This window comes from Durio zibethinus, chromosome 1, assembly GCF_047325235.1.
Source record: "Durio zibethinus cultivar Kanyao isolate XHJ-2024 chromosome 1, ASM4732523v1, whole genome shotgun sequence".
Classification (NCBI taxonomy): domain Eukaryota; kingdom Viridiplantae; phylum Streptophyta; class Magnoliopsida; order Malvales; family Malvaceae; genus Durio; species Durio zibethinus.
The window spans coordinates 31,305,843-31,377,931 of NC_143162.1; the positions used below are offsets into that span (position 1 = coordinate 31,305,843).

The window sequence follows — 72,089 nt, forward strand, 5'->3', positions numbered from 1 at the left end:
ATAGAAGAAATGCGTAACTTGCACCTCATGTTTTGAAATTGGGTAATGATTAATAATTGAACAAAATCATAAAAAGTGTTTTATTCTAAAGGATTGAAGGGGATAAAGGCAAAAGATGAACCCTACAAAAAAAAGAAAAAATTTGACTTTCATGGCTTTTTTCAACAAACAGGCAGATGAAAAGGTTCATTTGCCAAAAACATGCCTTCAGGCTAATGAAAAATGGTTTTCTTGCATGACTTTAGGTTATGAAAGATGGTTTCTTTGCCAAAAATACACTTTCGGGTTAATGAAAAATAACTTCTTTACCAAATATGAAGGGATATTTCTTTGCTAGAGTGCACAGTAAAGGTGAACATGTAAAATGATATTCGATGGTTTCTCTATTAAAGGTGTATAGAAATGAGAATACAAAAGTCTTAGTACCATAATTAATGGTTCATTTGCATCTTAGATAAGGCATGCATTTGCATTATCTTACTCACTTGATCTTGGCTCCGTCCAGATCATTTCATATGATTTATGGTTCCGTCCCGATCATTCATTTTTTACATTGACTCGATCTTGGTCATTTTATTTTGACTTGTGATTTTGTCCATATCATTTGATCTTGACTCAATCTAAATCATTTTTTATGATTCATGGTTTCATCCTGATCATTCATTTTCGACATCGACTCGATCCTAATTGATTTATTTTAACTTGTGGTTTTGTCCCGATCATTTGATCTTGACTTAGTCTAGATCATTTCTTATGATTCGTGGTTCCATCTTGATTATTTATTTTTTATCTCGACTCGATCTTGATCGTTTTATTTTGACTCGTGGTTTCATCCTGATTGTTTGATCTTGGCTCAGTCTAGATTATTTCTTATGATTTGTGGTTTCATCCCGATCATTCATTTTCAACATCAACTCGATCCTGGTCATTTTATTTTGACTCATGGTTTTGTCTCGATCGTTTGATCTTGGCTTAATCTAGATCATTTCTTATGATTCGTGGTTTCGTCTCGATTATTCATTTTTGACCTCGAATTAATCCTGGTCGTTTTATTTTAACTCATGATTTTGTCTCGATCACTTGATCTTGACTCAGTCCAGATCATTTCGTATGATTTGTGGTTCCGTCTCGATCATTCATTTTTTACCTCGATTCGATCTTGATCATTTCATTTGACTTGTGGTTTAATCTCAATCACTTGATCTTGGTTCAGTTCAGGTCATTTTTCAAAAATTAAAGCCAAAGTGGGTGTCTAGGTCTTTGCAGCATCCTTATTTAACAAAGATGTGCAAATAGGGATAGCTACAGACACCCGTTTTTGTCCGGACCTAATTGGGCCTATTCTAGTCAAGCCCAACCAAGCCTACCATAACCCATTTTGGTCCAATTAAATACTTTTGCTATTATTATTATTATTTTTTGCTCAATCTGTATATGAATGGGGATCAAGGTCATAATCTTTTAGGTCAACACAGAACAAATTAATACTGCTAAAATTTTGGATCTAAAATCTCGTTTGGACAGAATGCAATCCCAGGAATCAAGCCTGGGATTGATTATGTTCGTTCCCTGAATTGATCCTAGTTTGCCTATAAGTTGGACCTAATCTGCAGAGCAAGAATACATAAAAACACAAAAAGAACGGAGAGAAAATTGTTAGGGAAATTCTAAAAAATTTTGGCAGTAGGGGTTTCCGGCGACTAGTTGAATTTTTTGATCACATTTTGACCAACTTCCTAGAAATCAACGATTTTTCAGTTTTCGGTTGAATTTTTTGGTAACTTTTTCAGAAATCAATGAATTTTTTGACTCTGATTGAAGTTTTCAGTGGAGATTTCTAAAGAAAAGGCAAAACTTCTTGGTTTAGAGAGAGAGAGCAGAAGGAATTTTGAAGCAAAAGTGTGAAAATTAGCTTATATAGTTGCTTGAAAAGATGTCATTTTGATAAATCAAGATCTGCGCGTCAACCCGAAGACCCGCACGCTGACCCGCGTCCTGACCCGACCCAATTGTAGGTTTTTTTTTTCCATTTTCATTTTATTTTTAACCCATTTTCTTTATTTTATTATTTTATTATTTAAAAAATATAAAAAAAATGTAAAAAAAATAAATTTACCTCTGCCACTGATATCTTTTTTTGGAAACATATTTAAAAAAACAAAAAAAAGAGAAAATATTTCAAAAAAAAAGAAAAAAAATATTTCAAAAAAAGAACAAAGAGAATTTTAAAAAAAGGAAAAATTCTTTTTAATAACAGAATTAATCACTCATTATCAAATTATTTGGTAAATTATAAAAATGAGCAAAGCTTGAATAATTTGAAATCAAACTAGTACCATCCCTTGGATGGGGCATTTTGGGGGTGCTACAACCTTTTTCATGTGCAATCGACTTACAAACCTAACCTCTGTTTTGTAGATCAGTTTCATGTAGCCAATCACACCTAACCAAAAAAGATTGATGGTGACTTCTTGTCATTCTAAGTCTAGCGGTAGGTCCACGGATCTATACGTTATGATAATACACATATCTGGGTAGACCTAATCGATTAGTTTTTATAAAGGATCGATTCTGTGTCTTACCAATCGATCCCTTCTTACAGGAGATCGATCCCTTTTGGTGTTTTTCCAATCCATTTTGTTTCTATAAGAAAAATCTGCCTTACCCAATTGATCTCTTCTTGTAATGGATCGATCCCTTTTGGTGTTTTTCCAACCTATTTTGTTTCTATAAAAAAAATCAATCGATCCATTATAAGAGGGGATCAATTGGTTTAGCCAGGGGATCGATCTTGTAACCCAAGGGATCGATCCTGTCAATCTAGGTGATTGTCTTCTGTTTTACACTCTACTCACTAATTTGATCATATCTTGAGTTATATAATTCTAAATCAAAAATCATTTGAAGATTTAGAAACTAAACTTAAAGGGCTTTCTATCCATATAAAATTTATTACCTAATTCATTGTATACGAATTATAATGAATTTTCAAAACTACTATTTGTGCAGTTTTTACACAACTGTAAAACATCTAGTAAAAATTCAAAATCTTTTCTTAGAAAATTTAGATTTAGATTTTGTTTGATCCATTAGAAAGTAGACTTAAAGAGCTTTCCAATTATATAAAATTCAAATATTAAAGCTTAAATGAAACTTTTCTTTTTATAAGACAAGTATGTGTAATATGACCATAAAAATGATAAAAATTATATTTTATCATTTTAGTACTTAATGAACTCTTTAAAAGCTTTTATTTTTCATCCATCAATTCATTAAATTTTTTTTTCAAAATAATATTTTCTTCGTAGACATCCACCTTTCAAATCAGTTTTTCTCAGTAAGCTTCAGATAAGATAATAAAAAATACTAAGTAAAAATAGAGTTCTAGTCCTAATAAGATTGGGAGGTTAAATTTTAAAACTGTGATAAAAGGATTTCTTTTTTAAAATGAGGATAAATAGATAAGGGATTTTGATTTTTGAATCTTGTATATAGCTCCTATATAAACATTCGATGAAACAGATTACAAGAAATGTGAAGATCATAGAAAGGCCACGATTTTCACTCATCTTTGCCTCCTCTGCCATTGCCATCACCCTATAGCTCTATTGCTAAACTATATCCTATAGCTCTATTGCCAAACTACATTGCCATCACCAGCCATAGCCCTATGTGAAACTGCAAACACATTGCCAAATTGAAAACAACCCTTCTCATCACACCGTTACCGTCAATCAATCCAGCCCCACCACTAATTTAGCTAGGCTCCACTAGCAATCTTGCAAACATTTTCACAATCACCCAACCATCTAAAGCCACAATTCTGAAAATAATATCACAATCACCCAGCTTGTCCTCAACCACCATCCAGTCCACCTCAAAGCACATCCAATCCACTTTTCCATTACCAATTCCCCATTGTTGTCCATGCCACCAGCAACTACCTAAAAACTCGATAACCAATTCCATTGCAAGAACTTTTGCCCCAATTGAAACCATGATGTCCAGAAACCCACCTTCCTTAATGCCATTTATAGTATTCGAAAAACCACAACCCTGCAAACAGAATTAATAACTGCCAATAATTCATCGTTAACACAGAAGCCACAATAACAATCTAGAACCCTTCTCTTATCGCCCTAAAGTCTGCAGAGACCAATCAGCCATTGCCTACGCCGAAGCCAAAAACTTACCCCCTTACTACCCCTATCATTGCCAACAACTAGCAGCTGATTCCAAGTTTCCCAATCCCAGACACAATTTCCCAAACTTCTAGAATAACCTTAGCCTAACTCCCTGTAAACCAAGAAAGCAGCACAGTCACATAGAAATGAGATAACTAGTGAGCACGGATAATCACTTAAGCTTGCGCCATTGAGCCACTGTCCATACCACAGATGAGGCTCATCCAGTCATAGCCAAAACTTGTCGTTACCCTTATCAAATCTCTAACAAAAGCTTACCTATTCTTAACAATCACTGCCAATGCCAAGCTAAAAAAGGTAAGGTCAGAAACCAAACAGAAAGCCAGAAACAAATAAACCTTCTCTCAGTTTCGGGAAGGTACTTTCATAGGGGGTTTTAAGGCCTCCAAATCGGTGACAAGGTAGCCCAAGAAAATGAAAAGAACATATTATGAAACAGTGGCCAAAGGAACAGCAACAAAAAAGATTCGAGAGATTGGATTCATGATCTTCAAAACTTGTTCTATGGAATTGAAAATGTTTTCATGATAAACTAACTGTACCACACGAAAGAGAAGGTTGAAACGAGTTTCTGAGTGAAATTTACGCTCGAATGATCATCAGTAATGGTGCTCGATGGTGACTAGCAATGGCAACGACGGTGGCGTTTCGTCAAAATTTGAAAACTAGTGAAATTTTTGACCAACTTTCATTTTTTCCTTAAGAGAGAAAGATAGAGCGAAAGTTATAGAGAGAAAAAAAATTGATAAAATGGAGAGAAAAATTGAAGAGAAAGCTTTTATAGGATCAATAAAATGATGTTATTTTGGCTAGAGAAATTGGGTTCCTTTGGCCCATTTCAAGGATCCACGCATCAACCATTGGGTGACCCGATCCCATCACTTAACCCAACTGTTCTAGTCTAACTCCAAGCCGCTCTAGTAGCTAGCCGAACGGCACAGCTTCTGAGTTGTTCATGAGTGTGGAGCCAAGCTGTTTTTCTTGAGTTGAGCCACAAACTTTGGTAATTTTTTTTGCTTTGCCATTTATTATTTATTTTCTTTTTCTTGAATAATCTTTATTCTAAAAGTATTAATAAAGAATCAAAATGATTTCAAATTTTCAAAAAAAAAAGTTAAAGAATTAATTTTTCTTAAAAATTTTCAAAAGATTTTTTGAGGAAAAATTTTTTTTGGAAATAAAAATTTCAATAAAAATAAAAATTTCAATTTTTTTTGGAAATAAAAATTTCAAAAAGAATATTTTTGGAGGAAAAATTGAAAGTATCAATTTTCTTAAAAATAAAAATTTTGAAAAAATATTTTTGAGGAAAAGTTGAAGTATAAATTTTTCTTAAAAATAAGAATTTCAAAATGTTTTAAGAAAAAGTTAAAAGTATCAATTTTTCTTGCATAAAGGCATGACTTTTTTAAAATAAAATAAAATAAAATAGTGAAAGAAATCCTTATCAAAAGGTTAAAGTGTATCAATTTTTCTTGTATAAAGGCATGAATTTTTTTAAATTAAATAAAACAAAATAATGAAAGAGATCCCTATCAAAAATTTAAAGTGTTATTCTTTTTTTCCTTTCTTTTTTCTTTTCCTTTCTTGAAATTTTTTTATGTTAAATAATCCAACAACGAAATCTATGCAAGAGAAACAATAGTTTTCTTGTATACTCTTGAGGTAAAAATTTTTTTAAAATTTTTATTAAAAGTATTAGAGTCAATTAAGAATAATTTTTTATAATTAATTACTTGATAAAATTTTTAAGGTTTAATGGATAACACGAAATCAAGTTGGTACCATCTTTTGATGGGCGTTGTGGGGGTGTTATAATATTTCTCACACGTAACTATACTCTCAAACCTAGTTTTGATTTCGCAGACACTGAATTTACCTTTTAAAGATACTTAAGTCAAATTTAAAATTTCTCTTTAAAAATGGACAAATTCAGTTACGTGACCAATCATACCTAAATAAAAAAGATTGGTGATAACTCTTTAAGTTAATGTCTAGCGATAGGTCATCGGATCTAGATGTTATGACATTCTTTTTCTAAAATTTATTTTTACTTTAAGAGGTTTCAAAATCTAATTTTAATTTTTCATTTTTTTTCCAAAATATTTTTTGCATTAATCAAAAAATCATTTTTAACATTCAATTTTGAAATCATTTTCTTATATTTCCTTTTTATTAATTTATGTTTAATATATAACTCATTATAAGCATCTTGCAATTCATTAAAAGTATATTAATTTAAATCAATAGAATTTGAGGTTACCTCTAAATTTTTAAGAGCTATAAGATATGATACATTTCAGTTGGATTGTTATCTTTCATGTATTTCATCCAACTTCTTCCATATCTCATTTGAGGTTAAGCACTTTGATACCATGTTGAGGTTGTAAAAGTCAAGACCTCTATAGAGTAAATACTTTACCTTGGCATCATTCATCACTTGTCTTATATAGTTTGCATCATTTGAAAGAATTTTTAGCCCTTTCTCTATCACATTCTAAGCTTTAAAATCATGGACCATTATGAACACCTTCATCCTCATTCTTCATTCACAAATTTCAAATTTGTCAAATATAAGAGCTTTGAGGACTTCTTCACCATCTTGGAACCTAAATTGAGTCATAGGATCTTTACTTAAGGTGATTAAACATACAAAAAGAGATCAAAACTCTGATACTAATTGTTAGCTTTTTAGGTAAGATGGTGATCCAAGATGGGTAAATTAGATTTTCTCAAGTTTTTTTCAAACAATGATCTCAAAATAATTGAATGAAAAATTAAAATCAATATCAAAATATGATACAAATGATAATAATTGAAATATCTAAAAGTATACATAATCAATAATGAAAATAAAGAGATAAGGAAAGAGAAATCAAATACAAAGATTTATAGAGGTTTAGTCTTTCTTTACAAAGCACTTATGTCCTATCTTCTTGGTTGTCCACACTAAAATTTCAATCCACTAATCTTGAATTAAAAATATAACCCTATCTTTTTCTCTCTAAGGCTAAAGATAAAAACTTCTAACCTTTGTAGTTTTTTTTCCCAATCTCACTATAAAGCTTTTAAGAGAATACCTTATCTCTTGTTCTCTTCCATCTTTGTATATCAAAGGTAATTTTGTAAACAATAGAATAACTTCCCTTAGGCTAAGTATTTGCTAAGTTTAAGTACAAAAAAATGATGAATGAACAAAAAAAAAAAGATTTGGATACAATAAATACAAAGATATAGACTTTAAAGCTTTAAAACTCTTGGTTTCTTTGAGAAAATGAATATATGACTTGTTTGATCTTGCTCCTTGATTTATCATCTTTTTAATGTATTGGAGTGTTCTATATATAGAAAAATTGAACAACTAGCTGTTGGAGATGGTTTGGAAGAAGAAATGCCCATTGAAAACTTGAAAAACTAGCCATTATGCATATTTTTTAGCAGACCTGATCAATTGGTTTTGATAGAGGATCAATCATGTGCCTTACACAATCATCCCTTTTTGTAGGGGATCGATCCCTTTAGGTGTTTTTCAAATTCATTTTATTTCTATAAGAAAAATCAATCTATCCATTACAAGAAGGGATTGATTGGTTTAGCTAGGGGATCGATCTTGTAACCTAGGGGATTAATCTTGTAACCTAGGGGATTAATCTGGTTAAGCTGGGTAGTTGTTTTTTATTTTACACTCTACTAACTAATTTGATATCTTGAGTTACACAATTTCAATAAAAAACCATTTGAAGATTTATAAATCAGACTTAAAGGACTTTTTATCCATATAAAATTTATCACCTAATTCATTGTATATGAATTATAGTGATTTTTCAAACTTACCTTTTGTGTAGGTTTTCGACAACTATAAAGTATCTAGTAAAAATTCAAAATCTTTTCTTAGAAAAATTAGATTTTGATTTTATTTGATCAATTAGAAAGTAGACTCAAAGAGCTTTCCAACCATATAAAATTCAAATATTAAAACTTTGTGAATTAGTATAAAAAAATAAAACAAGTTCAATGTTGGAAAACTTTATTATTGTAAAACAACTTTCTTAAAAATTTCTCAAAATCAATATTATCAAAATTGTATTGAGTCCAAAATGAATAAGTTCACTTTAAAATTAACAATTGGACTTTCATTTAAATTCAAATAAATAATGTTTAAAGATAGTTTTGATTTGAAAAATAAGAAAATATAAAAAAAATTATTTAAACTTTGAAAATCGTAGTATTTATTTAGTACCAAAAATAATAAAACTTAAGAAAATGTACTAAATAAATTTTTTTTCAAAATCTTAATTTAGCTTATTTAGCTTAATGTTTTGTCAATTTAAAATAAGGATCAATTCAAGGCTAACACATATAAATAATTAATATAAATTGTTAATTTTTAATTATAAAAATAATTAATTATTTGTTAACATGTTAATTTAATTTTAATTAATTACATTAAATATTATTTATTAAATAAAATAAAAAAATTTTAATTGATAAATACAATCTATTCAAAATTCCTAAAAAAAGGATAAGATAATATAATATTGAAAAACATTTAATTAAAAATTGGTTAACATAAAAAGGTGAAAATTATTGAAAAATTAGTATTATTTGTATTTGGCATAAAATGTGTTAGAACTGTTGTAACACCCTAAGAGAGAGTTGTGATAATTTTAAATATAATGAAGGTAAGAACAAATATAAAAAAAATATTATTGTAACGTAAATAATTAAGTTAACAATGTAAAAGAATTATTATCTTAAACCCAAAAAATAATTCTAAACCAATAAATAAGTGTTAATATAAAAATATGAGAAAAATCGTAAAATTAGTGTCACTTAACGAAAAATGACTTAGAAGTGTTGTGATACCTTAACAAAGAGTTGTGATACCTTAACAAAGAGTTGTGATAGTTATAAATGTAATGAAAAGAAACAATAGGTATAAAAAGATATTATTGTAATAAAAATAATTAAGTTAGTAATGTAAAAAAAATATTATTATAAATAAAAGATAATTTTAAACCAAAAAATAAAAGTTAATGTAAAAAAGTGATAATAATCATAAAATTAATATTATTTGACGTAAAAAGGTTATAAGTATCGTTATACCTTAATAAAATATTGTGATAATTCTAAACGTAATGAAGAGTAACAAGTATAAAAAAATATTATTAAAACATAAATAATTAAATTGGTAATGTACAAAAATTAGTATTATAAATAACAAATAATCCTACACCAAAAAATAAGTGTTAATGTAAAAAAATAAGAATAATCATAAAATTTATAGTTTTTGGCATAAAATGGTTAGAAATATCATAGTACCTTTAAGAAAAAGTTATAATAATTTTAAACGTAATGAAAGGTAACAATAAATTTAAAAATATATTATTATAATGTAAACAATTAAGTGGATAATATAAAAAATTTATTATTATAAATAAAAATACTTCTAAACAAAAAAGTGTTAACATAAAAAAGTGAGAGTAATTGTAAAATTAAAATAATTTGGTATAAGTGTTAAAAGTATTATGATGTAAAAAGATAAAAACAATTGTAAAATTGGTGTCATTTGGCATAAATTGGATTAGAATTGTTGTAATACCACAACAAATAGTTGTGATAAATTTAAACATAACAAAATGTAAGAACAAGTATAAAAAAATTATTGTAACATAAATAATATTTTTGACAATGTAAAAAATTTATTATTATAAATAACTAATAGTTCTAAACAAAAAAAAAGTGTTAGTATAAAAAAATGTGAAAGTAATAGCAAAATTGATATTATTTGGTGTAAAATTGTTAAAAATATCGTGATACCTTTAAGAAAAAAATTGTAATACTTCTAAATGTAATGAAAGATAACAATAAGTGTAAAAAGATATTATTAAAACATAAATAATTAAGTTGACAATATAAAGAACTATTATTACGAATAAAAAAATAATTTTAAATAAAAAGTTAAGAATTAATATAAAACGATGAGAATAATAATAAAATTGATATTATTTAACATAAAATAGTTAGAAGAATCATTACACCTTAAGAAAAAAATTGTAATAATTCTAAACATAATGAAAATTAACAATAAACATACAAAGATATTATTGAAATGTAATAAATTTGTAATGTAAAAAAATTAGTATTATAAATAAAAAAATAATTCAATAAAAAAGTATTAACGTAAAAAGATGAAAATAATCGTAAAATTGATATCATTTTCCAAAAAATATATTAAAAGTATTGTAATACCTTAAGAAAAACTTATGATAATTTTGAATATAATAAAAGGTAAGAAAAAGCGCAAAAAATTTTATGGTAACATAAATATAAGTTGACAACAAAAAAATATTATTATTATAAACAAAAAATAATTCTAAACAAAAAAATATGTGTTAATGTAAAAATATGAGAATAATTAAAAAATTAAAATACTTTGGTGTCAAATATGTTACAATGTCATAACGTAAAATGGTAAAATAGTTGTAAAATTGGTGTCATTTGATGTAAATTAGATTAGAAGTATCATATCACTTTAATAAAAAGTTTTAATAATTTTAAATGTAATAAAAAGTATGAACAAATATTAAAAAAATAATATTGTAACATAAATAATATTTTTGGCAACATAAAAGAATTATTATTATAAATAAATATTAATTCTAAACAAAAAAGGTGTTAATTTAAAAAATATGAGAGTAATTATAAAATTGATGTCATTTAGTGTAAAATAATTTAGAAGTGTCGTAACACCTTTAATAAAAAGTTATAATAATCTTAAACGTAATAAAAATTAGTAACAAGCGTAAAAATGTATCATCATAACGTAAATAATTAAGTTGGTAATGTAAAAAATTATTATTACAAATAAAAAATAATTTTAAATAGAAAATAAGAGTTAACATAAAACAGTGAGAATAATTGTAAAATTAATATTATTTTACGTAAAATGGTTAAAAGTGTTGTTACATGTTAACAAAAAAATTATAATAATTTTAAATATAATAAAAAGTATTAACAAATATAAAAAGATATTATTGAAACATAATAAATTTGAAACATAAAAAAATTAGTATTATAAATAAAAATAATTCTAAATCAAAAAATAAGTGTTAAAGTAAAAAGATGAAAATAATCATAAAATTGATATAATATGGTGTAAAATATGTTTGAAGAGTTGTAATACTTAAGAAAAAGATGCGATAATTCCAAATATAATAAAATGTAAGGACAAGTATAATAGATTTTACTATAATGTAGATAATTAAATTGATAATATAAAAACTTATTATTATAAATAAAAAATAATTCTAAATAAAAAATAAGTGTTAATGTAAAAATGTGAGAATAATTGTAAAATTAGTATAATTTAACATAAAATGTGTTAAAAATATTGTAACGTAAAAATGTAAAAATAGTCAAAAAATTAGTATTATTAGGTGTACTATCGTAACATCCTAAGGAAGAGTTGTAATAATTTTAAATATAATAAAATATCAGAACAAGCATAAAAAATTTTATTTTAACGTAAATAATTAAATTAAAAATGTAAAAAATTATTATTCTAAATAAAAAATAATTCAATAAAACAACAGTGTTTACGTAAAAATATAAGAATAACGTAAAATTTATATCGTTTGGCATAAATTGTATTAGAAATGTGTAACAACTTAAGAAATTGTGATAATTCTAAATGTAATAAAATATAAAAAGAAGTGTAAAAATATATTATTATAATGTAAATAGTTAAATTAATAACGAAAAAATTATTATTATAAATAAAAGTAATTACAAATCCAAAAATAAGTGTTAATGTAAAAAAATAAAAAAAAATCATAAAATTGATATCATTTGACGTTATAATACCTTTAAAAAGTTATGATAATTTTAAATAAAGCAAAAAATAAGAACAAGCGCAACAAAATATTAATGAAAATAATTAATTTGATAATATAAAAGAATTAATATTTTTGAATTAAAAGGTTTTAAATAAAAAAATTATTAATGTAAAAAGATAAAATAATTATAAAAATCATATCATTAGATGTAAAATGAGTTTGAAATGTTTTATCATCAAAAAAAGTTTTAATAATTCTAAATGTAATGATAAAAAAATATAAAAAATATTTTTAAATGTAATTAATTAAGTTGATTTCCTAAAATAAATTGATATTATAAAATTAAAAAATATATAATTTTATTTGTTAAATTAATAAATCAAATAAAATTTTGTACATTTTTTAAATATTTACTTGTTAACTTGTTATTTTTTAAATAATTATATTATTTTTATAATTTATCATGATATATTATGAAATATCATGATATCTTATAATTTTAAAATAAAATTGATATATTATGATCTTACTGCAGACAAACGCTGATGAAGATATAATTGAAGCTAGTATTACAATTTTTATTAAAATATCTTTTATTTAAATTATATGTACTTGTAGGCAACTTTGTCGTGCATTCTTTTCAAAGGGATATTTCAACTTTTAACTTCTTGGCAACGGAAAAGAAACCCTTTAACTTTCAAAGTTAACTTTTAATCTCTACATAATTAAAAATAAAAATTTTTAAAAAAAGTTACAGTAATTGATAATAGGTAAAGAAATTATAAATATTGAAATTTAAATATCAAATTTATTAAATTTTAAAATAATTATATAAATGAATTAAATTTAAATTTAAATTAAAAAACTATTAAATTCAATCTTATTCTTGGTTATAGATAAATTAAATTTGTATTTTATAGAGAATATTGTAATTACTAAAAAACAAGATAACTAAATTGATAACAAAGATTTAAACACGGTCTAGCATCATACTGATGCCACAAAGAAATAATTTTCCCTTAGATATAGGGCTGCAAAAACTTTGTGGCTCTAAATTTCTAGATTGTTTTGATTGAAGAAAAATAATTTCTAAATTTCTTATATATGCATGGAATTATCTCCCAACACAAAAAACAAGTACAGAACGACGTGGGCAATCCCATTGCCTGTCACTAGCTCTCGCACAGCATCCACATCTCGGTCCTTTAAATGGACAAGTCTGAAGCGTTAAAAGAAATAGAAAAGGAAAAGTTTTAAAAGCCAAATATATTTCTCCACCATCAAAAAGATATCTCGGAGAAAAAAAATTAATCCATGGCTCAAACCATGCTGCTCATGTCTAGTACTTGTGTTTCAACTAGCCATGTAGTGAACTTGAAGCGAGACCTCCCTTTACTCCATTTCCAAGCTCAAGGATTAAAGCCTAAACCCTTCTCTCATTTCTTATTCAATCCACTCTCTAATGGAGTTGCTACTTCATCTAAAGCTTTTACCACTTTTGCAGTCTTCAAATCAAGGACCAAAGCAGCTCCCAAGAAGGTAATTCTTTTAAATTCTCTTCTGGGTTTTTTTTTGCTTGTCATTTCTATATTTTCATGGGGTTTAACTTGATTTTTTAATGATACACTTTTTTGTACTTCAAAAGGTTGAACCAAAGCCAAAGCCAAAGGTTGAAGATGGAATCTTTGGCACCTCCGGAGGGATTGGTTTTACCAAGCAAAATGAGCTCTTTGTGGGACGTGTTGCCATGCTTGGCTTTGCTGTAAGTAATTTCCTTAAGAATCTCTTTTCAAGCAAGCAATATGTTTGATTTTGTTTTCTTCATTGTTTTTCCTTAATGTTGGGTGGACTTTTAATAGCTACAAACTTTTGCTTAAAAGTATTAGCAGCGGTTGCTGTTTCGTATCTATTTACTAAAATTATTAACAATTTGCTTAAAATGATTTCATTTTTCACAATTATAAGTCTGCAAATTATTTGTTTAGTCAAAGAAAATTTTTGTTTGTGGTGAGTGAAATAAGTAATTCATTCTATGATCAACTAGTGACTTGAGTTAAGAGAGCTGCTTTAATTGTTCAAATACATTGTTTTTAAGGCTTGGTGCCGTTCTGTTAGAAATGTTAGCTTGTCCCACTTTATTCTTGGCAATTAAAAAACAGAATACAAGCAGGGTAGAGTGGTAGAGTGATATATTAATTTCCAGGAGCAAAATTGCAATGTTGAATTGTCGTCTAAAATTGTAATGCGCAAATAAACGTACTTGTTTTGGGATTCGGAAAAGAGGAATTCGAGACTGCTTGAATCATGTACCATTTACTAAATAAATGTTTCGTATGCAATTGTGCCTATGATAACATAGGGGTTTTGGTGCAATATTGCAGGCATCCTTGTTGGGTGAAGCAATCACAGGAAAAGGAATTCTAGCACAGTTGAACCTGGAGACTGGAATTCCAATTTATGAAGCTGAACCCCTTCTTCTCTTCTTCATTCTTTTCACCCTCCTTGGAGCAATAGGAGCTTTGGGTGACCGAGGTAGCTTTGTTGATGACCCTCCTACAGGGGTTGAAGGGGCAGTTATCCCTCCTGGCAAAGGCATCAGGGGCGCATTGGGTCTCAAGGAAGGAGGTATGCATTGTGCCATATTTAAAATATCAGTATGTGCCATGGCATGGCTTGTGTTCTAAAGGAAGTTTTGGTTTGTTTTCAGGTCCATTGTTTGGATTCACAAAGGCAAATGAGCTCTTTGTGGGAAGATTGGCTCAGCTGGGCATTGCCTTCTCATTGATAGGAGAAATTATTACAGGGAAGGGAGCACTAGCACAACTAAACATTGAGACAGGAATTCCCATTAACGATATCGAACCCCTTGTCTTGTTCAACGTTGCCTTCTTCTTCTTTGCTGCTATAAATCCCGGGACTGGTAAATTTGTTACAGATGAAGATGAAGAGTAGTTGCTGTTTGTTCTTACAGATTTTCTAAGCAATTTGTAAAATCATGATACTGTTTTTCTCTCCCTTTTTCTCATGTCACTTTGTTTGCATCAATGGAATTTTCTTGTGGCTACATTGCTTTAAACAAAATTAATCATAGAATATAGATGAAAAAAAAAGAAAAAGAAAGTAAAATATAGCAGGGAGACGTTGTGGAAAATAATGAAAAGGATTTCAAAGACACATTTCCAATGACATTGAAGAATACTCAAAGGATTTGATTATTTTTCCACTTGATCACTTCACATCTAACGTTGCTTCATAAAAGTTCGATTAGAAATTTTAGTCGACAAGATATTATTGCTTCATAAATATTTTGCATAAATGGAGTATAGTATATGTCACACTATCTTGCATACTTAACTCTATAAAAATACAACTAATAATTAGTTTTGAATTTTTTTTTTCATATTTTTCTATTAATGATTTCTTAGTTATGTAAAAGTAAGGACACATAAAAAAACGTTCTTCAAAATTACGTAAATAAAAACACTAAATTATATCTGATTCAATTGCTCAATTTCATATCTTTCAAAAAAAAAATTGTTCAATTATTTAAAAAATATAGAGTTGTACATTAATAATAATAATAATAATCTATACTTCTTATAAAAGTTATCCCAATTCTTTATTAAATGGACAGACAGCAATGTAAAACAAAACAAATTAAGCGGTAATTTTGGAAGAATCTTTTACCAGAAGCTTCTCCAAAGTTTGAAGCGAGAAGCTTCTACAAAATCTTACGGGGGAGTCGGAAAAAAAAAAAGAATCAAAGCTTGGCCAAATCATTCCAAAAAAACCCAAAAAAACAAGCTATATTTTTTTTTCTCCAAAAAACCATAGTTTAAAAATAAAAAATATATATGAATTTAATAGTTTTTGAATTATTAAATGTAAACTTTAAATTTGTTAAATGTATTATTCGAACCAATTAACTTCCAAGTTAATGCTACTTTTGGGCTTTTTAACAACTAAAATATGAACACGTGTAAATTAAAGATAAGTTCCAGCTGCCAAACCCGCAATTTAATTTCTTAAAAATGGTATTAATCTGATTAATTAATTCTAATTAAGCTTTGTTGTTTCCGTTATATGCCACATCATCACTAAGAAGACGACAGCCCAAAACCAAAACCCCAAAAGACGCCACAAAGATTATTCGCCTTTTACGACGAGGAGCCTTGCTTGTGCCTATTTCTCTAGAAACTCCTGTTGTTTTTTGATAAAATTTTCTTTTTTTTTTTTTTTTTTCATTCTCTAACTCAGCCCTGAAAATTGAGCCGTTAACGTCACCCCCGATTCAGGCGGACACGTTTCTTTCAAACCCAACTTAGCAATTAACAACTCAATTAAAAGTTTGTCTTTTCAAGCACCGTTTTCGACATCAGTGCTGTTGATTCTGAGAGAAGAAAAACGAATAATGGAGAAATCGGATTTTGTGAAAGATGTTCAACAACTCAATGGAAATCTCCATCACTCTTGTTCTTCTGCTTCTCAACGACATGTGACTTACAGGTTTGTTCATTTTTTGGGTGAATTCTGATTGGTTCTTTTTTTCTTTTTCTTTTTTAATTGGGTGTTTAAAATTTTGGACTTTGATTTCTGGGTTTTGGTTTTGGTTTGTTATGAGATTATTGATTCCGGGTATTTTGTTGTTGTTGTTTATTTATTTATTTATGAGGGAAGTTGACTGCGTTGACTGTGTGTAATTGTGTTAAATGAAGTTTCTGTTTTTTCCTTTTGTCTCCATTTATTGTAAAGCAGGGGACTGATTTAGATTAATAAAGAGTTAATTATTAACTGTTAATCGGAGTGCAAGGCTGAATTTTAAATGAGCTTTTGATGAGAAGATAATCTATAGAATTAAATTAATCGCTAAGGGGACCACTTGGGGTGACAATGGTGAAATAGAAATCTTCAAAGATCACATGAACGGAAATAAAAAAAAAAAAAATCACCCTGGTTTACCATTAGAATGCTTATTTATCTTAGTGAAATTGGCTTCGTCACTGTGATTTCCGTGCAAAATCTGTTGCTGAACTATATCATGGTGAATGCTATTGCTGCAATTGTGGCAGCCTACTTGATCAATATTAAAAATTATAGATTGGGGAAGTGGGATTTGGAATGAGCTAGCTTCTCTGTGTTTTGCTTTTCTTCAGATAGTATTCTGGTTGTTACTAGCTGATGATATTTATTCTAGAACTTATTTATGTTACAGGTATATTAGGATGCTGGTAAAATGGTTATTTATGTTATTTTGCATTTATGTTAACTTCACTTCTTCACATACTCTGGCTTGCTTGATAATTGGTACTTGGTAGGCATAGTGATGAGACATCTGAAGATTCAATTTTTATGGTTTGCTGAGTCAGTGAGTTATAATTTGATTTCCTTACCTTTGATATATACTACAAGTACTTAAATTTCTGTAATTGATTACATTTCTGAAGATAAAATGGTGGAAACAATTCTTTCTTGCAGCTGTGGTTCTTGTGGGTATGAGCTAAACCTAAGTTCCTCTAGTCGAAACACTGCAACAATTGGCTCTAAATATGGAAAATCTATAAAGCGAGGGATTATATCATTCTTCAATATAGATGAGAGCAGATTTACACAAGTTGATGAGTTCCAATGCATTCCTTACTTTTCAAAACACTCATGGGGCTTGTTCCGCCATAGAACCAAACTTCTTTGCCGCAAGTGTGGCAACCACATTGGAAATGCTTATGATGATAAAACTTCAGGTTACCCTCTTGTATCTGACGTATCTGATTCATCCTCTGGTAATGAATCTTCTAGCCATAGAAAATATGATGTTAGAATCCGTGCCCTACAGCCTTTATCCGCTGGAGGACTTGGCACTCCACTTGTTGTGTGATTTACTAGAGTGCTGTCTCCATCATTTATGGTCTTCCATTTGCATTATCAAGGAGGATGATTGTGGGATTCTTATTGTGTATGGTTGTTTTGTGTCCTCTCATTCTATGTTTTCTTTGCTGTTGTTTTTGTTAAATGTCCTCTCAATATTAATTTCATGGTAACTCATGTAAGTAAAAAGTATCTGAATTCTGAGAGGAAAGTAATGTGGAGTTTTGAAAGGAAGGTTGATCAAGTATTGTCACTACCAAAATTTGAATGTAAACACATTCATGTGATATCTTTTTGAATTGAATTAAATCAAGTATTTTTGGGACATGAATTGAACCATTGGAATTTAGTATTTGATTTTATTTTACGAGTTTTTTTTTTAATTAATTAATTAGTTTGCTTTTAAAACTAGAACTTGTCTAAAATGTAGATCACTGATAAGATTAAACTTGAAAAAAAAAAAACGACCATTCTGTGCAAAATTTGCAGTCTTATTTTTTACCAGCAATAGGTTGGTCTAAATTTGTAATCTTTTATTTATTTATTTTTACTGAAAGAGTAAGCAAAATTTGTCATTCATATTAAATAAGTATTTTATAAATATTTCAATTTTGTTATTTTTTATTCAAAAATCAATAAAATTGAATAGCATAGTGTTGCTAAAGGCTTTTCAAACACAATAAAAAGCGCAAGGGATTTTATGACATTTTTAATTGGCCGTCTTGCATTTCTAATAAATTATTTAATAGTTGGTATGTTTGAACTTTTAATTTTAATAATTAAAATTGAATTTCTAATGTACTTTAAGTACCAAAAAGAATAATACAATATTAACAAATTTAATAAAAGTAAAGTACAATCACAAAATTCAAAATCAAGACATAATAGTGGCAAATAAGTATTAATTAGATCCAATCCGAAGGAAAGTGAATTTGTAATTGGAAAAGGAACAACTATGTACATGCATTGCATAATTAAGTTAAAGCTGTGGCCAATTCTGGATATGATATAGTGCAACATTTTCTTGTTTTAAGGACAAGCTGAGAGGGTGTCATTGAGATATTTAAGTTCACATTATTATTTTTTAATACATGCTAATAATGAATCATTAGATTATAGAAAGATATATTTGCATCAGATTGGTGGAAAGAATAAAAAACAAAAAGTTATGTTGCCGATCTTTTGCGATGGTTGGGCAGTCACTCATCGCTCGTCCCGTATGAGCCGATCTGAACAGAAAAAGATTCGTTTATTCAATTTTATTTGACCAAAAAAGTTAAAATAATTTTAACTTGAATTATTTTAATTTTAAAATGATTTAAATTCAAACAACTTGAAAATCTAATTCCAAATGACTTAAAATTAAACTGATTTAAATATTTAAACTTAAAACAAATCAAAATAACTAAATACCAAATCTATAATAAAATAATAATTTCAATCCAAATTTATTGACAAAATTAATTTGTAAAATTAATATTGATAATATCAATGTCTAAGATATATATTTTATTCTCTTATTTTTCTAATTTTATCATTCCGACGATAAAAACACAAATAGAAAACAATTAAAAGTTTATTCACTTTTTAAAAACTTTAACAGCTAGAAAAATCTAAATTCAAAACGATGCGATTCAAACTCAAGTCAAATTGATTATTTTTTTCAACTATTTTGATCTCAAATAATTGAACCCAAGTGCAACCAAATCCTGTTGGATTTATTGGAGTTTGTATTGAATCTTATAATCCCATATCAATAGTTATAAGAGTTTAAATTTGTTTTGTATCATACATCGAGAGTTTAGTAAATGTATAATGGGTTTCACTTTATAAATAAGATGTTTTAGTTTTAGTTTGGTAATCACAAATAATTAGACACCAAAATAATAGCTAAGTGAATAGGCTATTAAAATGGTATAATTGAGTTTTAGGTTAAGTTTTGAGTAAAAAGTTTTTTATTACTTTTCTCATTCTAAAAGTTTTACAGTTATAAAGATTTATTTGTTAGTAGATTAGATTTGGAGTAGCCATTTTAAGTGGGCCAAAACAAATATATTTGTGTGTTATTATTCTTGATTTGAGCTTGCTATTTTGTGTGTTGGTTCTACGTGTACATATTGATTTTTTAACAAGTGGTATCAAAGATATGGTGATTCACAACAAGTGGTATCAGAGTGAGGTTTGTGAAAAAAAGAAACAGGCCTAAGAGATCGTGAAGCAAGTATTTCAAGATGTCTAAAGAATGTATGTCTATTATGCCTATGCCTAAATTTGAAATTTCGTTATTTGATAGAAAAAAATAATTTTATGTTATGGCAAAATACTATTCAAGATCTATTAGTACAATAAGGGTTGGATCAGACATTAGAGAGTAGTAAGCCTGAGAGAATATTTGACAGTAACTGGAATAGAATTAAGAAAAAAGCTATTAGTACTATTAGATTGGTGCTAGCCCCAGAGGTAAAGTATAATGTATTGACTAAGAGTACTCCAAAAAATTTGTGGAATAAATTTAAGGGTATTTATGCATCGAAGTTATTGACTAGCAGATTATGTTTGAAGATTGATTTGTATTTTCTCAAGATAGAAGAAGGTATGAGTTTTCATAATCACTTAAATGAATTTAATATATTGGTTTCTTAATTGTTGATGATTTCTGTTGATGAGTTAGAAGATGAAGAAAATGTTTTAATTTTATTGTCATCTTTGCCCAAGTCTTATAAACCTTTAATTCAGACATTGTTGGTGGGTAGGTCTACTTTAAAGTTGGATAATGTGATTGTCATGTTGCGTGAGAATGAAATGCTTATAGGAACACAGAACTCATCAATTGGAGAGAGTACATTAGCTATAGAGGGTTTTGATCGAAAAAGGACTTAAAAAAGGGTTGATAGATCAAGAGAGAGATCCAAGTCAAGAGACAAAGATTACAGTGATATAGAATGTTATTATTATGATGAAAAAAATATATTCAAGTACGCTGCAAGAAGCTAAGAAGGGATATAGCTACTTTCAAAAGGGCAAATGATAAGACAAAATTAGATGAATGAGAGAGTGATAGTGTCGTTGTTGTATCTAATGATGATAATGTCATTTTGATGACTTGTGTGGATGAGACTAAGCTTTTAAAGATGATAAATATTGAGTTTTAGATTCAGCTGCTATAGTTTATGTCCGTAATGATATGAGTTATTTTATGGAGTTGAAAGAGAATGTGAAGTATGGAGATATTGTGGTTGCCAATAATGAAAGTATGTAGATTCAAGGCATTAGGAGTGTTCACCTTAGATCTCACAATAGAGTTATTAGGATGCTTTGTAATGTAAAGTATGTACCGAGTTGTAGCTACAAAGTGTACAAGAATGGTAGTGTGATTCGACAAAGGAATAGGGTCAAAAATTACTTATACATGTTGGATGAAGGCTTAGTTGTTAAGATTCTTGTCATGAAGGAAAAGAAGAAAGGTAAACGTGTCAGTTTTACAAATACTGTTGAAGTATTTGGAGATTCAAGTCAATGGAAGATTTGTTGGGGTTTGCCTTAAATCTCATAATCTCACATCAAGTTAACTAAAGTTATAAGAGTTTAAGTTTATTTTGTATCCCACATCAGAAGTTTAGTAAATGTATAAGGGGTTTCACCTTATAAATAAGATGTTTTGGTTTTAGTTTGATAATCACAAATAGTTAGACACTAAGAAAATAGCTAAGTGAGTAGGCTATTAAAAGTGTATACTTGGGTTTTGAGTAAAAAGTTTTTGATGATTTTTTTCATTCTAAAAGTCTCATAGTTGTAAATATTTATTTGTTAGTGGATTGGGTTTAGAATAGGCTATTTTGAGTTGAGCTGAAACAAAGATATTTTTGCATTCTTATTCTTGATTTAAGCTTACTATTTTGTGTGTGGGTTCTGCATATGCGTGTTAGTTTCTCAACAAGTGATATCAGAGCTATGGTGATCCTCAACAAGATTGACAGTACCTCTTAGTAGTCATTGCTATTCTTCATCATTCACCGTTACACACCATCATGCTTTATTTTTTTTCAAGTTAGTTGTTTTTTTCAAGGAAATAGCACACCTCAAACAAAGTGTTGTTAATGGAAATTCTTTACTTTTATTATTTTTAATATTGATTTTTTCAAAAAAAAATCATATATACACTCACCATCAAACCAAATATTGAGATGTGTTATCCACATCCTTTTGTATTTACTTCATTTAAGTTAATTCTTTTTAAGATGAAATAGATGAATACGCGATTTTTTTTTTAACTGGGTAAAGTGATCTTTACTGATTTCTTTTTTAGAACATAAGCTCTACTGACTTTATAGTTAGAACCTATTGTCAGATCGGATAATACGTTATTAGGTAACTAGAAGGAAGAATCCTAGCAATAAATCTTCTAAAGTCTAGAAAAAGCACCATGACTACATGGAGAAAACATTGGCACCAAATCCAGGTATCTTCTAACAATAAACGTGTGTTCACATATGAAGTAGGGTAAAATACACATCCCATAGCCAGTGTCTGTGCATGCATGTTGCTAACTTAATTGTTTTTATTTCTTTTGCATTATGCACCTTGAAGATGAAGCAAAACTTGGTTAATTAAAGTTTGGCCCATAGTAAAGCAAGCAAAAGGATGGATTCCTATTGGCTGTTTTTTAAGGAAGGTAAGTTTATCAATTGTTCATGTTCTTGCTTAGACATTTTTCTTTGAAGGTGAAATTAGATCTAAGCTTTTTTATCCACCTTCCAAATATTACAAATGGGTTTCAAGTCAGTTGCATTTTATTTCATTCAAACTTGACATATGCAAACCAATTTTCTATTTATTTGGTTTTTTATGTGTAGTAAAGTGTGTTACCTATTTTTTTTAATCAATTTGTAGTATGTTTTTAATATAGTGTATCATGGTTTATTTTCTTCTTGGTTTGTAGCTTTTTAATAAAGCTTGAAATGCATTATGCTAAAGAGGACTATCTCATTCTAGTTCCAAGTAGTTTCCTAAAAAAAAAATGAACTCTATTTGGAGATTAAGTTGATAGACTTCTCCAAAGCCAAGGCAAGAATGCTACAAATCCTATAATTATTTTTTTGTTATAACATTTTGGCGTAAACCAATTTTGGTTCCTTTATACAATGTGTATTCAGTGTTCTCATACATGCTTTCGAATTAATGTCTATAGTATTCGTCAAAATTCTTTCTAATGTTTGAGGTGCTGATGATATTTAGCTATCATTGATTAATTTGTATATGGCATTTTTTTAATTCTAATGTCATCTTATTTTTTGCCTATTTTTAGGTTGTTTGCAATGATTTGGGAGTTTTGAAGAAGGTATAATGCCATACTACTGCTTAAATTTGATTAGAGTTTGGTAGTAGTTTGAGATTTGGAAGTATGTAAGGAGGATGAGGAAATTCACACCATATTGTGAACATGCAGATTAATTTGTAATACTTTTTGTACATAAATCATTATCATCATAATTCTTTTTATTTGCTCTACTCTATTGCTACATTGACTTTTATTCTCTCTTCCATATTTGTACCAAATTTGTTTTAGTCTGAAAAATGTTCGTAATTAATACTTATATAATATTGGTAGGTAATAAATAAAGACCACGGTTGGGAATCACCTAGGGAACTATATGAAGTAAAAGTAAGGTAAACTTATTCTTAAGACTTTTTGCATATTCCTTTTTGTGCATTGCACTAAATTTCAAGAATGTTGTTGATCATTTGTCGATATATTATATGTGAATCTTTTAGGATTTCTACTAAGATGGGTGATGAAAAGTTGATTCTATCACATACAGCAGGAAAACCATATATCTTTACTTTTGGAAAATTGAGGTAGGTGATTTGTATTATTTATAGTGTTTTGTTTTTAATTAGTCATCATGGTTTTCTTTATTTAATAATGAGCTTGATCTACCCTGCTTCATTTTGTCATGCTTACGCTCCTTTTGATATGGGTTCTATACTTGATCTCATAAAATCTAGGTACCTAAAGGTCTTGAGATATGAATAGAAATAATAAGCCTGAACACATACTTGACAATGCAAAGAATCTTAGGGAAGTTCTTCATGGTGATCGGATTGAAAACTCTTTTTATGTGGTGAGTTTAGACTTCAAGATGATTTCTTTATGTCTCTTGGTTTTTAGTGATCGATATAATTATTTGTTTGTAGTTTAAAATGAGAGAACTATAAATGTACAATATTTTATGTCGTAAAATTGTTGATAAGAAAATTGCAAAGGCATTTAACAATTGATTTTGTTATTGTTGTTGTCTAATGTAGACTGACTTTATGAAGATGCCATTTTCTGACAATAGCTTTGATGCAATTTATGCAATCAAAGCTGCTATATGTCAATTTAAAAATTTTCCATCCCAATCATGATTGTTTTCATCTTGACTGGAATGGATTATGAAGTTTCTGTCATATATTGATTTGTTTTGGTTTGATTTGATTTGATTATTATTTATGTTGTGTAGTATGGATGCTATAAGGAGATTTACAGACTACTAAAGGCTGGTCAGTGTTTTATTATATATGAGTGGTGCATGATTGATTCTTTTTATCCGTATAATCATGAACATAAAAAAATTAGGGTGGGCATCTAAACAGCATGAAAATGCTCCTTAGTTTATTGTGTATCCATTAGTTGATCTTACATGAAAGTTTTACTTACACACGCAAAAATTAATATCAATGATAGTCTTCCAGACATTAGGTTGAATAGATAGGCTGAATACTATAAAAAAAAAAGGTTGGTTTTGAGGTGAATATTTACTTTTCTCCCCCTTTCCTTCACTTTTTTTTTTTAATTTTAATTAGAAATGGAATATAACCAGTAATTATTTCCATTTTGTCTTCTAGGTTATATAGGAGAAAGATCTTGATGCTGACTCTCTTGTCCCTTTGTATTTGTTTTAGATAAAAATCACTTCTCATTGAGTAGCTTCCATCTAACAGCTATTGGATGCTTCATCACTAAAAATATGATAAAAGCTTCAAAAGACCTTTCCATTCTCATGATACACTTTATAAAAAAATGATTTTCTTGGAAGAGATGGTCATATTAAGTTCATAAGCATTTACCTGTAATTTTTCCCTCTTATAGGTCAAGGCTCTAGAATTTGTGGGATTCACTCTAAAAGGAAGTCAAAAGGTTCAAGATTTTTTGGAGAAGGCTGTAAAAGGGTTGGTTGAAGGTCGTAGGTTAGTTAGAAGTCTTGTTTCTCTATGATTTCTTTTGCATGTTGGTCACCCCTAACTTCATTCTCTATCTTACCTATCCAGGCTCTCTCTTCCGTTAAGTCTTTTTTTTTTCCTTTTTGAGATTTTTTTTGTCTGTATAAAGTATCAAAGGACTATTCTTTTTTTGTTTTGTTTTGTTTTGCAGGGGTTGGTTTTTTGCCAAAAAAGAGAATTGTGGTTGTTGGAATAATATCATTAGCATCTGCTGTATCAGATTCAACCTCTTCAGTTTTGGATAATAAGAAAAATAGCAAGAATCCCGTTATCGTCATTGACTATTATGATAGTTTCACCTATAATCTTTAGTAGGTTTTGATTGCATGTTCAAAATTTTGTGTTCTTTGTCCAATTTTTTGCCTTCTCTAAATTTTCTTTATGGTTTAAGGCTTGATTTTGGAATGCTATTTAATTGCCTACAAATCTTTAGGAAAAAAAACAAAAAATAAAAATACTGGTTGCTAGATCATTGAAATTTATTATACTTTGTATCTAAAAGAATATATTTTAATTGTTAATGAAGACTTGATAACTTAATTAAAGTTGAGAAATCCAATTGAAACCAATAATAGGAAGAAAATGTACTGGTTAGATTGGTTTCTTCTAATAAAAATTCAGATAAGATACATATACATGTAAGTATAATTGAAATTTTATTATTGCATGATTGTTAGTTTTTAGTGTTTCATTTTATTTTCATTTTTAATTACTTTTGATTTTCAATGGTTCAATTAGAGAATAATGAAATATGTCTCATAATGTAAGAAAAGGCATTCTTTACAAAAATCAACGAAATGGGATTAAAATTATATTATAATTTCACAAATGCTTTTATTTGACCAAATGAATTATTTTTCTATAAACTAGCCGCATCTATAATCATTTTACTTTATTTTTTTGTATAACTTTAATAGGCTTCTGTAATTTCCTTTTCAAGTAATGGTGCTACGAAGAGAAGGTTTTGATAATGATCGATCTGCCTTTTCATTTTATTTTATTCAACTTGTTTGAAATTTGATCATTGATTTTCTTTTCTTTAATTAATTGACAATTGAATCTGATTAAAAACCTTACCCTTTAGAACAGGGCTTTACTGGTTTAGTGGTGCCAAGATATACTCAAGGAAATGCATCAGATTTGTTCACTCTGATTCTCAAACAAATTTTTATCTAGTTAAGATTTAAAATTGTCAATGTTATATTGACTGTCAAGTGATAATACATAAATTTAATTTTACATCTTCTCAAAAACTTCTTATCTTATTGTATAAATTCAATTCTGTATCAAAAATTTCTTATCTTATTGCATGTTAGCATAAAAAGATAAATTATAAAATTATAAAAATATAAAAAATTTGTGCCTTCAACAAAGTGAGGGTATCCCTTTAGTTTTTATATAAACGAACTTAATTATGTGATAAGTTTTTCTTGAGATTTTTCAAATATAAACAAATCACATAAAAAAAGTAATATTTAATGAGATTAGACTCAAATTATTTATATCTACTCATGAGAAAAAAATCAATTATAAATATAGAGATTACAAAAAACAAAATATATAATAAATTAACACTAATTTCAAATCCCAAAACAATGTTAGCTTGCACGCTTCTTAGTGTAAACCCGTTGTTTTGAACGATTTTTTTCACACCATCTCCCGCGTAAAGATTACATAGTGATTGGAAATCTCTTTCATAATTTTAAAATCCAAGACCCATTCTATATTTATGTGAACGTACCACCTATAATTTTTTTATTATAATACTACAATTTATATTTATAAAACCTATTACTTAGTTATCAAAAATTCATATTACTAAAAAATTTTACCTATTAACTATATTTTTTTTATAAATAAACTTAATCATTAAGTAATTATCTGAGCAATAGAATTTTAACAATCCAACGAATCCCAGTTAGAATTTGATTCAGTATCTAATATTTCCCTACTTAATCAAGCTTGTATCTCTAATATTCTTTTGCTCCCTGCCATGAATAAACATACCAGGAATCTCTTCACTTCTTTTACCTTCCTTACACGTTGTGCTATCTTATTGAATCATGTTTTTGCATCGAAAAGTTATCACTTTCCTGCAATCGTTAACTTTGGTGCCTCCCATTCGGATACTGGTGCCTTCGCTGCTGCCTTCAATCAACCCAAGTCGCCTAACGGAGACACCTTTTTTCACATGCCTGCAGGAAGGTTATCCGATGGACGACTCATCATTGATTTCACCGGTTAGTATACCCTCACGGCCTTCAACTTTCAGTTTGTGTACTTCAGTCGTATATATTTCTTTGCTTCATAAAATTTTTCCTTCAGTCCTTATGCTTTCGACTATAACTTGTGTATGTTACTATTTGTGGTACAGCTGAGAGTATGCGTCTCCCATTCCTAAGCGCATACCTTGATTCACTAGCAAGCAATTTCAGGCATGGTGCGAATTTTGCGACCGTGGGATCTACCATAAGATTACCACAGATGATTATCCCCAATGGTCGATTCAGTCCGTTCTATTTGCGATTACAATATTACAGTTTGCCCAATTCAAAGCTAGGTCCCAGATGCTTAAGAGACGAGGTAAGTAATTTCGCACGTATATATTTTTTACAAAAGAAGCCTAATATAATAATAGGAGAAGACGTTATATATATTAATTAGATGTTATCACTTAAGAATCAATTGAGTTAAGCTCCTATTGATAACATAACATATCTTCACAAATCTTCAATTTTGGGTTGGCGTCACTAAATTGGTTGCTGTCAGAGCAACTTCCTATTAATAATGTTAGCAACAAAAACATTTTACCATATATAGGCCACTGATACGATCTTTCTTCTTAGGAGGAGTATATGCAAGTTTAATGACGAGGAAGGAATATTTTGCCAAAGCTTTATATACTGTCGACATCGGACAGAATGATGTCACTGAAAGTCTCTTTCTCAACAAGACAGCAACGGAGATCATAGCTGCTGTCCCTGATACAGTCAACCAGTTCATAGACAACATTAAGGTGATTCTCGGGCAAGATTGTTGGGGAGGGGGTTCAAAATTTTTGTTAGCATTTGTATTCATATTAAAGGGTTGGGTTAATTTGTGGATGCAGAATATAAACAGTTTAGGGGCTAGGTCGTTTTGGGTTTACAACACAAGGCCAATTGGGTGCTATCCAGCAATCCTGACCAGTTTTCCATTAGCAGAAAGGACTCTGCTGGTTGCGCAAAGCAATACAATGAACTAGTTCAGCATTTTAATGTGGCTTTGAAGAAGGCACTAGCTCAGCTCAGGAATGAATATCCTCTGGCAACAATTGTTTATATTGACATCTACTCTGCTTTATATTCGTTGTACACTAGCCCAGCCAAATATGGTAAGCCATATGACCTGGATTTTGAATGCTACTTGAAGTTTTTTTTTTTTTTATTAATGTTAATATAACTTAAAACATAATGCTAGTGTTGCAAATGCTAATCAATAAAAATGTCACATGTCATGATATTATAATTTATTGTTTTTTTGCCACAACGGCTTACTGTTAATTGAATTAGCATGTGGGACAAGTTGGACTTCGAAGTTTTGCTTTAAATTGAGCAATTCTAATCTTAAGTGTACTAATTATTGGAGTAATTAACATGAGTATTTTACTATTTTGTTAACCAACTCATTTTTCACTTTTACGATTATTTTTTTGAAATTTAAATTAAATACTTGCAGGATTTCAACTTTCGCTTGTGGCCTGTTGTGGCTGTGGAGGTGAGTACAACTACAACACAGCTGCCTCATGTGGAGAAACACTAAAGCGTGAATGGCACAAACATTGTTGTGATGGAGTTCACTTAACTGAGGCAAACATTGACGCATTCCTAGAAGATTGTAATGGAGTGGAAGGGGAAATAACTTTGTTTTGTTTGGTGTTTCCTTGTAGTTGAAAGGGGGATAGATTAGCATGAATCATGGGATTCATTTATGAACAAGTTTAATTGGTATTGTTTGAGAAAATAATTTAATTGAGTGAAATCATAGCAATTAGCATTAATTCATATATGAAAAATAATGTGGCTTTGAATTTTAAAAGTTCTTCAAAAATTTCCAATATCAACCAGTCAAATTTATCTAATTTGTCAAGGCCAAGATATCTATCTTGGCAGCGTCAAGAAAATACCACGTGTACGTTTAGCAATTCATAGACCGAACGTCTCTATTTTTTCCATTAATGCTTTCCCAAAAGCATATGTAGGCCTGTGCTAATTTTTCTCCGCGATGAAGTTTCCCACCATGTCCAAACAAGCCATATCCCTCTTCTATTTCATGCTCGTCCTACCCCATGCCACCATTTTGAACCCTGTCATCTATGCACAGAAACACTGTGATTTTCCTGCTATCCTTAACTTAGGTGACTCTAATTCGGACACTGGAGGATATGCTGCTGCCTTTTCTCCTCCCACTTCTCCTTATGGAGAAACCTACTTTCACATGCCTGCCCGCCGTTTCTGCGATGGGCGCCTTCTGATTGATTTCATAGGTATGTTATTCCTTCATTAATCATATTATTAGTCCAAGTTCACAGAGATGAACCATGTCGAAAGAGAAAGAAAAGAGTGTTTTCATTTGAAATATCAGCTCTTGTGTGTTTAATTTGAAAATTAAAAGGAAAATAAACAAATTCGAAACAATCTTACATTTAGCATAAGTCAACATACTTATTAATGTTATAGATTTTTCATGGTTATAAGTTCTCTTCCTTACTTTTTGACTTCTGATGTATCAGCTGAGTCTTTTGGCCTGCCATTTATTAATGCATATCTAGATTCACTGGGGACCAATTTCTCCCATGGTATAAACTTTGCCACGGCAGCATCAACAATCAGATTACCAGATAGTGTTATACCTAATGGTGGATTTAGTCCATTCTATTTGGATCTACAGTACTCACAATTTGTGCAATTCAAAAACAGATCAGAAATGATAAAGGAACAAGGTGAGTAAATATTTTTACGTACCATCCTTAATCACATTTTGTTTTCAATGAAAGTAGATTTCAATTGGTATAATCAATATTTGCAGCAAGATTTCATTGCTTTTTTTTTTTTTTTTGCCTCTGCATTCATAGGAGGGTTGCTTGCAAGTTTAATGCCCAAGGAAGAGTACTTTCCAAAAGCTTTATACACTTTTGATATCGGCCAAAATGATCTTGGTGAAGGGTTCTTTGCAAACTTGACAATAAATGAAGTCAATGCTTCCGTTCCTGATGTAGTCAACAAATTCTCTGAAAATATCAAGGTAATCCAATTGAGAATTATATTGAGGCGTTTGATTCGTAGTTCTATAAGTGTATCTTTTTTCCTCTCCTAAAATTGTGATCTTTGGGCCTAATAATTTTGGGATTTTGTTTTATGGAATGAGGTATTGGTTTTCTTTTTATTTTACATTTTGCAGAATATATATGGTTTAGGAGCAAGATCATTTTGGGTTCACAACACAGGACCAATTGGTTGCTTGCCTTACATTCTGACCGCATTTTCCTCAGAGGAAAAAGACTCTGCTGGTTGCTTAAAGCCTCACAATGAAGTAGCTCAGTATTTTAATCTCAAGTTAAAGGAGGCAGTAGCTCAACTCAGAAATGAATTTCCTTCAGCTGCATTCACATATGTAGACACTTACTCTGTCAAGTACTCCCTGTTTGCTGAGCCCCAAAAACACGGTATGCCCCTAGACTGCACAAGTTTGCTGAACTTTATGTAAAAAATAAAGGATTGTATGGGCTAGTTTTATATCTATTCTGAATTATTTTGCAGGATTTGAGCTTCCTCATGTGTCATGTTGTGGCTATGGAGGGCAATACAACTACAGCACTCAAGTTCTATGTGGAGGAACAATTACGGTTAATGGTACCGAGATATTTGTGGGATCATGTAAACGTCCATCAGTTCGCGTAGTTTGGGATGGAATTCACTATACTGAGGCAGCTAACAAGTTTGTTTTTGATCAAATTTCAACAGGATCGTTCTCAGATCCACCTGTTCCTTTGAACCGGGCATGCCAGAGGACTTGAGATTAACTTTTTTTGTTGAGCATAGACACATGAATAAACCAAAATCGAATTGGTTACAATGTATGTCATGTAATAAGTGTCTACCTCAGTAATAAAATTTGCATACTCATATGTCTAGCTAGTTGTATATCAGATTTTCATTATCAGTCCTAATATAAATAAAAATCTGCTTTATGGACGTCAAACGTGAAGGTGATATGGTCCCGTACTAGAGAGGTAGCATACAAGTGACATAATATTTCCAGTATTATTTCTCCGTATGGCCAATGGAGTCACCCGCTAACAACCTCATTTAAGAGTCTCTTTCTGCGTTTGGCCTCTTTCTTCCGTTTTCTTTCAACCTGAACCCAGTTTTAGCTGCTCAAGAAGTGCAACGACTGTTTGATGCTACAATTAACCATTCAACCATCATGATCTTTCTCTACTTGGAACCCGTCCAACCAATTTTTGGACTCTTATGTACTGATGGTTTGGCTATAAGTCTTAATTTGCCTTATTTCAGCCCATATCTGGATTCGTTGAGGTCCAACTTCACCTATGGTGCAAACTTTGCAGTACCAGCATCCACAATTACACAAGACAGGTTTATCAGAAGGTGGGTTTAGTCCTTTCCACCTACATGTGCAATCCTGGCAGTTCATGCAATTCAAATCCAGATCACAAATGACTAGGAAAAAGGGCAAGTAATTTTATTAATGCTAATAATTCTTACATATGTTTAAATTGTCATTGCTAATTTTCTGAATTGTCTGTCTAATCTTAGGTGGAGTACTTTTTCAAAGCTTTATACACTTTTAATGCATAAATTAAAAATTTTAAGTTTGCGAGTTATTTGGTTTTTTATGGAGAAAGAAGATGGGGTTTTGTTCTTCATGGAGAAGAAGCTAGGGTTTTGTGATTTTTTTTTTATGTTACGAGAAATTTTAGTCATTACATTTAATTTTTAACGTTTACTAATTATTTGGTTGAGGTGTAAAAGGTGTGAGAAAAAGATTTGACAAAGAAAAAGTTGAAAAAAAGCCTAATTAATTAAGAAAACTTAATTAATAGATAGTTTTAACTAATTAATAATTAAAATTTTAAAATATTTATTTTGAAAGACCCTCCAACTTTTATTTTTTTGTTATTAATAGTGTACTCCATGATTAACTATGTATATAATTTGTACACTACACTTGCATATATAAAACATAAACCCAAAATAGAAACCCTGCGGCCTGCACTTTGTGAATAACAATTTTTGTTGGCAAGGCCGAAGATGGTCAAGCCAGGCTGAAGAAGTCTGGGCCCTAAGACCCTAGCTATTCAGCCCTATACTTGGGGATGAATGGGCTTACCCTTGGCCATGACGCATTGGCACTAAGATATGAATATATGCTGCTTTTTTTTGGGCTATAATGGATGAAATCCTATGGTTGTATTGTTGCAGAATTTACACAATTTGGGAGCCATTGATCATTTTGGATGATCGAATGTCTTCCTTCCATACAACTTGGTCAATCTGCCAAGCGATGCAGTAGCTCAAATGGACAACGCCGGCTGTGCAAAATCTCACAATGAAGTGGCTCAGTATTTTAATCGGAAACTGAGCAAGCGGTTGTTCAATTGAGAGGCAACCTTCTATTAGCTGCAACCACTTACGTAGATGTTTTTTCAGTCAAGTATTCCCTCTTTAGTCTTTAGCCACCCAAAGAAGCCTGGTCGGTTACTCTTATCCATATAAGAAATTATTAACATTAGAATTCAACTATTACATCAATTATTTAGCTAACTATGCTTTATTGGAATAATTTCTAGGATTTGAGCACCCATTGGTGGTCTACTGTAGCTTTTGAGGTGTAAATAGGTTCTTTGTTAAGGTAAGAAAGCGTTACAAACAAATAAAACAAGGTGTGCCAGGAGATGACAAACAGAAAGATTGGAGCAAACTTTGAAGTATTAAGTGCGAAGGTAAATGGTGGTAAGTGGTGGTAAGTGGTGAAGTAAGGCTGAGTAAAAAAGAGAATGAGATTGAAAAAAATATTTAGAAAAAGTATTGCAAAGATAATTGAGTAAGTTTGGCAAAAGTCTCCAAAAGTCTCCTAATGAATTGAGAAACTTCTATTTATAGGTCTTCAAGAATAATAGTTACATATCTTAAGTATTGAATAGAAATAATGGTGAATAATGAGAGAATTGACTGTTACAAAATGTATAAATGTATTGATTAATGGGAGTTTAATCAACTTTTAGTGATAGGTATAGTAAATATAAAAGTTCACTATCTGTTCTGAAAAAAAAAAAAAAAGAAAAGCACTCATATTTCAAAGAAAGGTCAAGAAGAAACCTCTTAACTATCTTTATATCTGATCCATTAAGTCAAATTCTTCAGAACATCCCAATAGTGAAATTAACTCAAGAACCCTATCATATTTTTAGGTTATTTTTACTTTTTCTTTTAGTGAAGTAATATTTGGTAAAACGTTTTTTATGAAATAACTCTTAATGAAATAATTTGTGTTTCAAGAGTTTTCAGTAAAGGTGTTGCTTTTATTCCTTGATAAAGTTGTTCTGAAAATAATTATTTTGTGAAGGAGTTATTCCTTGAATAATTGTTCCATAAATAACTATTCTGTAAAAAGGTTATTTTATGAATAGTTGTTTCATAAAATAACTTTCATTGAAATAATCTTATCATTTGTTGCATAAAATAACCTTCATTAAAACAATTTTAATACATATTTTGACTTATTCTCAATTTTAAAAACTTTAAAAAAATTTAAAAGAATAAAATATTAGTAACCAAAATCAACTATCGATATTTTGCCCATGCATGAGAATTCTTAATATAAGAAGTTCTCATGCACTAATATAATAAAACAGTAAGAGCAAAAAATATATGAAAATAAAATATATTTATTCTTGTAATTTAAAAATATATGATATAAGTTTCATGAAAGAAAAAAAAATTATATATACTTGTGATTCATTGCCCCATGCATGAAAATTGTTTGATGAAAATAAAAAAATGTTTCATACATAGAATAAGTAAATTTTAATGTTGTAAATCAAAGAATTCCTATTAAACAGGTAATGTATGAAAGTGTAACATTAGTATTTCTCTAAAAAAAAAAAAAGGAATAAGTAGTGAAAGTTTTTTTTGGAGAAAATAGGAGAATAAGTTTTCTTTAAAAAAAATTAGGAAAATAAGTAATAAAAATGTTTTCTTAAAAAATAGGAAAATTATTAGAAGGAATAGATAAAAGAGTGTTTTCGTAAAAAAAAAATGAAAATTATTAAAAGAAATAGTTAATAGGAGTATTTTTCTAAAAAATAGAAGAATTATTAAAAGAAATAAGTAAAGGAGTGTTTCGTAAAAAAATAAGAAAACTATTAAAAATAATAGATAATAAAAATGTTTCTTAGAAATAAAATAAAATAAAATAAAATAAACAAATAATGAAGTTGTTCTATTTTATTCTTACACCATTTCCCTAAAAGAAAATCATGTATAAAACAAATAAATCTTCTTGATTTATGAAAATGCTAAATTAATGTAGGTATTTATTATATGTTTAAGTCAATATATGCCTCAACATCAAAAATATATATTATACACGTTTTGATGTCTTAAACAAATGTTTTTACATTGGAACAAAAAGAATAAAGTCAATTTTAACTCATTGACATTGGATTTGAATGGTGAGAATCTTTGACTTCGAGAAAAAATATAAAATAAGTACAATAATTAAATAAATAATTAAGTGAATCTTATTCTTAAAAGAAATTTTTATATCAGTATAGTAAAATATTTTATAGGATATAAAAAAGTATTAAAATTTTTTAAGAATAAAATCTAATGAAATTTGAAGAATAAAATTAAAATTTTAACATATCTTCACAAATCTTCAATTTTGGCTTGGCGTCACTAACTCGGTTGCAGTCAGAGCGACTTCCTATTAATAATGTTAACAACAAAGACATTTTAGCATATATAGGCCACTGATGCGATCTTTCTTCTTAGGAGGAGTATAATCAAGTTTAATGACGAGGAAGGAATATTTTGCCAAAGCTTTATATACTTTCGACATGGGACAGAATGATGTCACTGAAAGTCTCTTTCTCAACAAGACTGCAACGGAGATCATAGCTGCTGTCCCTGATATAGTCAACCAATTCAAAGACAATATCAAGGTAATTCTCGGGCAAGATTGTGGGGGAGGAGGTTCACAATTTTTGTTAGTATTTGTTTGATTCATATTAAAGGGTTGGGTTAATTTGTGGATGCAGAATATATACAGTTTAGGATCTAGGTCGTTTTGGGTTTACAACACAAGGCCAATTGGGTGCTATCCAGCAATCCTGACCAGTTTTCCATTGGCAGAAAAGGACTCTGCTGGTTGCGCAAAGCAATCCAATGAACTAGTTCAACATTTTAATGTGGCTTTGAAGAAGGCACTAGCTCAGCTCAGGAATGAATATCCTCTGGCAACAATTGTTTAAGTAGACATCTACTTTGCTTTATACTCGCTGTATACTAGCCCAGCCAAATATGGTAAGCCATATGACCTGGATTTTGAATACTACTTGAAGTTTCTTTTTTAATTATTTAATGTTATTTTTTTTAATGTTAATATAATTTAAAACATAATGCTAATGTTGCAAATACTAATCAGTAAAAATATGTCACATGTCGTGATATTATAATTGATTTTTTTTTTGTCACAACAGCTTACTATTAATAGAATTAGTATGTAGGACAAGTTGGACTAGGAAGTTTTGCTTTAAGTTGCGCAATTCTAATCTTCAGTGTACTAATTATTGGCGTAATTAACATGATTATTTTACTATTTTCTTAACCAACTCATTTTTCACTATGTAGATTTTTTAAAATTTTATATTAAATACTTGCAGGATTTCAACTTCCGCTTGTGGCTTGTTGTGGCCATGGAGGTGAGTACAACTACAACAAAGCTGCTTCCTGTGGAGAAACACTCAGCGTGAATGGCACTAGCATTGCGGTGGGATCATGTAAAGACCCATCTATTCGAGTAAGTTGGGATGGAGTTCCCTTAACTGAGGCAGCTAATAAGTTTGTTTTCTACCATGTTTCCACTGGAGCTTTCTCAGATCCACCTATTCCCTTGAAAATGGCTTGCCACCGCCAATAATCACATCAAAAATCCAACTTAATTTCTACCTAGTTTGGCCACAAGTGTTGACGCATTCCTAGAAGATTGTAATGGAGTGGAAGGGGAAAATAACTTTGTTTTGTTTGGTGTTTCCTTGTAGTTGAGAAGGGGATAGAATAGCATTAACCATGGGATTGATTTGTGAACAAGTTTAATTGGTATTGCTTGAGAAAATATTTTAATTGAGTGAAATCAAAGCAATTATCATTAATTCGCATATGAATAATAATGTGGCTTTGAATCTTAAAAGTTAAAAAATTTCCAATATCAACCAGTCAAATTTATCTAATTTGTCAAGGCCAAGATATCTATCCAAGAAAATACCTTGTGCACGTTTAGCAATTCATAAACCAAACGTCTCCTTTTTTTCCATTAATGCCTTCCCAAAAGCTTATGTACGCCTATGTTAATTTTTCTACGCTATGAAGTTTCCCACCATGTCCAAACAGGCCATATCCCTCTTCTATTTCATGCTCGTCCTACCCCATGCCACCATTTTGAACCCTGTCGTCTATGCACAGAAACGCTGTGATTTTCTTGCCATCTTTAACTTTGGTGACTCTAATTCGGACACTGGAGGATATGCTGCTGCCTTTTCTCCTCCCACTTCTCCTTATGGAGAAACCTACTTTCACATGCCTGCCGGCCGTTTCTGCGATGGGCGTCTTCTGATTGATTTCATAGGTATGTTATACTTTCATTAATCATTATTATTAGTCCAAGTTCACAGAGATGAACCATGTCGAAAGAGAAGGAAAAGAGTGTTTTCATATGAAATATCAGCTCTTGTGTGTTTAATTTGAAAATTAAAAGGAAAATAAACAAATTCATAACAATCTTACATTTAGCATTAGTCAACATACTGATTAATGTTATAGATTTTTCATGGTTATAAGTTCTCTTCCTTACTTTTTGACGTCTAATGTATCAGCTGAGTCTTTTGGTCTCCCATTTATTAATGCATATCTTGATTCACTGGGGACCAATTTCTCCCATGGTATAAACTTTGCCACGGTATCATCAACAATCAGACTACCAGATAGTGTTATACCTAAGGGTGTATTTAGTCCATTCTATTTGGATCTACAGTACTCACAATTTGTGCAATTCAAAAACACATCAGAAATGATTGAGGAACAAGGTGAGTAAATATTTTTAAGTACCATCTTTAATCACATTTTGTTTTCAATGAAAGTAGATTTCAGTTGGTATAATCAATATTTGCAGCAAGATTTCATTGCTTTTTTTTTTTTTTTTTTTGCCTTTGCATTCATAGGAGGGTTGCTTGCAAGTTTACTGCCCAAGGAAGAGTACTTGCCAAAAGCTTTATACACTTTTGACATCGGCCAAAATGATCTTGGTGAAGGGTTCTTTGCAAACTTGACAATAAATGAAGTCAATGCTTCCGTTCCTGATATAGTCCACAAATTCTCTGAAAATATCAAGGTAATCCAATTGAGAATTATACTGAGGCATTTGATTCATGGTACCATAAGTGTATCCATTTTTAAAATTGTAATTTTTGGGCCTAATAATTCTGGAATTTTATTTTATGGAATGAGGTATTGGCTTTCTTTTTATTTTACATTTTGCAGAATATATATGGTTTAGGAGCAAGATCATTTTGGGTTCACAACACAGGACCAATTGGTTGCTTGCCTTACATTCTGACCGCATTTTCCTCAGAGGAAAAAGACTCTGCCGGTTGCTTAAAGCCTCACAATGACGTAGCTCAGTATTTTAATCTCAAGTTAAAGGAGGCATTAGCTCAACTCAAAAATGAATTTCCTTTAGCTGCATTCACATATGTAGACACTTACTCTGTCAAGTACTCCCTGTTTGCTGAACCCCAAAAACACGGTATGCCCCTTGACTGCACAAGTTTGCTGAACTTTATGAAAAAATAAAGGATTGTATGGGCTAGTTTTATATCTCATTCTGAATTATTTTGCAGGATTTGAGCTTCCTCATGTGACATGTTGTGGCTATGGAGGGCAATACAACTACAGCACTCAAGCTCTATGTGGAAGAACAATTACGGTTAATGGTACCGAGATATCTGTGGGATCATGTAAACGTCCATCAGTTCGCGTAGTTTGGGATGGAATTCACTATACTGAGGCAGCTAACAAGTTTGTTTTTGATCAAATTTCAACTGGATCGTTCTCAGATCCACCAGTTCCTTTGAAACGGGCATGCCAGAGGACTTGAGATTAACATTTTTTGTTGAGCATAGACACATGAATAAACCAAAATCGAACTGGTTACAATGTATGTCATGTAATAAGTGTCTACCTCAGTAATAAATTTTGCATACTTATGTCTAGCTAGTTGTGTATCAGATTTTCATTATCAGTCCTAATATAAATAAAAATCTGCTTTAGTGACGTCAAACGTGAAGGCGATATGGTCCCGTACTCGAGAGGTAGCATACAAGTGACGTAATATTTCCAGTATTATTTCCCCGTATGGCCATGGAGTCTCCCGCAAACAACATCATATATGTCTCTCTGTGTTTGGCCTGTTTCGTTCGCTTTCTTTCAACCTGAACCCAGTTTTAGCTGCTCAAGAAGTGCAACGACTGTTTGATGACAATTAACCTCAACCATTATGATCTTTCTCTACTTTGAACCCGTCCAGCCAATTTTTGGACTGTTATGTACTGATGGTTTGGCTATAAGTCTTGATTTGCCTTATCTCAGCCCATATCTGGATTCGTTGAGGTCCAACTTCACCCATGGTGCAAACTTTGCAGTATCAGCATTCACAATTACACAAGAAAGAGGTCTATCAGAAGATGGATTTAATGCTATCTACCTACATGTGCAATCCTGGCAGTTCATGCAATTCAAATCCAGATCACAAATGACTAGGAAAAAAGGCAAGTAATTTTATTAATGCTAATAATTCTTACATATTTTTTAAATTGTCATTGCTAATTTTCTGAATTGTCTGTCTTATCTTAGGTGGAGTACTTTTCCAAAGCTTTATACACTTTTAATGCATAAATTAAAAATTTTAAGTTTTCGAGTTATTTGGTTTTTCATGGAGGAAGAAGATGGGGTTTTGTGCTTAATGGAAAAAGAAGCTGATTTTTTTTTTTACGAGAAATTTTAGGCATTACATTTAATTTTTAACGTTTACTAATTATTTGGTTGAGGTGTAAAAGGTGTGAGAAAAAGATTTGACAAAGAAAAAGTTGAAAAAAGGCCTAATTAATTAAGAAAACTTAATTAATAGATAGTTTTAACTAATTAATAATTAAAATTTTGAAATATTTATTTTGAAAGATCCTCGAACTTTTATTTTTTTTTATCATTAATCTAGTGTACTCCATGATTAACTATGAATATAATTTGTACACGACATTTACATGTATAAAATATAAACCCAAAATAGAAACCCTGCGGCCTGCACTTTGTGAATAACAATTTTTGTTGGCAAAGGCCGAAGTGGTCAAGCCAGGCTGAAGAAGTCTGGGCCCTGAGACCCTAGCTATTCAGCCCTATACTTGGGGCTGAATGGGCTTACCCTTACCCATGATGCATTGGCAATAAGATATGAATTCCTACGGTTGTATTGTCGCACAATTTGGGAGCCATGGATCATTTTGGATAATCGGATGTCTTCCTTCCATACAATTTGGTCAATCTGCCAAGCGATGCAGCAGCACAAATGGACAACGCCGGCTGTGCAAAATCTCACAATGAAGTGCCTTAGTATTTTAATCAGAAACTGAAGCAAGCGGTTGTTCAATTGAGATGCAACCTTCTATTAGCTGCAACCACTTACGTAGATGTTTTTTTAGTCATGTATTCCCTCTTCAGTCTTGAGCTACCCAAAGAAGCCTGGTCGGTTACTCTTATCCATATAAGAAATTATTAACATTAGAATTCGACTATTACATTAATTATTTAGCTAACGATGCTTTATTGGAATAATTTCTAGGATTTGAACATCCATTGGTTGCCTGCTATGGCTATAGGGGTGTAAATAGGTTCTTTGTTGAGGTGAGGTGGCATTACAAACAAGTAAAACAAGATGTTCAGGAAGACGGCAAAAATGAAAGTTGGAGCAAATCCTGAAGTATTGAGTGCAAAGGCAAGTGAAGTTAGATGGTGTAGTAAGGCTAAGTAAAAAAGAGAATGAGATTGAAAAAAGGATTTAGGAAGAGAATTGCAAAGAGAGTTGAGTAAGTTTGGCAAAAATCTTCAAAAGTCTCTCAATGAACTGAAGAAACTCCTATTTTAAGTTTAGCAAAAGTCTCTAAAAGTCTCTCAATAAACTAAGGAACTCTTATTTATAGGTCTTCAAGAATAAGAGTTACATATCTTGAATATTGAATCGGAATAATAGTGAATAATAAAAAAATTGACCATTACAAAATCTATGAATGTATTGATTAATGAGAGTCTAATTAGCTTTTAGTGATAGGTATAGCAAAAATAAAAGTTCATTATCTATTCTGGAAAAAAAAAAAAAGAGAAGCATTCATATTTCAAGGGAAAGTTAAGAGGAAACCTTTTAACTATCTCCATATCTAATCCATCAAACCAAACTCTTTGGAATATTCTAATAGTGGAATTAACCCAAAAACCCTATTATATTCCTGGGTTATTTTCACTTCTTCTTTCAATGAAATAATATTCGGTGAATCTTTTGTGGAATAACTCTTAGTGAAGCAAATTGTGTTTCAAGAGTTTTTAATAAAGGTGTTACTTTTGTTCCTTGAGAAGGTTGTTCCAAGAATAACTATTTTATGAAAGAATTGTTCTTTGAATAGTTGTTCCATAAATAGCTATTTTGTAAAAAGGTTGTTCTACGAATATTTATTCTGTAAAATAACTTTTACCAAAACAGTCTTATCACATCGTCCATAAAATAACATTCACTGAAACAGTCTTGATACATGTTTTGACTTATTTTTAATTCTAACAACTTCTGAGAAATATAAGAGAATAAAATATTAGTAACCAAATCAGCTATCTACATTTTGCCTCTGCATGAGAATTCTTAATATAAGAAGTTCTCATGCACCAGTATAATGAAAAAGTAAAAGAAAAAAAATATGAAAATAAAATATATTTATTCTTATAATTTAAAGATGTATGATATAAGTTTCATGAAAGAAAAAAATTTATATATATATTTGTGGGTGTAAATGTGTATATATATTTGTGGGTGTAAATGTGTGGATTCATTGCCCCTTGTATGAAAATTGTTTGATGAAAATCAAATAATGTTTCATGCATAGAACAAGCAAATTTTAATGTTGTAAATTAAAGAGTTACCTGTTAGACAAGTAATGTATGAAAGTGTAAGCCATAACATTAGTGTTTCTCTAAAAAAAAAAAAGAATAAGTAGTTAAAGTGTTTTCTTGAGAAAATAAGAGAATAAGTAGTGGAAGTGTTTCTTTAAAAAAAAAAGAATCATAATAAAAGTGTTTCCCTAAAAAATAGAAAAACTATTAAAAGGAATAAGTGAGAGAGTATTTCCGTAAAAGAAAAGAAAATTATTAAAAGAAACAAGTACTAGGTGTGTTTTTTTTTAAAAAAATAGAAGAATTATTAAAATGAATAAGTAAGGGAGTGTTTCCCTAAAAAAAAAGAAACTATTAAAAAGAATCAATAATAAAAATGTTTCTTAAAAGTAAAATAAAAAAAAAAAAACAAATAATGAAGTTGTTCTATTTTATTGTTACACCATTTCCTTAAACGAAAATCATGTGTAAAACGAATAAATCTTCATGATTTATGAAAATGCTAAATCAATGTAGGTATTTATTATATGTTTGAGTCAATATATGCTTCAACATAAAAAATATATATTATACACGTTTTGATGTCTTAGCCAAAATGTTTTACATTGAAACACAAAGAATAAGGCCAATTTTAACTTATTGACATCGGACTTGAATGGTGGGAATCTTTGACTTCTTTGCTTTTATTTATTATTATTTTTATTACTTATAAATTGATTTATATTGAAAACTAAGAATATAGAGCATTATGTGAAATCTTATGGCAAATATTTCAAGATATAAAATAAGTAAAATAATTAAATAAATAATGAAGTGAATCTTATTCTTAAATGAAAATTTTATAACAGTATAGTAAAATATTGTATAGGATATCAAAAAGTGTTAAAATTTTTTAAGAAAAAAATCTAATGAAATTTGAAGAATAAAATTAAAATTTTAAAGATTTTGTTAAAGATCTTTTTAAATAAGGAAAATAAATGTTTGTTATTAAAAAAAATTGATTCTCTTGACTCTATAAATTATATTGAGAAAATTTTCAATTCAAAGTTAAGTGAAAATCTAATTCTTTTGAAAAAAATTTTGATCTTATGAACAAGTAAGTATTCATCTCTCTTTTTTTTTTTTTTACTATTTGACTTTTTTTAGGCTATTTGATTTTTTATTTTTTTGAATAAATAAAAAAGTTATTATGTGTGTTTAAGAAAAACTAATCTAAATTTTGTTGCCAATTTCTTGTAGGTATTCTTCACTGTCAATGCTAAGAATCAATTATAGCTAGCCTTCCCACATTGCTCGAGCTCTTGTGAGGAAAAAAAATAGTATTCCAAAAGATTCTATTCTAAAAGTGCATCTTGAAAAGAAAGTACGTCTTTGCGTTGGAAAGAATTGTGTACTTCTTTTTATCCTTGAAAATTGGTCAGATAAAATCATTAAAAATGGAGGAAAGTGCGTGAGAGAAAATTTTCTTCTTATCAAAGTGCTCATGTTGGCTATTCTTGGCAAAGTGTTGGTCCTGAAGCATCGACTTATATAATTTATATTCCAAGTTTCTCTATTCTGAAGTTCAAGTTTGAGTGTGAAGAATTTTCACTTTTTGTTACTAAGTTTGGTTCAAATTCACAACCTGTTCAAGGTTGAGAAGATTGGGTGAACAAAGTAATTGAAAAGCCTACTTATATAAAAGTTTTATCTTCAGTAGGAGTGCTTAATGTTGTATGAGTTACATCCAAACTTCATATTCGTAGGGAAGGTAGAAAGGATGTATGGTATGCTATTCTTGCTAGATGGAGTACTTTTTCTCATACTATGATCATTGCTTGAGGATAGTTCACTTTTACTCTTGAAGACATACGTGTTCTTTTTGAACTTCATTGTCTTTGGAAACATAATATTTGTACTATTGAATTGTCTGAAAGGAAGGAGAAAATTCATAGCTTTTTTTTTGTGATTTACTCAAGTGCCAAAGGGATAAATCAAAGGTAGCTAGATTATCTAATTAAGTATGACTTTTTTTTTTTACAAATTTAAAGCAAAAAAAGGTGAAAGTAACTCTTTTAAATTTTCTAATTCTTAGTATGAATTGAAAGCACTGTTAATGATGTGGTTAGTTCGACATATATTTCTAGGATGGCCAAATGATGGAATTAATTCAGCTCACATTCCTATAGCTATTAAAATTGCTAAAGGTATGTGTTTCTCATTAGCTCTTTTTTATTTAGGATCACTTTATAGGCTATTGTATTTATATCTTTCCAAGACTGAAACATCAATTGGTCGACATAAGATTCTAACATATATCCATATTTCTTTTATTCAGATATGCTTATGAGAAAGATTTAGTGTTTGTGCTCTAATATCTAATCTGAATCTTTCACCAACTACTTTTTCATCTGGCTTTCTCTTCAAAAATAATTATAGAACTTCGGCCTGGCATAATTAGAGTACAAAGAGAAGTGTTCTTGAAGTGTTAGATATATCTATAGAGTTCATTTGGCACCCATACTTACAGATGAAAAATGGCTATGGGGATCTTGTTTCTTACTATACTTCAAGCCAACCTCGTTCTTAGACATTAAGCTACCAAGAAATTGAGTTCTATTTCTAGGTCAATTGTATTATATTACTTTTTATGATAGAGAATACTGGTGTTGGCATTGATAGAGATTCATATTTCGTTGAAGTATATTCAATATGTAAAGTTGCACATCAATTTGGGTATGATCAAATGATTCTACATGCTCCTCTTATGCCTTTGGATGAAGATTTCTTCTCTTATATTTCTAAGTTTCTTTTCGATAAGGTTCAAAAGAAACATAAAGAGGGTAGATGTTATGTTGTGCCAGCATTTGATAGAGTTAGCTACTATAGTTTTGAATGGCTTGCTTATTAAGATTAGTGTATTTCTAATTGGAAAACCTTTTGTATATAGTTGTTTAATTCTAAGAAACATATCTCAATTTTCAATATTTCTTGGAGTGACATATTTTTGCACTTGATACACGTTTCATCCAAAGAAAAAGAAAAAACATGTGAAAATCAAATAGATGAAAAAAGCACTAGTTTTATTCTTCCCATGCTTCATGTCAATCAAGAAAAAAATGTTTTCTCATAAAGTAAATTCTTCTTATTTTTTCATTCTTTTTTTTTTTAAAGATATGTATTTCATCTTTATGTTCTGCTTTTGTAGGAGAAACTTATTCAAAAGAAAAGACTTATTATTAGTGATGGTGAAGAGTCTTGTGATATGGTCCATACTTTTCTAATGTTGATGATAATATTGAAAAAGATGATGATGAAGCTGATGTTGAAAATGTCCAAGTAGATAATTCTGGAACCTTAGTTGATATTAAGGCTCAAACTATTCAAACTCAACTTGTTCAGACATTGTTGTTTCTGATATTGCTCTTTAAGTTTCTTCCTTTTCAGTATCAAGACATAATGATGCTATTAGTGTTTTTGATGCTCTTGACACACATTCTGAGAATCTTCTGGCTAAAATGAATTTTCATGATTTTTTTGTTTTATCACAATATGTAAAATATTTAGACTATATTTATCAGAAAGAATGCAAATTTTGGAATACATATATCTTTCAAAGTGAAGATTTTATCTCTTACAATTTAGATGTTTTGGGAAAAGCTTTGTTGATTACAAATACCCCATTTTTTTATATTTCTTTCGAAAGATTATAATTGATGTTGTAGTTTATGGATAATGCCTTAAAAGCTAGATTCAGACTTTAGTGTATTGACATATATATGTCTAAAACCAAAGCTTTTCTTTTTGTAGAAATTGAGAAAACTAAAATAGAAACAAAATTTGAAAAGATTACAAAAAAGATTACCTTGCTTCAAAAAAAAATTAGAGTTGTAAAGAGATCATCAGACTAAGTTACGGAAGAAGTTAGAAGCTATTTCTCAATTTAGCAAGACTAACTCTTCTCCATGGAGCTACATAGTCAATTAGATCTTCTGTTATTGTTTATTTAGTTCAAAATTTATTTTTTTAAATTTTTTTTATCTTAGTGGTGGTTGAACATTTTTTTTATATTGACATTTTTTTTATTTCTCCATTGCTAGTACTTGTTCTTCATTTCTACATATATACAACCAATGAGAATTTTTTCTCAATTTACATTAAAAAGAGAGTATTTGTTAACTTAATGTTCAAGAGATTAATTCAATCCTTTTAAAAAGCATTAAAGTTGCAATCAGAAGCATCAAGAGAAATGATTTTCATCATAGTACTTAAGAGATTAAGACCAAGAAATAAGTGATAGAGCTAAGGCCAATAATTGTATTTTCAATTTATAAAAGAGAGGTAATTCTCAACTTGGTATCAAACGAGCTTATTTGATAGCAAGTACAAACAATAAAATTACGGCCAAAGAATAAACCATATAGCTATGGCCAAAGAATAATTTTCAATTTGGAAATAATTCTAAAATTAGTACTAAAGAGGTTCATTTGATAGCAAGTATTAACAATAGAATAATGACAAAAAAAAAAGAGCAATAAAGTTGCAGTCAATGAGTGATTCTCAATTTCATACTAGGAAGTAAATTCTAAATTCTCAACCCCAAAAGAAATACATCAAACTCTATTATGTATTAAACAGATAGTTTTTTCTCAACTCAATACCAAATAGATTAATTTAATTTAAAGCAAAAAGTGTTAAATTAAGACTAATAAAAGTGGATTCAACATAGTAGACATATCAACTTTGTATCTCAATTTGATTTTAAAGATTAATCCCATGTACAATTGAAGAAAACTTTCAACACAGTTTAGGATAAAAAGATAGGTTTCTTTACCTAATGTAGACACCATATTTAGTCCGGACCCAAGCCCATTGGGCCTGGTCCAATAGGATTTGGGTCTAAGCTCATTGGACTCGGTTTAGGATCCAATTAGCTGGCCCTAATGGGCTTTTATTTTTATTTTCATTATTTAATATATATTTTTTTATTTTTATTTTTATTTTATCTATTAATATTTTTATTATTTATCTACTTTTATTTTTATTTTTATTATTTATTTCTTTTATTTATCTATTTTTTTATCTATTAATATATTTATCTTTTTATTTTGATTAATTTTTGGTTAAGATTAGGATAAAAAAATTGGAATGAATTTGGCTGTGATTTGAGAATTGACAGAGTTGAGATTAGATTCAAAGATTGAATCCAAATATCAAAAAGAGTTGAGATTGATCAGAAACTCTTCTGATCAATCTCTATAAATAGATGCTGGAAGAACAAAAGAAAATACACAGAAAAATGCAGACATAGAGGAGAAAAAGAAGCTAAAAAAGGGTTTTTGTGAGTTAGAATAATTTTAGGAATCGGTGGAGAATTTTTAGAGAATTTTTTGCGAATTGTTTTTCTGGAAATTTTTGAAAAATTTTCAAATTTTGGTTGAATTTTTCGGTGACTTTTCTGGCCAAGTTTGAATTTTTCGGCCAACTTCCCAGTTTTCGACGACTATTTCCAAAAATTGATCAGTTTTTCGGTGAACTTTCGATGAAAAACTCAGATTTCGATGAAACTTTTCAGAATTCGACAAGATTCAACCAGAGTTCTTCGTGGTTTAAAGAGAAGGGAGAGAAAAAGAAAGGAAGAGAGAGAGAGAGGGGAGGAGAAATTTGCTAAAAAACAGAGGGATTAGTCTTTTATACCCATCGAAAACGACGTCGTTTTCGCGTTACTATTCCCAAAAGATCCGCGCGTTTTGCCAAGATCCGACTTGACCCGAACGCCAACCCGCTTTCGACCCGTGTCTCCGAGCCGTTAGTCGAGCCGACACTCTCGAGCCGCGTCTCCGAGTTATTTTTCTTTCTCAAGTCGAGCCGAGTCGCTAAGCCGAGCCGTTCTCAGGTTTATTTTTTTATTATTATTATTATTATTATTATTATTATTATTATTAGATTAGATTTGTTTAATATATTTTTATTTTTATTTTTATTTAAATAAAATTTTAAAAAATATTTTTGAGGAAAAGTTGAAAGTATCAATTTTCCTTGAAAATGAGCTTTCTAAAAAGGATTTTTGAGGAAAAGCTGAAAGTATCAATTTTTCTTGAAAATAAGCTTTCTGAGGAAAAGTTAAAAGTATCAAATTTTTTTTTAAAATAAGCTTTCTAAAAAAAATATATTTTTGAGAAAAAGTTGAAAGTATCAATTCTCCTTAAAAATAAATTTTCAAAAATAGATTTTTGAGAAAAAGTTGAAAGTATCAATTTTCTTTAGAAACAAGTTTTTAAAAGTGAATTTTTGAGGAAAAGTTGAAAGTATCAATTTCCTCGAAATTAAAAGTTTCAAAAAAATATTTTTGAAAAAAAGTTGAACGTATCAATTTTCCTTAAAAATAAGTTTTCAAAAATGGGATTTTGAGGAAAAGTTGAAAGTATCAATTTTTCTTGAAATTAAAGTTTTCAAAAAAATATTTTGGGAAAAAATTGAAAGTATCAATTTTCCCTTTACAAAAGCAATCGTTTTTTTCCTTCCTTTTTATTTTCTAGAATTTTTTTAATACTAAATAATCCGACAACAGAGCCTCTACAAATGAAACAGTAGTTTTCTTGCATACTCTTGAGGTGAGGGAATTTTTTTAATTTTCTGCTAAAAGTATTAGAGTCAATTGAGAATAATTTCTAATAATTAATTACTTGGTAAATTTTTAAAGCTTATTGGATAACACAAAATTAAGCTGGTACCATCTTTTGATAGGCATTGTGAAGGTGCTATAACATTTCTCACACGTAACTGAACTCCCGAACTCTATTCTGGTTAGTAGACCCGAACTTATTCTTTTAGGGACCCTTAAACTTAGGTATTTTCTGAAAGGATAAATTTCTTAGGTGATCAATCGCACCGAGATAAAAAAGATTGGTGACGACTCCTTCAAGTCAATGTCTAGCGATAGATCCCCGGATCTAGATGTTATGACAGCTTGGTGACTCCACTAAGAAAGTCTGAGAGTCAGGCCAGCAAATAAATTTGTGTTATCCAAAAGTCTAATAAAATTGGACCTTTTGTATAGATTTTTTTTATTCATTCATGTTTATTTACTTTATTAAATTCATATACATATGCATAACATGAGCTCTGTACCCGAGCTCTGTCCCTCTAAGAGGGAGTAAAGTACCTATTGCTTTCGTGAGGTTTAATGCCTCCGCAGTGGCTAGCAAAATACTCCCACTTAAATTGAACTTTTTTTGCTTGTAGCCTGTAATAAGTGAGGATTAAGGTGCCTTACTAGTCTATGATGGACAATGATATAAGGAGCAATTTTGGAGCCTTTAGACTTTAGCCTTGAACTACATATAAGTGAACCTTAGAAGTGCCTAACCCTAAGATAGAGCCCTTTTTACCCAATAATAGATATACCCTGAAATTAAGACACAAAAGGGTGTTTATCTAATCATTTTGATTGTCTGACTTTGTGCATCATTTTCATTACCATATGTAACATTATGCATCGGCATCACTTTCAGTTCATCTGTGAAACTAACTATATTGTTTGTCAGATTTTATGCATCTGTACTATTTTCATGATCATGTTTTAACATCCATTTCATATTAGATTTCATCCATGAAAATATACATTTCATTCGTGCATCAACGTATCATACATAAAGCATAACGTAGCATTTCTAATCATAATTGTGGTGCTAAAGGTTCAAGGATAGCTCCATCTAACGAGAACCCTATCCATCAATACAACACAAGAGCTAGAACTAAACAAATGGAGCAGAAAAACTCTCATAAATTTGAAAAGCTAGAAAAAGCACAGGAAAAGATTGAGAATGAGTTAAGTAAAATTTTGGATGCTCTCAACAAATTAAATAAGGGGAAAAGAGTAGAAGAGAACACAAGCCAACAAGGCCCTGCATCGTAAGAAGTGACTGACCCTCTATATCCACCTGGTTTTGATCCACCTCAAGCCCAGTCTACACAAGAGGTTCTACCACAACACTTCACATATCCTGGAATGCCATCAGTTTCTAATCCAGGGTATTACCATAGCTATGTAAATCCTATCTTTACTAAAAAGGTAGTTGAACCAATTCAAATCCCTGATCTGGATGAACTGAAAGGAAAAGACAAGAAAAAGATAAAAGTAAAAGCTCAAGAAAACTCCAAAATTAGTATGCTAAAACAAAGGCTACGGGCTATGGAAGAAATTGGTTTCTATGGTTCAGTTGATGTTATTGGGCTTTGCTTAGTCCCTGATGTGGTCATTCCTTCTAAGTTCAAAGTACTAAAATTTAAAAAATATGATGGCACAAAGTGCCCAAAAACTCATATTACCATGTATTATCGAAAAATGGCAGCCCATGCTCATGATGAAAAGCTACTAATACATATTTTTCAAGATAGTCTTACTGGTTCTGCTGTTAGATGGTACATCTAGTTAGACAGAGCTTGCATCCGTTCCTGGAGTGACATGGCCCATGATTTATCAGTCAGTATTGATATATCATGGATTTGGCTCCTGATCGTTTGTCTTTACAAAACTTGGAAAAAAAGGCCAATAAGACTTTTAAAGAATATACCCAGAGGTAGAGGGATATTGCTTCTCAAATACAACCTCTTCTGACTAAGAAAAAAATTACAGTGTTATTTATCAGTACTTTGAAATCTCTCTATTATGAAAGGATGGTAGGGAATGCAACAAAGAATTTTACCGACATGGTGATCTCTGAAGAAATTATTAAAGGTGCCATCAAGAATGGCAAGTTGAAAGGAAGAGAAACTAAGAAAGCATCAAAAAAGAAAGAAACTGAAGCTCAAGTTGTGAGCTTTGATAGGCAACAATTCAGGGGTTATCAACCCTATCCACCCCAAGGTTACTCTCTATACTATCCTGTTGTGAATAATACCTCATCCTACCCATACCAGCTAGCTTCACAACCACCTTATTCTTCCACATACCGATCAATTTTTAACCCTTAGATCTTACATATAGCTTTAACATTCAAACTCCTGCAATAGCCCAAATTCACCCTATCAACCCAGCAAATGGTTCATGATAGCAACAGATTACTCGAAAAAAACTTGTATTTGATCAAATCCTCATGACTTATACGGAGTTATATCGAGAACTCTATAATAGCCATTTGATTGCTCCTAACCATGTGAACCCACTTAAGTCACCCTACCATAAGTGGTATGATCCTATAGCCCACTACGATTACCATTATGGAATTACTGGCCATTCTAATGAAACTTGCACTGCTTTAAAGCACAAGGTGCAACGATTAATCAATGATGGAATGGTAAGTTTTGATCAAAGAAAAGCAACAACACCTAATATTAGTGGCAATCCACTACCAAATCACAATGTTAATGCTCTGAGTGAAAATCAAGAACACATTGGTCAGAAACGGTCCGGAGAGTCATAATGAATTGAAGGGCAAGATGTCAATAGAGATTCTGCACTTGATTGCATAGGGGGATAATTTTGGAGAATGGAGATAAGGCCGGTTGAAAGTTTTTTTTTTATTTTAGGATTTTTTTAGAGTAATGTTAGGTTTCTTTTTTGCAATATGATTTCACTTGTTATCATTTTAATAAAGGCAAGTTAATGTATTTCATTACATTTTCTCTTTCACTCGACCATTACTCCATGCTCTGTTACCTTTTATAAATTTATATTCCCACTCTCAAATTTCAGATGATGAATATTTAGACAATGATAACAATAATTATGGGATTTAATTTTAAGAAATCATCCACATTAATATGAGGAGATCATTTGAGCAAAAAAGTAAACTGTTACCAGAGGTGAAATAGATATGTCTTAAAGATGTGTAATATTTTATACAGATTCATGAACTTTGTTCAATAGATGATGTTCAAAAAAGGTATTCACAATTGAGATAAAAAATGACCAACTTTCTTTTACCATTTGAAAAACTATTTATTGCTACCCCTTTGAGCCTATTATGATTTTTTCCCCAACCAAGGATCACCATTTACACTGGAAGGTAATTTTTTAAAAAAATTACAAAAGGTCTCAAAGATGAAAAGAGAAAGAAAAGCAAAAGAAAAAATAAATACCACACATAATTTGGGATAAAATAATAAAAATCCTTTGTGTGAAGAAAGGAAAAATAGTGATGTGGGGGCAAAATACCAAGTTGCATCAAATGATCCTTTGGTCTTGAACCTTTTAATACATGTTTTGAGCCTATTATATCCATTTCTTTTATGACCCCTCACCTTGACCTACATTACAACCTTGAAAAGTCCATTTGAATCAAATGTGAATGCTCAACTTGAATGATCATATTTTGAACGAAGGCATGCTTATGATAAAACAATGGAATCATGCTACATTGCTCTAAAGTTTGATGTGTGGAAAGATATCAACAATGGATGAAAAATGAGAAAAGGAAAAGAAGATGATGAAAAATGAAAAAATGAAAAAAATGGAGAAAAAAAAAGAAAGAAAAAAAATGAAAAAAAGATTCAAATTGAAAACCTGAAAAGGGGATTTGGATAGAAAAATATCTAGGTCAAATGGTTCACATGGATGGAAGATCAAAGATATCTGAAAATCCCTCAAAGACTGAGGTAAAGTTCATCAAGCTCAAAATGACTTCAACAGTAAATGAAATGAGTTTTTTAAAAAAAAATCCTAGATTAATGTTGAGAATTGCCTGAATATGCATCATTTGGACATACCATTCACCTTGTGTTCTCTTATTGTTACATCCCTAGAATAAATCAAGAAAATGTATAAGTGCATTATAATTGTCAAGAATTGAAATGATGATGAATGAATGACAATGTGCATAAAAAAATCTTGCATCTTAAAGAGAAATCTAAGATGATGGTGGTAACAAAATGAAAAAATGGTAAAAACCTAAAAGATATGATTTGAAAAGACATATGATGTGACCAAATGAAGAATATGATGATGGATTAGACAATAAAATAAAGATGGGACAAATATTGAAAAGTGATATAATCAAGTGATGAATATGGGGATGTATTGGTTGATTTAACCTATGAGTTATGGTTAAGTGATGAAAATGATATGGAACAATAGATGAAACTGGTGCTGAGAAGCTTATGAATGATGACCAAGTGATGAGTACAATGATGAATTGGTCGACATGACTTGTAAGTTATGATTGAATGATAAAAATAATCAGTGGATAAAGTTTGTTTTGGAATAGTTAAGGTTGAAAAACCTATAAGTATAACCTAGTTCGGAATGGTTAATGCTGAGACACCTATGAGTAATGACCCAGAGATGGTGGATGAAACTTGTTTTAAAATTTGTTAGTGCTGAGAAGTCCATGAATGGTGGTCAAGTGATGATCGATTGATGAAACTTGTTTCAAACTATTGAGAAACTGAACAAGGAAGACATACGAAATGATGAAGTTTCGAGAGCCATATTACCATAATTATTTAAAATTTTGTTACATAGACGTCTGCATTACATGCATCATGGTGGCATCGTCGCTTGAATAGTATATGCACATAAGTTGATGAATAAACTTTGTTTGGACATGCATGGCAATATGAGAATATAGGTTGCCGCATTTGCATCATTAAGAAGGCATTTACATCTTTGGTCATAACATTCATTCATGCAAAATTTTGAGTCACTTGAAAAAATTATGAATATTTTGATGAGAATTTTCGAGAATTCAAATAAGAATCTTTGAGTTTCGAACTGAGAATCTTTGAGTTTCGAACTGAGAATCTTTGAGGAGTGAAACCCTAAAGTTCATCGAATGTGAATCTTCAAACTAGAATGAAAAGTTTTAAACTTTTAGATGTGAATCCCTAAAATACAAAGCTTCAACTTTTTGGATATGAATCTCTAAAATTTTTTAAATGAGAACTTTTGAACTTAGATGTGAAACTTTAAGTTTTATTGCTGGGCCTTTGAACTCAAATGAGAAGCTTTGAATTTTTGGATATGAATCCCAAGCTTGCCAAATGCGAACCTTTAAAAAGGCTTAAACTTTTATATGTGAGCCTCCAAAATTCAAATGAGGATCTTTGATGCGAGTCTTGCAAGTTACAAATGTAAATCTTGAGATCTTACAAATTTGAACAAAACTGAAATTTTGAGAATCAAATTTTAGTAAATTTTTATAAAGTTGAAAGGTTCTTGCGAATCTGAACCTATGAATGTTGAACTCAAATTGTGAATCTTTGAGTTCCCATTACAAAATTTCTTCAATCACGATCATAACTCCTTTAGACATGATTGTTAAGGAGTAATTTATTTTTCAAAGTTGTGGTGCCTTTATTTAGAGGAGTAATTTACTTTCTAAAAGTTGAGGTGCCTCTGTTTAGAGGAGTAATTTACTTTTCAAAAGTCATTGAGCCTCTGATTATATGAGCCATTTACTTTTCAAAAGTTATTGAGCTTCTGATTAGAAGAGTCATTTACTTTCCAAAAGTCGTTGAGCCTCTGATTAGGGAAGCCATTTATTTTTTCAAAATTGTTGAGCCTCTGATTAGAGGAGCCATTTACTTTTCAAAGTTGTTGAGCCTCGGATTAGAGGAGCCATTTAGTTTTCAAAAGTCGTTGAGCCTCTTATTAGAAGAGCTTTAGTTATTTTCAAAGTTGTTGAGCCTCTGATAAGAGGAGCCATTTACTTTTCAAAAGTCATTGAGCCTCTGATTAGAGGAGCTTTAGTTTTTTTTTAAGTTGTTGAGCCTCTGATTAGAGGAGCCATTTACTTTTCAAAGTTGTTGAGCCTCTGATTAAATGAGCCATTTATTTTTTCAAAGTCGTTGAGCTTCTGATTAGAGGAGCCATTTACTTTTCAAAGTTGTTGAGCCTCTGATTAGAGAAGCCATTTATTTTTTCAAAGTTGTTGAGCCTCTGATTAGAGGAGCAACTTATTTTTCCAAAATCGTTGAGCCTCTAATTAGAGGAGCCTTGTTTATTTTTCAAAAGTTGTTGAGCCTCTGATTAGAGGAGCTTTGTTTATGTTTCTCAAAGTCGTTAAGCCTCTACTTAGAAGAGCTTTGATAAAAATTTTAACAAACAAACAAAACAAAAAAACAAAACAAAACAAAAAAAATAAAAACAAAAAAAAGTGTCAAGTTGAGTCTTGAATAGGTGTCTACATCTTTGCACAATTCTTACTTCGCAGAAAATGTGCAAAAAGGGGTAGCTGTAGACACTCTATTTAGTTCAGACTAAAGCCCATTGGGCCTGATCTAATAGGATTTGGGTCTAAGCCCATTGGACTCGGTTTAGGATCCAATTAGCTGGCTCCAATTGGCTTTTATTTTTATTTTCATTATTTAATATATTTATTTTTATTTTTATTTTATCTATTAATATTTTCATTATTTATCTACTTTTATTTATTATTATTATTATTTATCTATTTCTTTTATTTATCTAATTTTTTTGTTATCTATTAATATATTTATCTTTTTATTTTGATTAATTTTCGATTAAGATTAGGATAAAAAAATTGGAATGAATTTGGCTATTATTTGAGAATTGACAGAGTTATGATTGGATTCAAAGATTGAATCCAAATTCCAGAAAGAGTTGGGATTGATCAGAAACTCTTCTTATCAATCTTTATAAATAGGTGCTGGAAGAACAGAAGAAAACACACAGAAAAATGCAAACACAGAAGAGAAAAGGAAGCTAAAAAAGGTTTTTTGTGGGTTAGAATAGTTCTAAAAATCGGTGGGGAATTTTTGGAGAATTTTTTGTGAATTTTTTTCTGAAAATTTTTGGACAATGTCCAAATTTTGGTTGAATTTTTCGATGACTTTTTCGACCAAGTTTGAATTTTTCGGTCAACTTCCTAGTTTTCAACGACTATTTCCAGAAACCGATCAGTTTTTCGGTGAACTTCTGACGAAAAACCCAGATTCCGTCAAAAATTTTTAGAATCCGTCGAGATTCAATCGGAGTTCTTCGTGGTTTAGAGAGAAGAAAGAGGAAAGGAAAGGAAGAAAGAGAGAGGGGAGGAGAAATCTACTGAAAAACAGAGAGATTAGCCTTTTATACCCGTCGAAAATGATATCATTTTGGCATTATTGTTTTCAGAGAATCCGCGCGTTTTGCCAAGATTCGACCCGACCCAAGTGCCAAGCCGAATTCGACCCGCGTGCGACCCGCATCTCCAAGCCGTTAGCTAAGCCTAGCCGACACCCCCGAGCCGCGTATCCGAGCCGTTTTTCTTCCTCAAGCCTAGCCGTTCCCAGGTTTTTTTTCATTATTTATTTATTTATTTTATTATTATTAATTATTATTATTAGATTAGATTTGTTTAATATATTTTTTATTTTTATTTTGTTTTATTCTTATTTTTAATTTATTTTTCTTTATTTTTATTTTCATTTTTATTTTATTTTATTTTTTTAAATAAAATTCAAAAGAATATTTTTGAGAAAAAGTTGAAAGTATCAATTTTCCTTGAAAATAAGCTTTCTAAAAAGGATTTTTGAGAAAAAGTTGAAAGTATCAATTTTCTTTGAAAATAAGCTTTCTAAAAAATATTTTTGAGAAAAAATTGAAAGTATCAATTTTCCTTGAAAATAAGCTTTCTAAAAAAAATATATTTTTGGAAAAAAGTTGAAAGTATCAATTTTCCTCGAAATTAAAAGTTTCAAAAAAATATTTTTGGAAAAAAGTTGAAAGTATCAATTTTCCTTAAAAATAAGTTTTCAAAAATGGGTTTTTGAGGAAAAGTTGAAAGTATCAATTTTTTTCGAAATTAAAGTTTTCAAAAAAATATTTTCGAAAAAAATTGAAAGTATCAATTTTTTCTGTACAAAAGCAATAATTTTTTTCCTTCCTTTTTATTTTCTTGAATTTTCTTTAATACTAAATAATTCGATGATAGAACATCTGTAAGTGAAACAATAGTTTTCTTGCATACTCTTGAGGTGAGAGAATTTTATCAATTTTTTGCTAAAAGTATTAGAGTCAATTGAGAATAATTTCTAATAATTAATTATTTGGTAAATTTTTAAGGCTTATTGGATAACAAAAAATTAAGCTGCTACCATCTTTTGATGGGCATTGTGAGGGTGCTATAACCTTCTTCACACGTAACCGAACTCCTGAACCTTATTCTGGTTAGTAGACCCGAGCCTATTCTTTTAGAGACCCTTAAACTTAAATGTTCCCTGAAATGATAGATTTCTTAGATGGCCAATCACACCTAGATAAAAAAGATTGGTGATGAATCATTCAAGTCAATGTCTAGTAATAGATCCTCAGATCTAGACGTTATGACACCTAATTTAAAAAGTTTAACTCTAAACTCGAATCAATGAGAATTTTTCTCTTTTTGGCTCTTCATCTAAGAAGATATTTATTCTACCCAAATAAGAGGAATTTAACTCAACACTCTCTTTCAAGGAATCAACTTCTCTACTTAGTGGGATAAAACTATTCCAACACCTCTTTCTTGTTACCAAGATGGAAATGTGCTAACAAATCTGAAAGTGCTTGAGATTTAATAACTTTCAATTGAATAACTGATATGTCAAATTCTTCAAAGAGAAGAAGGATCATCATAGTTAGCATGAATTCTTGCATTCATATCCCTTTGAAGATTCTGATAAGTTGAAAATGGATTATTTTGAATTCCATTGTTTAATATGTACTTGTCTTGCTTGCACCTTTCAATGAAATATTTTACAAAGATTTCTACATTTAGCAAGTGGATGACCAACCGTTTGATGATAGTCATAATACTTTGGGTTAGACTTTTCTTCTGCTATTAGTGGTTATGAAACATAAGGTAGATTCACATTTCTATCTTTAATCTATTCTTGAAGTAATGCTTTCATTCTATGCATTGAAACTAAAAATGGTAGATAGTCAGTATCATCATCTTGTCTTCTTCTTTGATCATCGTTTCTAGGATGCATATTTGGATGAGAATGTCCATTTTTTTTCTTACTCTTCCTTGAATTCCATTCACTATAAAAGCATTCCTTCTAATGAAATGATTGGCTCTTCATTGCCTAAAAACTATATTATTAGTTCTTCTTTCAGCTTTAACCAAAGTAATAAAGGTTGGAAGAGATAAATTCTCTAAAGGCATTATATACTCAGTAAACATTCCTTGGATATATACTTTCACTAGTTCTTTCTCTTCATAAGAATCTTGAATATCTAACACTCTTTTCATAAAGTGTTGGATGTATTCCATAAGATTTTCTTATGACTTCTGGTGTTCTATTCTCAAGTCAATCAAAGCAACCTTTTTTTAGGTAGAGAAAAATTTTTTTTCAAACATTCTACACATTTGACTCCATGATTCAACAGAGTTAGGTGTAAGATTAACATACCAGGTATATATTTTTTTCCTAAGAGACTCAGAGAATTCATTCAACTTTAAATCATCATCTAATCCAGCTACTTTAAGAGTTTTCACAAACTTCTTTACATGCCCACGAGCATCTCAAGTCTTGCCATTAAATTACTTAAACTTAAAACTAGTATAATCCTTGAGATATGGTTTAGCAACAACTCTAGTAAGATATGGTAGTTTAAGATTAAATTCAAAAAAGTTCAAGCTCTTGTTTTTCTCCTCAAGCAACTTCTGAAAATTTTCTTTCATGGCAAAACTTTGAGTTGTGGTTGGAGAAAAAATCATAGTGGATGTACTAACAACTAAGGTGCTGCTTACACCAAGATTTTAATTAACACCAAGATTTGGCATATTTGCAATGTTTTTTCCATTGCCATTCACCAAAAAGATAGCTTTATTAGAAGTATTTTCATTCTCATTAGTAGCAGTTTGCACTTAATAGGTTATGGCATTGGAAAATATGAGTTGGGAGATAATCTCCTCCAACTTTTGCATCATTTTTAGGAATTTTGAATCATCTTCATTAGTTTTTAGATGTAGGCAAAGGTTTGAGTATTTTGGTTTCTAGTAAAATTTTTTATTTTTCTCGACAAAGCAAGATAAAAAATTGTTTTGCTTAATGCAATCACTCCTTCCCAGTAGAGTCACCAAAATGTAAACAAGTTTTTTGTTGAGGTGAGAAAGCATTCTAAACAAGTAAAATAAGATGTACCGAGAGATGAAAGAGAGAAAGATTGGAATAAGCCTTAAAGTATTGAGTGCAGCAATAAGTGATGGTAAGTGGTGAAATAAGACTGAGTAAAAAAAAGAATGAGATTGAGAAAAAGATTTTGGAAGAAAAAATTGTAGATAGATTGAGTAAGTTTGGAAAAAGTCTTCAAAAGTGCCCCAATAAACTGTGAAAACTCCTATTTATAGGTCTTCAACAATAAAAGTTACATATCTTAAGTATTGAATAGGAATAATGGTGAATAATGAGAGAATTGACCATTACAAAAGATATTAAAATATTTGTAGACACTCACTTTTGTCTGAACTAATCCGAATTTGTTTAAGTTTTAAATTTGATTTTAGCATTTCAATTTGGATTAATATTATTGGATTTAATTAAATTAAGCTTGTTCAGGTTTGTCTCAAATTTCAATTTTAAATCAAATTAAGTTTCAAAATCCAATTTTATTTTTATTATTTTATTATTTTTATTGTTCTTATTTTCGTTATTTATTGAATTAATTGAAAATGAAAAAATGATAAAAAATAAATACAAGAAAAAAAATAGGAAGAAGTGGTGAGTAGCTTGTTGTCATAAGAGACCAAATTGCCTAATGCCCTGTTCCATTATCCAAAACCAACCTTCACCAATCCTTGCACCACCTGGCAAATCTTATCTATTATAGGAATACATAAATAAAAAAAAATGAAGTAACAATTTTGGGAAAGAGCCTTTACATAGCGATAGCCCTTCAACCAAACAACCTATTCACTCACGCAACTGCCCATCCTAGTCCCTAGCCTTACCTAATCCCAATCGATCCCAACACTAGTTTCAGCCGACGCCAATAACATTAACAACCCCAACCCAGATTTCCAAATCAACCTTGAAATGACCCCTACTACCATCCCAAATGAACCTTTTTTAGAACCCATCACAAACCCCCATGCACTAATTGAAACTACCCACCTGCTGACCTTTCCACAGTAAACCTTAGCACCTCACTGGCACTCACTAGCCTTTTGTGACCCTTTAACCAAGCCACATCTAGCACACACACACACACACAAACCCTCTGGTGCCTCACTTTGACCAAAACCAAGACCCCAGCCCTTCAACTAAGAGCCTCAATATAGACCTTACCCAAGCTAGTGGCCACAACCCTTCCTTTTCATTTTCACCTCACCCATACCCAGAATTGAGCCACAACCCTTTTCTGTACCATTTTTCACCCTATCAAACCCCGTATACCAAATCACCAACACAGCATTAAACCCCTAAGACTTCAACTTATCACTAGCCCCAAATCACTTAGCTCTAAACTACCCAATCCTATTGATGGCACTTCAGCTCTAATCTTGGCCGCATTGTCTTTGTTTCCAAACTTCAGCTTTATTAACATCTCAACCAAGACCTATCCACAACCATCTCCATCACTATAAAAATCACTAATTATCCCTTCAAATACCCACTCATAACCATTGTTAACACCAAAAAACAAAAAAAAAAAAAACCCTAGGAAGTCAACCACAATCCCCAAGATAGGAGAACTTTAACGCTAGAATTTAAAAAAAAAATCACAAATGTTGAAATTGGGTCATTCGGGTTTTGAGGTTCCAAACTAGGATTTTTAATAGGAACGATGATCAAAGGGAAAGGAGGAAACATAGTTTGAAATGGGAAAAAACCAAGTGGTGGATAATCAACATATGGAAATGAAAAGTCATGACTTTAGATGCTGGATCCAAGAGATTAGGGAAATTTTTGTCCAAAAACTAATTGTGAAACAGAAAATAAGAGGTTGAAGAGATGATTTTGGCACATTTTAGGCCTCAACTGTGTTGATGATCAGTGATTGACAATGGTAGATGGAGATCGGTACGATAGCACAGCGCTAAATTCTGAAAAACTGTTATTTCTTGTTTTGGGCTGTATGATTTTTTTTTAAATGAGGTTTAAAATGAATTAAAAAAGTTCTATAATGTTTTTTTTAAAAAAAAAAAAACACCCATGCATGGACCTGACTTGGATCCAGGGTCTACACACTCAACCTAACTCTATCTTTGAAGATTAACCTTAGAGCAATTCACCTAAATCAAACCAAATCCCTCCAAACCACTTTTGGACTAGCCGGTTTAGGTTTTTTTTTTTATTTTTTGTTTATTTCCATTTATATATATTTTTTCCAATTATTATTTTTTAAAATTATTTGCTTTCTTATTTATACATTGTTAAAATCTTAAATTCATATAATAAACATATAATATTTTTTAGTAAAATAATGTCAATAAAATTTCAACTAAAAATTATATAATAATATAATAAAGTTCAATATATCTTTTCTCAAAAAATGCAATAAATAAATAAACTTAATAAAAAAGAGATTAAATAAAAATTTTGATTGGACTTTGAAAAATCTGAGTAGTGATTCTTAAAAATTCTCTATGTGAGAAAAAATTTTAAAAATTACCAAAGTATTAAAATATTTAGAAACTATTTTTACAAAGAATTTATTTATTTATTTATTTATTCATAATTTTCGTAAAAAGAGATAAAAATATAAAATAGTTACAATAGTATGTATATTTTTTTAAGAAATAAATTTATTCATAGATAATTATATTATTACATAACTTATAAATATTAATAATTATAAAAGTAAACAAATTTTTTTATAATGAAACTCCAATAAGTTCGAGTAGTAACTTTCAAAAATTTTCTAAGGGAGAAAAGATTTTTAATACAAAATTTTTTTCAATACAAAATTTTTTTTATTTGAACAATTTTCTTAAAAAGATAAAAAAAATATATAAATATTTATAAGGGCATGCATTTTTTTAATAAATAAATTTATTTATAGTTAATTATATCATTATTATATAACTTTTAAAAATTAATAATAAAATTAATTAAATGAAAATTTCCCATGATTGGGTTTTGAAAAGTCTGAATAGTGATTCTTAAAAATTTCTTAGGTAAGAGAATTTTTCTAAAAATATTACTAAAGAATTGAAATATTTAAAATGATTTTCAATACAAAAAAAAATATTTATTTTTTTTATTTCTAAAAAATAAACTTTCATGTAATAGTATTACGAATTAGTCCATATCCATTATTTATTTTTAATACTTATTATAAAAGTAAATGAGAAATCTCTAAGGATGAGATCCTAAAAAAGTTTGAGTAGTGATTTTTTAAGAATCTTTAAGTAAGAAAATTTATCAAAAATGTTGTTAATATATTGAAGTATTTAGAATAATTTTCAATAAAAATTTTTTGCTTTTTTTTTTTAATTTAGTATAAGAAATGAATTTTTAGAAAATATTATTTGAATTTAAATTATACTTACCATATTTTATTACATACACTATAAATATTGATTTTGAAAATAAATATAAATTATCGATGATGGAATTTTTTAGAATTTCGAGTAGTGATTCTTAAAAGATCTTTAGTTGAGAAAATTTATTTTAATATTTTTAAAGTATTGAAATATTTTCAGAAATTTTTCAACAAGCAAAGTTTTTATTTATTTTTTTCAGCTAAAAATGCTAAAAAAATAATAATAAATTAAAAATATTTTTTTACAATAAAAATTTTAAAAAAATTAAATTATAAATATCAAAATTAAGACAATTTTAGTCATAATTGAAGGATAACACATAATTAATAAGTACCATTTTATACAGGTATCGTAGGACATTCCCCATGCGTTATTGACTCCCGAACACAAACTATTTTCATAGACCCAAAAAATTATTATTTTGATAAAGTTTTAATTAATTTTAAAATTTTTATTAAAAAGATAAGTTTTAATATGTGCCCAATCATACCTAGCCAAAAAAGACTAATGACAACTCTTTCTTTTTTTTTTCAAATTAGTCTTGTGATCTCGAAAAACCATTACGACAATATTGATTAATAGGAGCCTAATTAGTTTTTAGTGATAAGTATAGTAAACATAGAAGTTCATTATATGTTCTAAAAGAAAAAGAAAAGCACTTCTATTTCAGGAAAAGGTTAAAAGAAAATCTTTTAATTATCTCCATATCTGATCTACCAAGTCAAAATCTCCAAAATATCTCAATAGTAAAATTAACCCAAGAACCTTATCATATGCTTGGGTTATTTTCACTTCTTCTTTTAGTGAAATAACATTCAGTGAAGCATCTTTTATCGAATAACTCTTAATGAAGCAACTTGTGTTTTAAGAGTTTTCGGTAAAGGTGTCGCTTTTGTTCCTTGATGAAGTTATTCCAATAACAAATGTTTCGTGAAGGAGTTATTCTTGGAATAATTGTTCCGTAAACGGCTATTCTATAAAAAGATTATTTCATAAATAGCTATTTCATAAAATAACTTTCACTAAAACAATCTTATCACCTATTCTATAAAATAATCTTTATTGAAATAGTCTTAAGACTTGTTTTCAAATTTAATAACTTTAAAAAAATTTTAAAAAATAAAATATTAGTAATCAAAATCAACTATTACTGAGGGCAAAGGGCAAGTAGAGCTACAGCCGCAGCGTTCTTTGTGGAGGAATTGCTGTGAATGGCACCCAACTGCCAGTCATGTGACCGCTGGGATGGATCAAATCTCCGCTGGAACCTTCTCAAATCCACAGTTCCATTAAAAAAGGTAGGGCTTCAAAGGAATAACCACAAGCATAATTTACATAAATGAATGGAGTTCACTCCACTGATGCAGATCATGTAATAAGTGTCTGCCTTAACTGCTAGTATATGTTGTTATTGTTGGTCAAAAGTAATAAGATTTGCTAGTCATATCTCTAACAAGTTACATCAGATTTCGAAGCTACATACCAAGCTGCTTCATTTACCGGAACATTACGGTCCCATGCCTGGAGAGAGCAGAACATTGATAGAAATTGGAAGTGTCACCATCTAAGAAAAATCAAACAAGGCTGCCCTTTTGGAATACATGTATGCGCTGAAAATTATGTTAATGCTCACATTTGGAACAGATCCTAAGGGAAAATGCTATTGCCGACAAGTGTTTTTTCCTCAAGTTTGCACATTTCTCATAGGGGATTGTAGAATTGCCCGTCCCAAGCTATTTTATAGGCAGAGATATTATCCCCCTTTTCCAAGATGATTGGCTCAAAAAGGAGAAAACCTACATTTCTTGGCTTCGATGGTCTAGCCAGGCCGAACAAGTCCAAGCATTAAGATTAACTAAGTCCAACAGAAGCCGAAGTACAACTATAGCAGCGCATTAGCAGTACTAGAGTGAATGCTATGAATGGCATCCAACTAGAAGCTGGTTATCATCAGTTGCAGTAAATTGGGATGGAATTCACCACACAGACAGAGGCAGCAGACAAATTTTCTTTTCAATCAAATCCACAAGTTCTATTCCAATTGACTTGTCAGATCAGGGCATTCAAGTAATAAACATACAAAAGTGCAACGTAACTTGAATTTTCTATGTATTCGTTAGCAACCTTAAGATTACTTCCAAAGTAGAAATTTTCTTAATCTAATTAATCTGATCCAGTCGGTCCAATAATCAAGTTTGGGACTCTAAATCCAGTAATTTATTCTTCATGCCAAAACCCAATTGATAGGAAAATGATATGCTTATCGTATGATAATAGACGCATGCCACCTATAGAAATCTGTGGTCCAATTAAATGTTCTAAGCATTAATTTTACTTCAAATCATATAGATTGTAGGCTTTATTCTAGCATTCTACTTTAGCGACAACCAAAATTTTTTTGATGTAAGTTGCTGGCTGCTTTAATTTCTAACCCTCACATTGATCAAGTGGTCCTAAACCTATAATAGCAAAAATTATTCTTGATTATGATTAGACAGAATATTTTATATCAGATCTCAATCAGATCCCTAAGCTTGACGTAATTAAAATTAAATTTGCATGTCACGCAGATTGACAACAATGGCCATTATGCATGAAAATGCGCGCCTTTTTGTGCGTTTTTCCTTGGCATAAACTGAATATATCACAGTGATTATAACAAGGTAAATGATAAGGTCAACTCCAACAGCAATGAAAATCTCTTTCCAAATTTTCAACAAGAGTGGTGATTCTATAACTATATTTATAGGCTAATATAGGTTAATTGTAGTATATGCTAAACCATCAATCATAAAATACTCGAATATATAGGGTAACCAAAGTCTAAACATTCGAACTTGAAATTTGAGCATGCAAAAAGAAAAATGAATTGGATTGCGACATGGCCTCCAAAGACTCCAAATCCAAGGTGTCATTCAGTCACGGTGGCACAGTGTAAGTGGATAAGTTGGAGGGAACTTGGAAGTAAAGAGTCAAAGTGACAAACCATTTTGTCATCTTGTCTAGTTTGTTGTATGTCAAGCTCCTGTCTCTTTGCCCAGCCACATTGGCGGAAAGGAAACTGTGGATGGAGATTTTCACTGCTTTTTGCCTCTGTCTGTCTCTGATTTCTACATCCCAAAATTAGGAGAAAACTCAAGCATGTGGTAGAGCTCGTAAGAACTCATTTACATCACCCATCATTGATTAGACTACATTGAAAAGGTATTAAGGTTACCTGCACTCTCCACTTTTAATTTCCATACTCAATATGCAATAGTCTTTCACATTTGTCGAGAAATTTTTACATTTATAATAGTCCTAGCTCTTGAAATTATTGAGAATATTTCTGCTTTAATTTGTCTTGCCTAAAGGTGAATTCTATAATTGTTTAAACATAGATTTTCATAATTGACTGTCCATTAATATATAGTAAAAATGGTACTTGAACAGTTGAACCATTGAATTAAAATTTATAAGTAGTTCTTCATCAAATAATTGAGATGAAAAAGTCCAATTGATAGCATCAAACTTACAGCGCAAACAGTTTTGCTATTGTATTGCAAGGTTAGAAGTGAGATATGGCTCCCTGTTTATGGAAACCTTTTTCTTCAGTATGTAAATCATCAGACCATGATCTATTCAAGGTACGAAGCAAAATTTGATATATAATTGAATTTGATAATTTGTATATTTATATTTATTTATTTTATATTTAATAAATTTTAAAAATATAAAAATTATAATATTATAATTCATATTAACATTTCAAACACAATTTTTTTATTAAATTCATATATAATATTTATTAAAATTTTAAGTTGCATCGATTTTGTATCTTTATTATCTTATTATATCATATTTAAAATTATCAAATGAATATATAACTTTATGAAATTTGAGATTTTCAAAAACCATTTTCCTTCTTTTCTTCTATTTTTCCACTGTATGATTTTCAAAAAGTAATAGGAAAAAAGGAAGTTAGCTCCTAGACAAAGATGTTGTATGTGGACCGTTGCCTTGCAGCTCGAAATGCAAAACGGTGTGCTAAGAAAAGGAAAGAAAAGTTTTGTAAGAGGCCTACCGAGGTGTCTAAAGTCTTCAATGCCATATAATTTATGACTATTTTGGTTAACAATCGATAGGACTTTCTGTCTTTATGAGGTGTGACAAAACAATGTGCCTCTTAAAGTTTGTTTGACTTGAGAGGTTGCAAAAGAAGGCCAGGGCCAAACCCCCTCCCCCTTTTTCTTAAAATCAAAGAAACTAAAGCTGCAGCCCTTTTATTGTTTCTGACCGAGTTCTACGTTTGAGTTCGGTGGATGAAAGATTTGAGGGTCCTATCTCGTTCACCAACCTTCAACAACTTACCCGTAAAGCCTCAACACCCTCGGTGTCGTAAGCCAACCGTACAGGTCATGATAGGGTATAGGATATCATGATCCATCTTTACAGAGTTATCATCCGGTAGAGATGTCAAGAAGAGGGTGAATCTCATATTAGGAAAAAGTATTTTTATTTTAAAAATTATAATGATTTTTAGTAATATAGGTGAAAAAGTTTTTAACAGATGAATGGTCGGTGGATTATTGGGTTATCTTAATAGTTAAAGTACATTTTAGACCACTTATCTAGGATTATCCCTTTAGTCTCGATGATGACGAAAAAACTTATATTCCTTTTGTAATTGTTGTAATCTCATTAATAAAATATTTTTTTCTTTGAAAGGCACTAGAAGTCATGTTAGTGTACACTCATCATGCCTCGATATATTATTGCACACCATTAAGATTAATTTGTGGTTTGTTTGTTGCTTATTCAAATTTCAAACTATTTTGGCTTATTTGTGTAGAAATAATTCATTTAAGTGTCACACGATCTATTACTTTATTAAGAGAAAATTTAGTCTATGATATATGGTACCAAAATACGATTGAGAAGTGCTAGAATCAAAGCAAAAATGGTTATAACAGGTGGTAGATCAAAGGATTGACAAAGAATTAAGAGCTCAAGGTAAAGGCAACCACCTTGAAAGCTTATATAATAACTTATAACCGATTGAAAGAGATCAAAGCAGCCTAACGAAAGCGGTTTGATACTCTAAATAGTTTAGTTGATGAGACAAGAAACTTTATGAGCATCCTCCAAAGAGAGTCTAAAAAGCTAAAGACTTAAGTTAGCATTCTATAATTGGTTGTGGCTAGATTCGATTCTAGCTCCATTATTAAAAAAAAAAAAAAAAGGAGGGCCAAGGTGTTGGGACCTCAACATTATAAGAGGACAAGGGATCCTAAAGAGCTTAAAAATTTCTTGTTTGACATGAAATAATACTTTCGAACCGTATACGCAGGCTTAAAGGAAAATAAGGTCACCATGGCTGCAAATCTTGTCAAGGATGCCAAGATATGATGGTGTTCAAAATTTATAAATGATGAATACCCTATCAAAACTTGGGCAAACTTTAAGCAAGAGTTTAAAATTAATTCTTTCCTGAAAATGTAGAGTATATGGCTCGACGAAAGCTTTAAAATTTGTTGCAAATAGGAACGGTGCATGAGTTTGTAAGAAGCTTTTCTACCTTGATACTAAATATTAAAGATATGTCTAAAAAGGATAAGAATTCTATTTCATTGAAAGCTTCAAGTTGTAAGCTAGGACAGAGCTACAAAGATAAAAAATGCAAGATGTAGTCACTGCCATGATTGCCACAAACATCTTAATGACTAGAATCATGGCCCATCGAAGTGAAAGAACCCTTCATCAAGTGACAATAACTCTAACTTTAGGAATGGGGGAAAAATGGCTAGGTGGATAGACCCTTAAGTGGAGGAACAAATAGAAGGCTTTTTAGTCGAGACACTTTCCAATTCAAGTCAAACAATGTATTGCATTTCAAGCTAAGGCAACTATTACCTAGCTTATTGTGTTAAAGGCCACATCGAATGGCCGAATGCCCATATAAAAGTGCCCTTAATGCTCTTAGAGCCTCTTAAAAGTCATCCCAAGCATCATAAGCTGTCAAAAATATTAAGGAAAAGCTAGCAAAAAAGGGTTCAATTTGATTTTTTAATGCTTTTCGTACCCAACTAAACATAATAAAGAAGGAACTGATGAAGGGCCTAATGTATGTAGACTTGGTGCTCAATAGCAAAACAACAAATGCCATGGTAAATACAGGTGTAACTGATACCTTAATCACACCAAAAGAAAGTAAAAAGTGTGGTCTCAAGGTTAACAAGGATTGTGGGCAAATGAAAGCGATGAACTTACTAACATTTGTAATTAGTTAAAGCTCTAAGAATATAATAACCAAGCTCAAGCCATGGGAAGAAGATGTAGACTTCACGATTTCTCTCATGGGTGACTTTGATGTTATCTTAAGATTAAACTTTATGATGTTAGGCTTAGGCAATCCCAATCCCCCGACTAGTTATTTACTACACTTAGGGGAACGCCCATGTGTTGTACCAACCACAATCCTTCCCAGGAATAAGCCAAAAATGATTTCAGTGCTACAATTCAAGAAAGAGATAAGAAAGAGAAACCTTCCTGTGTGGCTATACTGATTTACAAAGATGAAATTGAGTTAGGATCGATGCTCGATAGGGTCAAAAAAAGTATTAAAATAATTCAAAATTTTGATGCCAAAATAATTGCCTAAGGTTCTACCACTTCGAAAATCGATGGACCATGAGATTGGACTTCTCTCGAAAGTTAAGTCACTAATTAAAAGCTCATACTATATGGCTTCACCAAAATTGGCTGAATTAAGAAAACAATTAAATAAGCTCTTGCAAGCTAGATTCATTAGATCATCAAAAGTACCATTTAGGCACCAGTGTTATTTCAAAAAAAACATTATAGGAGTTTGTGACTATATGTAGATTATAGGGCCTTGAATATAGTCATTGTAAGGAACAAGTATCATATTCCCTTTGTTATAGATCTATTTCATCAATTAAGTCAGGCCAAGTACTTATCCAAACTTGATTTGAGGTATGGCTACCATTATGTCAAAATTAAGGAAAGAGATGAGCCAAAAACCACATATGTAACATGGTAGGTGCATTTGAATTTCTTGTTATGCCTTATAGATTTGCTAATGCCCCTATCACATTTTTTACCATAATGAATCAAGTATTCCATGCCTATCTTGATAAATTTATGGTTATCTATCTTAAAAGAGCACCAAGAGATAAATATGCCTTTACGCAAAATCAAATCCATCTCTCAAATCCATCTCTTATGCCACATGATTGAACAGGATTATATCCGAATGGACAAGAAAAAGGTCAAGGCTATCAAAAAGTGGGCAACATTGAGGAATGTCAATGAACTTCGATCTTTTTTTAGGTTGGCCAACTATTATAGGAGATTTGTAGAAAGGTATTCTCGTAAGGTAACAACACTTAACAAGTTATTGAAATGGCACAAATACTGTTAGATAATTGAATGCCAAAAAGCATTTAAAGGTCTAAAGGATATTATGATGAAATACCTTGTCATGGCTCTTTCTAATCTTAGAAAGCTTTTTAAAGTACAAATAAATACATCATATTTCACTATTAAGGGAGTACTTTTACAAGAATGACACCTAATTTGCATTTGAAAGTAGAAAGTTAAGGGAGGCAGAAAAAAGATAAATGGCTCAAGGGAAGGAACTTCTATCCTTGATCCATTGCTTAAAGGATGGCAACACTACTTGCTCGATTCTCAATTTATTATTAAGACTAATAGTACATCAGTTAGTCATTTCCTCACCCAACTAAAACTTTCGAGCAAGCAAGCAAAATGGTAAGAGTTCCTAACTGAATTTGACTTTTGCTTTAAACACAAAGCTGGAAGGACTAACCAAGTAGCCAATGTATTAAACAGATATACAAAATTGGCAACCTTTAGGAGGATTGCTCCAATGTAAGCCAGTAAGGTGACCACCAACATTCAAAAGTTAATTAAAGAGAATCTAAAGAACAACATCAAGTTAACTCCATAATAAAGTTGATGAAAAAAGGTAAATCTAAATATTTTTGGGTGAAAAATAGAGCTTTATCAACAAAGGGCCTATGATTGTTTACACCAAGAACAAAAGGCTTGTAACAAATTCTAATTAGAAAATGTTATGACACACTTTGGGCCATGCATCTTGGTTGGCAATGCACCTTCGCCTTGTTGAAACAAGGTTACTATTAGCTACATATGCGAAAAGATGTAATGGATTACACCAAAACTTATCTCATTTACCATAGGGCCCTCATAAAGTTGGTGATTTTGGGTCTATTTTAGTGGTGATTAATCGTTTCTCGAAGTATGCCACATTCATCCCTACCTAAAAATATTGTATTGCAAAAGACACAACTCACTTCATTTTTAAAAATGTTGTCCAGTATAAGGCCATTCCACAAAACATTGTTGTAAAGGTTTTGTGTTCGTCCGACGAATTTGAAAATAAAATAAAAAATAACGAAGTCGCCACTAATCTTTTTTGATTAGGTGCAATTGGCCACCTATTAAAATATATCCTTTTAATAAGTTTTAAAATTGATTAAAATTTATTAAAAAGATAATTTTACGGTCTGCGAAACAGTCTAGGCTCGGGAGTCGGTTATACGTGTAAAAGGATTAACACCCCCACAGCGTCTATTAAAAACAGTACCAATTAACAACGTGTTACCTTTTGATTTTGATAAAAAATAGTCTAATTTTTTGTGTTCAAAAAATAATTTCCTTGATTTTTTATTTATTAGAAAAAAATTTATTCTCAAGAAAAAAATTAAAACTTTTTTATTGAAATAATTCTTAAAATGTTTCAGTACGTTGGTAATATTAGAAGAACTTTTTCTCACTTAGAGATTTCTTAGGCATCACTTCTTGGAATACCTTAGAATCTCATCTTCGAAGGCTCAAATTTACTTTTCGTAAAAAATGTCATGCATGCAATGCAAAATGTTACCATGTTGATGCACACATTTTATTCTCCTTTGTTAGAAATTTTATTAATTATTTTTTTAATATTTATTTTTAATTGAAATTTTGAAGAAAAAGGAATTTAATTATATTGAAGATTTTTTATAAATATTCCAATACACTGGTAATATTTTACAAAAAATTTTCTCACCTAGGGATTTCTTAAAGCATCTCTACTCGAAATACTTTTAGAATCCCATCATCGGATAAAATTTCTTTCCTTCTCATTTTTATTACTTATATTTTTAATTAATCAATTTTTATTTATTACTTTAAAAAAAAGAAAATTTTTATTGTATTGAAAAAAATTTTTATAAATACTCCAATACACTGATAGTATTTTTAAAAAAATCTTCTCACCTAGAGATTTCGTAAGCATCACTACTTAGAATACATTTAAATTTTATCATCAGATAAAAGTTTTTTTCTTGCATTTTTATTATTTTGGTATTATTATTAAGTTTATTTTTTTATTTTTAAAGTTCGTTTTAAAAATTAACAAAATTATAAAAAAAATATTTCATCATTTAATCTATCAAATATAAATATTTGGATATGCATAAATATTAATAAAATAATAATTAAAATAACCAAAATAATATTTTTAAAAAATTCTAAAAAAATTTAATTTTTACCTAAACCGGATCGATCAACAGTCCGATCAACAGGAGGTTCAGGTGCGGTTCGGCTCGATCTGGACGCGATCTGATCAATTCAGCGGTTCGGTACCGGTTCAGTATCGGTTCGATTCGGGTTCAACAATTCAGCTTCGGTTCAGTCAGATCGGTCAGAGGCTGATAGAGAAATGGGTTGCAGGTCAGTTACGCGAACGGGTCAGATCGCGGGTTAACGCGTGAATCCTGAGTGCTTAAAACGATGTCGTTTTAGGCGTTTATTGAGATAACGTCGTTTTGGCTATTGATAGCTTATATAAAAGCCTAAATTTTTTTTTGGTCATTTCTTCCTTTCTGTAAAAAAAAAACCTTTTTTTTCTTTTTTTTCAACTGATCTAGGCCGGTGGCCGTCTGTCGCTACGATCACCGCAGTCGTTGCCAATTGTGAGCTCTGGTTGCTGTCATCAGTGCCAAAAAATTTTAAAAA

The 72,089-nt window shown here is 30.2% G+C and overlaps 4 protein-coding genes, 1 long non-coding RNA gene and 3 pseudogenes across 7 annotated transcripts; all 8 read left to right on the plus strand.

Moving 5' to 3' along the window:
- Positions 1–13,263: 13,263 nt before the first annotated feature.
- On the plus strand, positions 13,264–15,107 carry LOC111311233 (photosystem II 22 kDa protein, chloroplastic-like). Its single transcript, XM_022910607.2, has 4 exons — positions 13,264–13,582; positions 13,689–13,805; positions 14,425–14,668; positions 14,751–15,107. The coding sequence occupies exons 1-4, from the start codon at positions 13,358–13,360 to the stop codon at positions 14,993–14,995; spliced, it is 831 nt and encodes a 276-aa protein (XP_022766342.1). The 5' UTR covers positions 13,264–13,357; the 3' UTR covers positions 14,996–15,107.
- A 1,048-nt stretch (positions 15,108–16,155) lies between these two features.
- Positions 16,156–18,232, plus strand: LOC111311234 (uncharacterized protein At4g08330, chloroplastic-like). Its single transcript, XM_022910608.2, has 2 exons — positions 16,156–16,549; positions 17,519–18,232. Exons 1-2 carry the CDS (start codon positions 16,455–16,457, stop codon positions 17,913–17,915), a joined length of 492 nt encoding a protein of 163 aa, XP_022766343.2. The 5' UTR covers positions 16,156–16,454; the 3' UTR covers positions 17,916–18,232.
- A 4,275-nt stretch (positions 18,233–22,507) lies between these two features.
- Positions 22,508–23,789, plus strand: LOC149520534 (uncharacterized). The gene is made up of 4 exons (XR_016344132.1): positions 22,508–22,577; positions 23,211–23,243; positions 23,514–23,572; positions 23,678–23,789. It is a non-coding gene; the product is annotated as an uncharacterized LOC149520534 (long non-coding RNA).
- Positions 23,790–23,931: 142 nt separating this feature from the next.
- Positions 23,932–25,572, plus strand: LOC149520535 (cycloartenol-C-24-methyltransferase-like; annotated as a pseudogene).
- A 1,494-nt stretch (positions 25,573–27,066) lies between these two features.
- Positions 27,067–29,245, plus strand: LOC111310768 (esterase-like; annotated as a pseudogene). The gene is made up of 5 exons (XR_016344134.1): positions 27,067–27,408; positions 27,543–27,751; positions 28,015–28,184; positions 28,278–28,541; positions 28,886–29,245. The product of XR_016344134.1 is annotated as an esterase-like (transcript).
- Positions 29,246–29,389: 144 nt separating this feature from the next.
- Positions 29,390–31,334, plus strand: LOC111310769 (esterase-like). 2 transcript variants are annotated; one of them, XM_089764911.1, is made up of 5 exons: positions 29,390–29,693; positions 29,979–30,149; positions 30,282–30,451; positions 30,608–30,872; positions 30,967–31,334. In XM_089764911.1, exons 1-5 carry the CDS (start codon positions 29,432–29,434, stop codon positions 31,221–31,223), a joined length of 1,125 nt encoding a protein of 374 aa, XP_089621037.1. In that variant the 5' UTR covers positions 29,390–29,431; the 3' UTR covers positions 31,224–31,334. The 2 variants fall into 2 exon arrangements, with proteins under 2 accessions (XP_089621037.1, XP_022765910.2); XM_022910175.2 differs by having other exon boundaries at positions 29,392–29,693; positions 29,940–30,149.
- A 3,873-nt stretch (positions 31,335–35,207) lies between these two features.
- On the plus strand, positions 35,208–36,519 carry LOC111312300 (esterase-like; annotated as a pseudogene).
- A 188-nt stretch (positions 36,520–36,707) lies between these two features.
- LOC149520536 (esterase-like) lies at positions 36,708–38,720 on the plus strand. The gene is made up of 5 exons (XM_089764921.1): positions 36,708–37,078; positions 37,326–37,535; positions 37,671–37,840; positions 37,990–38,254; positions 38,349–38,720. The coding sequence occupies exons 1-5, from the start codon at positions 36,817–36,819 to the stop codon at positions 38,603–38,605; spliced, it is 1,164 nt and encodes a 387-aa protein (XP_089621047.1). The 5' UTR covers positions 36,708–36,816; the 3' UTR covers positions 38,606–38,720.
- Positions 38,721–72,089: the final 33,369 nt, after the last annotated feature.

What these genes read in the sequence shown, in the direction of transcription:
- LOC149520536 (XM_089764921.1), top strand. Translation starts at nt 36,817, where the DNA reads ATGAAGTTTCCCACCATGTCCAAACAGGCCATATCCCTCTTCTATTTC. An exon ending in TCTTCTGATTGATTTCATAG is followed by an intron (nt 37,079 to 37,325) that starts GTATGTTATACT and finishes CTAATGTATCAG; the next exon opens with CTGAGTCTTTTGGTCTCCCA. An exon ending in AGAAATGATTGAGGAACAAG is followed by an intron (nt 37,536 to 37,670) that starts GTGAGTAAATAT and finishes TTGCATTCATAG; the next exon opens with GAGGGTTGCTTGCAAGTTTA.
- LOC111310769 (XM_022910175.2), top strand. Translation starts at nt 29,432, where the DNA reads ATGAAGTTTCCCACCATGTCCAAACAAGCCATATCCCTCTTCTATTTC. An exon ending in AATTCTCTGAAAATATCAAG is followed by an intron (nt 30,452 to 30,607) that starts GTAATCCAATTG and finishes TACATTTTGCAG; the next exon opens with AATATATATGGTTTAGGAGC. An exon ending in TGCTGAGCCCCAAAAACACG is followed by an intron (nt 30,873 to 30,966) that starts GTATGCCCCTAG and finishes ATTATTTTGCAG; the next exon opens with GATTTGAGCTTCCTCATGTG.
- LOC111311234 (XM_022910608.2), top strand. Translation starts at nt 16,455, where the DNA reads ATGGAGAAATCGGATTTTGTGAAAGATGTTCAACAACTCAATGGAAAT. An exon ending in CAACGACATGTGACTTACAG is followed by an intron (nt 16,550 to 17,518) that starts GTTTGTTCATTT and finishes TCTTTCTTGCAG; the next exon opens with CTGTGGTTCTTGTGGGTATG.
- LOC111311233 (XM_022910607.2), top strand. Translation starts at nt 13,358, where the DNA reads ATGGCTCAAACCATGCTGCTCATGTCTAGTACTTGTGTTTCAACTAGC. An exon ending in CCAAAGCAGCTCCCAAGAAG is followed by an intron (nt 13,583 to 13,688) that starts GTAATTCTTTTA and finishes GTACTTCAAAAG; the next exon opens with GTTGAACCAAAGCCAAAGCC. An exon ending in TTGCCATGCTTGGCTTTGCT is followed by an intron (nt 13,806 to 14,424) that starts GTAAGTAATTTC and finishes GCAATATTGCAG; the next exon opens with GCATCCTTGTTGGGTGAAGC.